This window comes from Stomoxys calcitrans, chromosome 2 (assembly GCF_963082655.1).
Source record: "Stomoxys calcitrans chromosome 2, idStoCalc2.1, whole genome shotgun sequence".
In the NCBI taxonomy this organism is placed as follows: domain Eukaryota; kingdom Metazoa; phylum Arthropoda; class Insecta; order Diptera; family Muscidae; genus Stomoxys; species Stomoxys calcitrans.
This window is the reverse complement of record NC_081553.1, coordinates 127,951,986-128,022,089: the sequence shown is the minus strand read 5'-3', so window position 1 is coordinate 128,022,089 and position 70,104 is coordinate 127,951,986. Positions and strand designations below refer to the sequence as shown.

At 37.8% G+C, this 70,104-nt stretch overlaps 8 protein-coding genes and 1 non-coding gene across 11 annotated transcripts; 5 read left to right on the top strand and 4 right to left on the bottom strand.

The window, feature by feature from the left end:
• The first annotated feature begins 841 nt into the window (after positions 1-841).
• Positions 842-2,675, top strand: LOC106083942 (uncharacterized). The gene is made up of 2 exons (XM_013247270.2): positions 842-2,545; positions 2,611-2,675. Exons 1-2 carry the CDS (start codon positions 911-913, stop codon positions 2,623-2,625), a joined length of 1,650 nt encoding a protein of 549 aa, XP_013102724.2. The 5' UTR covers positions 842-910; the 3' UTR covers positions 2,626-2,675.
• Positions 2,676-10,248: 7,573 nt separating this feature from the next.
• Positions 10,249-18,244, bottom strand: LOC106083956 (uncharacterized). Its single transcript, XM_013247288.2, has 5 exons — positions 17,838-18,244; positions 17,636-17,770; positions 14,278-14,377; positions 10,665-10,890; positions 10,249-10,600 (listed from the first exon to the last, which is right to left on the bottom strand). Exons 1-5 carry the CDS (start codon positions 18,128-18,130, stop codon positions 10,353-10,355), a joined length of 1,002 nt encoding a protein of 333 aa, XP_013102742.2. The 5' UTR covers positions 18,131-18,244; the 3' UTR covers positions 10,249-10,352.
• A 3,760-nt stretch (positions 18,245-22,004) lies between these two features.
• On the top strand, positions 22,005-24,967 carry LOC106083954 (uncharacterized). The gene is made up of 4 exons (XM_013247287.2): positions 22,005-22,427; positions 22,849-22,986; positions 23,043-23,380; positions 24,519-24,967. Exons 1-4 carry the CDS (start codon positions 22,141-22,143, stop codon positions 24,779-24,781), a joined length of 1,026 nt encoding a protein of 341 aa, XP_013102741.2. The 5' UTR covers positions 22,005-22,140; the 3' UTR covers positions 24,782-24,967.
• Positions 24,968-25,617: 650 nt separating this feature from the next.
• Positions 25,618-32,566, bottom strand: LOC106083953 (isocitrate dehydrogenase [NAD] subunit beta, mitochondrial). The gene is made up of 8 exons (XM_013247286.2): positions 32,533-32,566; positions 32,379-32,460; positions 32,107-32,160; positions 31,945-32,043; positions 31,771-31,887; positions 26,129-26,584; positions 25,935-26,060; positions 25,618-25,863 (listed from the first exon to the last, which is right to left on the bottom strand). The coding sequence occupies exons 2-8, from the start codon at positions 32,418-32,420 to the stop codon at positions 25,633-25,635; spliced, it is 1,125 nt and encodes a 374-aa protein (XP_013102740.1). The 5' UTR covers positions 32,421-32,460; positions 32,533-32,566; the 3' UTR covers positions 25,618-25,632.
• Positions 32,567-34,725: 2,159 nt separating this feature from the next.
• On the top strand, positions 34,726-38,896 carry LOC106083939 (fumarylacetoacetate hydrolase domain-containing protein 2). Its single transcript, XM_013247266.2, has 4 exons — positions 34,726-35,062; positions 35,125-35,518; positions 38,202-38,533; positions 38,593-38,896. Exons 1-4 carry the CDS (start codon positions 34,968-34,970, stop codon positions 38,747-38,749), a joined length of 978 nt encoding a protein of 325 aa, XP_013102720.1. The 5' UTR covers positions 34,726-34,967; the 3' UTR covers positions 38,750-38,896.
• A 1,535-nt stretch (positions 38,897-40,431) lies between these two features.
• Trnal-uaa (transfer RNA leucine (anticodon UAA)) lies at positions 40,432-40,515 on the bottom strand. Its single transcript has one exon. It is a non-coding gene; the product is annotated as a tRNA-Leu (tRNA).
• Positions 40,516-42,523: 2,008 nt separating this feature from the next.
• LOC106083943 (large ribosomal subunit protein bL35m) lies at positions 42,524-43,228 on the bottom strand. The gene is made up of 2 exons (XM_013247271.2): positions 43,121-43,228; positions 42,524-43,062 (listed from the first exon to the last, which is right to left on the bottom strand). Exons 1-2 carry the CDS (start codon positions 43,143-43,145, stop codon positions 42,566-42,568), a joined length of 522 nt encoding a protein of 173 aa, XP_013102725.2. The 5' UTR covers positions 43,146-43,228; the 3' UTR covers positions 42,524-42,565.
• Positions 43,229-44,659: 1,431 nt separating this feature from the next.
• LOC106083958 (MICOS complex subunit Mic60) lies at positions 44,660-50,557 on the top strand. 2 transcript variants are annotated; one of them, XM_059361831.1, is made up of 12 exons: positions 44,660-44,841; positions 47,376-47,515; positions 47,576-47,796; positions 47,871-47,911; positions 47,979-48,172; positions 48,240-48,388; positions 48,463-48,629; positions 48,733-49,261; positions 49,335-49,355; positions 49,461-49,619; positions 49,693-49,981; positions 50,051-50,557. In XM_059361831.1, the coding sequence occupies exons 1-12, from the start codon at positions 44,797-44,799 to the stop codon at positions 50,226-50,228; spliced, it is 2,133 nt and encodes a 710-aa protein (XP_059217814.1). In that variant the 5' UTR covers positions 44,660-44,796; the 3' UTR covers positions 50,229-50,557. The 2 variants fall into 2 exon arrangements, with proteins under 2 accessions (XP_059217814.1, XP_059217815.1); XM_059361832.1 differs by lacking the exon at positions 49,335-49,355.
• Positions 50,558-57,018: 6,461 nt separating this feature from the next.
• Positions 57,019-65,622, top strand: LOC106095284 (uncharacterized). 2 transcript variants are annotated; one of them, XM_059361830.1, is made up of 5 exons: positions 57,019-57,221; positions 57,291-57,431; positions 57,501-57,631; positions 57,711-57,903; positions 63,334-65,622. In XM_059361830.1, exons 1-5 carry the CDS (start codon positions 57,043-57,045, stop codon positions 65,588-65,590), a joined length of 2,901 nt encoding a protein of 966 aa, XP_059217813.1. In that variant the 5' UTR covers positions 57,019-57,042; the 3' UTR covers positions 65,591-65,622. The 2 variants fall into 2 exon arrangements, with proteins under 2 accessions (XP_059217813.1, XP_059217812.1); XM_059361829.1 differs by having other exon boundaries at positions 57,501-57,640.
• The last annotated feature ends 4,482 nt before the right edge of the window (positions 65,623-70,104 follow it).

Below are 70,104 nucleotides of genomic sequence, written 5' to 3'. Positions count from 1 at the left end.
AACTATGCTAAGAATAGTTGAATCGATTCATAACCTGATATAGCTGCCATATAAATCGATCTGGGGTCTTGACTTCTTGATCCTCTACAGGGAGAAATTCATATCCGATTTGTCTGAAATTTTGCACGACGTATTTTGATACAACTTCCAACAACTGTATTAAGAATGGTTCAAATCGGTCCATAACCTGATATAGCTGCCATATAAACCGATCTGGGGTCTTGACTTCTTGAGTCACTAAAGAGCGCAATTATTATCCGATTTGGCTGAAATTCGGCTTCTCCCATGACCTATAACATACGTGTTGAATATGGCATGAATCGGTTTATAGCCTAATACAGCTCCCCTATAAACCGATCACCCTATTTTACTTCTTCAGCCCCTTAAGTGCGCAATTCTTACAAGATTTGGCTGAAATTTTACACAATGACTTCTACTATGGTCTCCAATATTCAATATTCTTTTATCCTTTGTTTGCCTAAAAAGAGCTCGACAAATGTGATCCATGGTGGAGGGTGTATAAGATTTGGCCCGGCCGAACTTAGCACGCTTTTACTTGTTTAATCTAACGTGTGTACCATGTGAAGCCGAAAATTACGACTTTTTGGAAACTTATGGCCACCTTGTTAAGAGGTTCGTCTTATCTGCTCGCTAGCACTCTCTCGGTTAACAAAGATTGTTTACTACTCGACCAGTCTGTCCATAGACGTTCACTCACTTTGTACGAGCAATGGCAGAATTCCGTAAAGATATCTCTCTCTGTTAAAAACTGACATCCAAACAGGCTTTTCCCTAAACAATAAAAATTGAGAAAATCAGTATTTGCTTGGACTTTGTGCACAACGCTTGAAAGATATGGTACGCGTATTGTTCACATATAATGTGATAATTAAAAAACTTCGTTTTCACAATGAGAAATAACAGTCTTAAGGAACTTTTGGATCAATTTGGCTTGCGCATCAAGGAGTACATAGTAAATTGTCCCAAGCATCCATTGGATGGGGATGAATATTCACCTTTGTTCAGACACGGTGATAACTATATAACAATTCTTTTTCTGAGCTACAGCTGTTTCGTTGGTTACCCCGACGAAATCCGCAAAGAGCTCAAGCAATCGAAATACATTGGCTATTCGTGTATAACCGTTCTACTAAATACCGACTGCGATTGTCGCAGCATTATGTTGCAGAATGTGCTTAGTGCCATGAAGTTGAATCCACATCTGCGACATAAATCCAAATTAGTATTGACCACTTATGTTGTGCAGGAGAAATACCGACGGATGAGTCATAGGCGACATGACATCTACACCTTTTTCAAAAAGTATTTTAAAAGATTGGATAAAAATGGGGTGAAGTGTTCGAGAAGCGGGCTGTTACACCCGAATTTAGAGAGTTTTGATGATGTGGAGCAGAAAGACAACAATGAATTGAACGGTGTTGATCTAACAAAATATCGGCCCAAGCCCAAGAGTGTGAAAATTAAAAACGCAACCAGCAATGATCGTCATATCTTGAGGGACCATGTTATCTTTCATCACCTCAATGTGGACAATGCGGTGTTAATGCAGTGCTTCATTAACGACCCCTTGGACAGAATGGCAGAAACAATGTTTCTAAAGACCCAGGTTCTTGACGATCCTATGCGTTCGATGCAGCAGGTATTGATGGAAAACGATCAAATTTTGGGCTATTTTCGCATAATACAGGCCTCTACAAACACCGATTTCTACTTCTGCAGCATCAACCCGGCCTTTGCAATAATATGCAACAACTACTACTTTACTAATCAACCTGAAAAGAAGTGGCGCAAGGGCAGCGAGCAGGATGTCAAGCGAATTATAAGGACTCTAAAGATTGAGGGAATTTCTCATATAATCATTCAGGACTGTCAACGCGACAAATTGCAACGAATCATTGAGTATTTCGAAAAGTTAGACTGCAGGATTTTGAAAAATTTTCTTTTCTTCTTGATGACACATGGACAAGCGAATAATGTCGTTGAAACACCAGACGATACACTGGATTTCCGAAAGGACATAGTAAATCGTATTGCCGCCAATCCATCGCTTAAAGATACAAACATCACTATGGTATTGAACGCCTGTCGCGGAGACATTGATCCCATATACGCCGATTATTTTGATATGGAAGAATTTAAATACTCCAGTGGTCAAGACAAGGATTTGCCTCCAAATGTGGCTGTTATGAATAGTGTCCCCGATGGTATGGCCAGTCTGAGGTGTGAGAGACATGGCAGCCCTTATATCATTAGCCTCTGCAAAAACATTCATAAGAATAGCGATTGCCGCAAGATTACCAAGCTAAACAATCAGGATCTTTTGAAAGACGAGATGCTAAGTGATTGGAAAGAAATTGCCGAAATTGTTTTATTTGATAAGCACAAAGAACACCGCATTGACAAGGAGCCGTTTAAGGCCCCACCCATACTAGATTTAATGTTGAAAATTGTACATGATTTAGAGGAGTTGGGCATATTCAATCGCAATGAGGAATCTGGTCGCCAGGCAAAGCCTTTATTCTATGTGAGTGGTGTTCTTGAATCGAATCCCGAGTCGGAAATATCATTTGTTGACCATTATTTGTCTAGCGAATTAGACGATGAGCAATGTCCTCTGGACAATGAAGAATGTCTCGATAAATGCAGAAAGATTTGCAGTCAAATTTGAATTTTTTTTTCAAAAAATAAACATTGTAAGCTTTTATAGCAATAAATTAGTTTAGTTTATAACACCATATCTCGCTAACTAAAATATTTTATACAAAAAAGAAACAATTTTCGAATACATACAGTGGTGGAAAAAATAATAGGGACAACAGTTCCTAAGAACAATATTGAACAAAAAGAGAAAGAAAACATGATTACTTCCATTCAAGGTTGAACCTGGTTATTCGTAGACCTGTAGAGTTTTTAACGGTGAACTCAAATTAGAAATAAAATCTCATTTAGTTCACGGATCCTCGTTATGATGATTTTTTCGGTAAACTAACTAAACTAAAAAACAAGTAAAAAGGCGTTAAGTTCGGCTGGGCCGAACTTTGGATACCCACCACCTCGGGTATATTTGTAAACCACCTTTCATCACAATCCGATGAAAATTGCATACTTTATGTTGCATAGCAGTTATATAGAAATATGTTCCGATTCGTACCAAATACTAATAAGTACAAGACATTGTTCCATTGTGTTTAACAAAATATTGGTCTCTTTATTAACTATATCTAAAAATAAACCGATCTGAACCATGTACTAAACGGATGTCGAAATGCTTACCATAGGTCACTGTGTAAAATTTAAGTGAAATCGGATTATAAATGCGACTTTATGGGACCAAGACTATAAATCGGGATATCGGTCTATATGGAAGATCTGGACGGATCTGGATCAAATTTAATAAGGATATCGAAGGGCCTAACACAACTCACCGTCCCAAATTTCGGCGTCATCGGACAATAAACGGACCTTTTATGACCCCAAAACCTTAGATCGAGAGATCGGGCTATATGGCAGCTATATCCAAATCTGAACCGATCTGTGCCATATTGCAGAAGTAGGTCGAGGGGCTTAATTTAACCCACTGTCCCCAATTTCGGCCACATCGGACAATAAATGCGCCTTTTATAGGCCCAAAACCTTTAATCGAGAGATCGGTCTTTATGACAGCTATATCCAAATCTGGACCGATCTGAGCCAAATTGACAAGGGATGTCTACTCACTGTCCCAAATTTCAACAAAATCAGGTAATAAATGTGGCTTTTATGGGCCTAGGACCCTAAATCGTAGGATCGGTCTATATGGCAGCTATATCCAAATCTGAACCGATCTGGGCCAAATTGACGAAGGATGTCGAAACGCGTAACACAACTCACTGTCCCAAATTTCAGCAAAATCGGATAATAAATGTGGATTTTATGAGCCTAAGACCCTAAATCGGACCGATCTGGGCCATATTGACTAAGAATGTCGAAGGGCCTAACATAACTCACTGTCTTAAATTTTAGAAAAATCGGACAGTAAATGTGGCTTTTATGGGCCTAAGACCCTAAATCGGCCGATCGGTCTATATGGGGGCTATATCAAGATATAGTCCGATATAGCCCATCTTCGAACTTAACCTGCTTATGAATAAAGAAAGACTCTGTGCATGTCTAGATCGTCTTATATTTTTACGCTGATCAAGAATACATATACTTTATAGGGTCGGAAATGGATATTTCGATGTGTTGCAAACGGAATGACAAAATGAATATACCCCCATCCTTCGGTGGTGGGTATAATAATAGGGACACTTATCAAAACGTGGAAGTTACTTATGAATTGTCTTTTTTTCGTTGCTCCAAATGTAAGAGGAGAGAAAAACAAGTGGTTACTACTCAATGACATGTTTTGTTGCAACATTTGTTTCGCTAATTAAAGTATTAGCACCTTAAAAATGGTTCGCGGAGTTTACACAAATGAAGAAAGGAATAAAGTGATAAAGTTTAAGTAAAAACCATAAGAGAGAGAGAGAGGTAGAGAAGGCTCTTGGAACAATAATTTCGTTAGTCTGAGAGTGTGGTTTGTTTTTCTTCGGCAAATGAAGGCATATGTAATTCCCCTTGACATCGTTGTAATCCACAACACACACTTTGTCCCTAATCCAGAAAATGGGACATGGACCGGATACAGAAAAACAGACACAAATCATCAATGAGACGCCACCATGTTTCACGGCCTTCTAGGGGTACTAATGATTATATTCTTTGGTCCGACTAAACTCTTTTTGAAACTGACGATACATCAAAAAAAAAGAATCGAGTTAAATCACAAATAACACTATGCAACAATTTTGGGGTCATGATATTGTGACTGGAAAATTCCAAATGGGAATTAAAGCACTAAGTCAGTAGAGCCAACCCCTAAAAGAATTTTGAGTTCTCATTGGCCCTGTGTGTCTGAGCGTCCGCCAGTTGTAATAACGCTACAGTCATTAAAAATTTAGATATTGAGTTGAAACTTGGCGCAAACGAGTATTTCTTCCATACGCTAATTACCAAAGGCTCTATTACACGGCATGTATTTTAGCTTGCTTTAGAAAAAAAGTGTAAAAAAAGTATATTTGATTAAAGTTCATTCTAAGTCTTATTAAAAATGCATTTACTTTCTTTTAAAAAATCCGCAATTACTTTTTGGGCAACCCAATAGTTGTCTTATGACATGTCAAATTTAGCACATGTTGAGTTGTACGTGTCATGTGATACTAACGAAACTAGCATATGAAAATCACTTTTCAAAATAGCACATGTAATGTTTTTCGGCCAGAGTGTGTGTGCTCTATTCCTTCTGACAAAAACATAAAGAATTTAGCTGTTTTTGTTGTCAGTCGAATGTTTGTTGTTGTTAAATTGTTTTCATAAATTTATGATTTAACCAGCTTTCTCACAACTTTAACAATTATTACGCATAAAAAAATTAGATTTGGCTTAAATTTTTAGGTTATGCCGATTGAAGATCTTTAGTGCACAAAGGACGAAGTTTTTATCCAAGGGGTTAATATATTTCCGTAGTTTTAATATATATATATATATATATATATACTAGCTGAACCGGGCCCACTCCCCTGAGCCTTCTTTTATTTGATATGGAACAAAACTATCTTTGCAAATTTAATTTCGACAATTAAAGAACTTTTAGTAATAAAAGCATAACGTTACAAATGCCTTTATCTGAATCCTATATTATCTTTATTGTACATATTGCCATGATCAGTAAATATGTATGTCCGATTTAGAGGTTTTTTTCGGGTGTGAGGTGGTCCCCCAGACACTTAGCCTTGAAGAAAATATAAGTATTGTTCTCTTCTTTCAAATCCCATTTGTTTAAACCCAATATTGCCATTGGTTTTAGACAAGTTTATGGATGAAGCGTCCCCCAAACACTTGGCCCCGAAATTGGTTATCAAATTCGTTTTCTAATCTCAAATACTTTTCATTTGAGCCAAATATTGCCATGGTCGGTAAATTTGTACGCCAAATACATGGTTCTACATTCGTATTCTACTCCCTTTATTTGTGCCCCATATTTCGATGGTCAGTAAATAACTGCTGTTTGTGGGGTGTTTTGGGGAAGGGATAGACCCCTAGCAAATTGATCCCGAAAGTGGGTATCAATTTTGTGCTCTACTCCCCAAAACCTTTTATTTGACATGGTTATTTTATTTTTTTCCATAAAAGTAAAACTGTATAAGTTCGGCCACTACCATAAACATATATCTTCTTATATATATACTCAGAGAAATTTGTATGTAAAAACAGTAAATAAGTTGGCTGTAGCAACAGAAAGTCTGCTGAATAGGGTGCAGTAATTTTTTGCTAAAACAGCAAAATGGTTATTAATATATAAGAAATTATTTAAATGTCGTTACGTTAGGTTTAATTGGCAGTCTGCCATCAGACAGGAACAGGAGTGGGAAGATGCCTTCTAGTCCCTACAGCTGAACCATAGAAATCGCTTTAAAAAGCCCAACAAATTGCGAATGTTCACTCCCGCTAATTCAGATAAGTTCTCAAAAAAATTAGATCCTAATGTGGAACTTCTCCTGCCAGCCAGTACGTGACACACACACAGCAGATGTCAAATAGTAACATCTTTCTCGACATCCTCAAAGCTTCTCAGCATGTTTTCCGATCAGACCGAGAGCTGTCATAACGGACACACTGACTGAGACGTCTGTTCTAAGCAGCGACAGCAAAGCGGTAAACCTTTTCAGGGCTAGATTAGGCCACAATATTTTGGAATGCTCACAACCCCTCTTTTGTGACCATCTATCATTCGTTGACCTTCTGGTTCATACTGAAAACTTAGCTTACATGTCACTAGAGGCATATCCACAAATCCCAGTTTCATGGAATGTGTAAGGTAGCTCCTAGTCTCGTCTGCTCTACAATTCCCTGGGATATCTCTTAGGCCCAGCACCCAGAGTAAGAGAATTTTGAACTGTTCTTATATCTCGTTAAGAGATCAGCGACAGTCGAGGGAGGTTTTTGAGTTCAGAAATACGTTCTCCAGGGATTTAATGACTGCCTGAGAAGATATTTATGTCAATCATCGTTATGACATAATATCTTATCCATTCCACCACTTCGGCTCAGGTAACCTTGCCGATATGACCTGTCAAAGTTCTTCAGAGTACACACCAAAGCCCAGCTGGTCGTCTAGTTTTAAACCATCCGTATAGAAGTCTATGTAACTTCTATTACCAGTGATATCGTAGTTCCAATCGGCTCTATCAGGAATAGTGGTACAGTACTTTTCATTAAAAAGCTGCTCAGGCAATGTGTAATCCCCACTGCCTGGAACATCGGGTATTGTATCAAAGATAACACAGTGTCCGTAGGCGCTACATGACCAAAGGGAAAACTCTCTTAGCCCCACAGCAGTGGTTTCGGAAATTTATCTAGGCACAAAGTCCAGAGGCAATAGTTGTAGCATTAAAGTCGGTGCATCAGATGGTGGCATCATTAGTGCGACTGAGTATTGAACACAAGGTGAACTTTAGAAGCGACCTCCACCAGACTACAAGACCATATATTGTAGTATTAAAGGTCTGACAACTGCAGTATATACCCAGTTCATGACACGTGGGTTTAAATCCCCTTTCTCCCAAAACATGAATATGGTCTCAGTGGCCTACTTTACGACAATCCAAATTTCATTGCGATACCTCTTTCCTAACTCGAGCTTCAAATTTTCTTAGGCAGCTCTATTCTTGGATTTTTCGTCGTTAATGGCACACGGAGAAGCAGCAAGAGCCGTTGCCGTTGTCTAGCGTTCGAAGCCATTAATTTTAATGTGTTTGCAATCAGTGCAAAATTCAGCTCTGACTTTATGACCAAATGTCACCGCCGATGGGTGAGTTCCTGCAACCAATAGCGACTACAATTTTCCAAAAAAAATTGAGTTATTTTTACCAATTTCACAGTAACAGAAGAATTTTGGCAATTTTCGATTTTGAAAAAAAAATGTGAGAATTTTTTTTTTAATTTTTTGACTGTTAGGGCGAGATTATTAAATTTTAGAATTTTTATTTGTTTCTCATTCGAGGCGAGCTGGATGATCGGAGATGCAAATGGAAAAGGAAAGCCAACGATAGCAACACACACCCACCACTATGGGACGCATTTCATCTTTGGTTAGAAGACTTTTCAAACATATTAGGTGTGATGGCTTCAAGGGCCGTGCGTTGATATATTGTATTTAAATCGTATTAATAGCAAAAACGCATCCATGATACAATTACCACATTAACCAAGCTCGACAACCCTGCGTATTAGCTGTACTTCTTCCAATGCATGTATTTTTGTGTAATGACGGACATTCTATCTGTGTCAAATTACAGTTCTTCCGTACTACACATGATTTTGTTCATCTGTTGAAAGTTGTAATAATGGCTTAGAACGCTTAGACAAAGGCAATGACTCTCCGTGTTGCTCCGTGTGCCCAGGTTCGAATCCTGGACGGGCTCTGCCGAATTTTTAATTTTTCAAGTTTTTTGCCTGTTGAGAAAATCTGATTTTTATGCGTAAAAATTGTTAACGTTTTCAATATTGGTGGAAAAATCATAAATTTGTGAAAACATTTTACTTTGATTGACAACAAAAACAGCTGATTTCTTTATATCAGAAGGAATGGAGCGCCCTCCAAACCAAAAAATTACATGTGCTATTTTGAAAAGTGATTTTCTTGTGTTAGCCAAGACAACAGCATACAAGATCACATTTACACCTGCTTCTTCATAACATACTTTGCATATTTATTGCAAGACAAAACAAAAGACTACGCAAAATGTCAGCCACATCGGATAACAAATTTGCCATCTAGAGGCCCAAGAAGCCAAGATACCAGATCGGTTTATTTGGCACCTATATCAGATTATGGTGCACAGTAGGATAAGAATACGATAAGAATTGAGCTGATAGATGCTCAAGAAGTCAAGATTCAAAACGGTTTATATGGCAGCTATATCAAAACTTGGACCGATACGGCCCATTTACAATTCTAACCGACCAACACCAATAAAAAGTATTTGAGCAAAATTTAAAGCGCCTAACTTTACTCGTTCGTAGGGACGGACGAATAGACATGGCTAGTTTGACTTAAATTTTCATGACGATCGGTTCACTGTTGTCTTGTCCCAAGGTCAATTTTTTAACTTTCAACGATATTTTGACATTCATGTTAGATGTTTGTGTTTAACAATACCCAAAGGATTTATTAACCTACCATTTAAAATAAAAAATCCTTAATAGGAAGAAAAATATTTCTCACCAAAGGAAAAGTTTCCTTAAAAATTTGGAAAATTGTTCATCTTTAAATTAAGCTAAGCTAATCTTTGGCTCGAATCATTAGAATTGGGACAACAATTTTTCAGTGTAAAGATATCTATTAGATTTTGCACCGATACTTCTTATTGATGTGGGACGTGTGGGATTGCAAATGGTCATATCGGTCAGATTTGTATATAGCTTCCATGAGCCCTTGGAAATCCTCAATTTTTACGCTGTTTGGCGGAAATTTTGTATGTAAATTAATCTTGGCCATACAAGTTCATAAGGAGTTATAACTCTCATTTAATTGATCTCCTGATTTGATTTCTTGTGTCCCTAGAAAATTAAGTTTGGTATGTAAAGTACGTTTATACCCTCCAACACCCACACCAAATCCCGCCCGGATAGATTCATACATATAAACCAATGTGAATTCTTGAGCCCCGGAAACCGTTCCTCGGTATTGAGGTATTCAACACTTAGAACCCAATATTTGTAAACGATTGGGCTAACATTTAGAATGGGAACTAAGTTTAGACATTCTTATCCCAACATAAAATCCATAAATAAATACGGCCCCCATATAAAACGATCCTGGGATTAAGTTCTTGAGTCTCTTTGTATACACTTAAAAAACACCTTCCGCAATCCGAACTAATTGTCAAATTGTTGTTAGTCCGAAGTAGCAAACACTGCCAATAATCTAATTGTCATCCCTTCAAAAATAGCAAACTTTTTTACACTTCAATCGTTCTATATACCACGAGACAAGACTTTCAATCATTGGTTTCTTTAGGTATTTCGTTGGAATCAATTGACAAGAATCCGTAGTTTAGGTTAGGTTAGGTTGAAAAGAGGGTGCAGATATTAATCCTCCCCACGCCACTATGGACATACACCTAAGCCAGTAATCCGTAACTATTATAATTTTTGCACATTAAATATACTATTAATATTAAGATAAATAATCACAACTTTTAGTTACAACAAATTTTTAAAGTCTTGAGAATACACTCAACGCCAAATTATTTCTTTGGTTTGGCTAATTCTAGGGTACGTGGTTTCGCCTTTGCCTTGAGAGCTGCCGGTGAAATTGCAAAGGGATCTTCACGAATATGTGTATTTTCACATTCTTTGGGCTCAGCCAAATCCTTTGTCCGTTTGGAAGCCTTTGCCTTAAGGGCATTAGGAGAAATAGCGAATGGATTTTCAGATATCTCTGGTGACGTTTTTCGGGCCTTAGGTTGCGATAAATCAAGTGTACGCTTGGTTGCTGGGGAAATGTTATAATTAAAAAAAATAAAAGAAACCCACAAAGATACTATAAAAACACATACCTTTGTGTTTTAGAACTGTTTGAGGAATTTTTATGGGTAATTCCTGATATAACATAGACGTATCACGTATCAAAGGTTTAGCCAAGTTCATGAGACGTTCCGTAGCTTTATATCTTTTCAGTTCATGTGTCAATGTCCAATCTGGTTTCTCCAGTACATCTCGTTTAACTGGCCTGGATAAGTTTTTGTAGCGTTTCATACTCTGAAGAGGCATTCGTTTGTTTGGCTAATATATTAAAAGAAAGGTAATAATTAGTCAAATCTAGATAAAATCCACTTCTTTTGTAAAAAAAAAAAAAAACATCTTCTTTACATATGTAAACAATGAAAGTTAAGGTGAATTTCGCGCGATGTGAAGAAAAGTTCGGTGTGAAAATACGATCCTTTAATATTTCATCTTTAAGTTGGCTGGATTGATTAAGGCAAATGTCTGCACGCTTTTAATAGCTTCAAAATACTAAGGACTGAGAAAGATCCGAAATGCCTTGTGAAACCAGACAAACAGAGAAAGTTGGGAACCAAAACTTTGAGAAAGCCTGCAATTTTAACACATCTTTCTTGACACCGCCATAAACTAAACGAACGAGCCAAGTTTTGAAATAAAACGGAGATTATTACTGGCTAATAGATACTACTTAGGATTAAGTATATCTATAACTAGACTAGACACTGATACTACCCGTGTTGTTATATGACTCCCAAGCATGGTGAGGTTATGTTGAAATGAGGGCGCGGAGGGTACACCTATTCTGCATAAGTGCGCCGTAGTCCTATGTGACCTGTAATGATGCCGAAAGCCATGCTTATCTCTTTCCTGCTTAACAGACTTGTCTTCTCACGATCCGGATCCCTTATAAGGATTTCGTCGTCCTACCGGCCGTTTCGCTGTTCGTCAGTGCTACATTGCTCACGCCCTTAACTCGGACTGTGTCACCCCGAAAGGTTTCGCGTTCACCAAGATTAGTCCCCCTTTCGTTCCTCCTTATTCCCCTAAAGCGCGGCTCACTCCACACACGCTCACGAGAAAAAATGTTACTCACGCACTCGACTCACGTTCACCACATCCACGAGACGAAAATTACACTCACGCATGACTCTCGAAGAAATCACGACTTATGAGAAAATTTTTTTTAACTTTAGTGGGGATTTTTTCGTGAGTTGTGACTGTCTCGTGAGTCGTAATTAGTGTCGTAAGCATGATTTCACTCACTCACGCTCACGCTCTAAGAATTTTTACTCAATCACGGTCACGCACGATCAAGTGATTGGATATGGATCTCACTCACGAATCACGTGACTCACGCGTGACACGACAACTCACATGCACACCTCTAGTGCACAAAACTAAAATTTTCTTTAATTTAAAATTTGGGCCCATAATAGGCGCATTTATTCTCCGATTTCGCTGAAATTAGGACAGCTACATCCAAATCAAGAACGATCTTGACTATATGGCAGTTATATCCAAATAAAGACCAATCTTGACCATACTCGGTACGACACACACACAATCTCATTTTTATTTTGTGCACCTCTGTTGTAAACCTTTTAACAATTTCGCCGCGGTAAAAGGAACTTTCTTATATAGGCAAACCAAAAACTCTTTGATGGCAAAAGTGTTTTGATAGCCGCAAAAATTTTATTCGTTTACCGGGTCAATAATTATTCTATCCTACTAGTGAAAAAGGCTGAGGTTTTGATCTATAGATCAGTGAAAAGGTTTAAACCCTCTTTCTAAAAAGGGACTGAAAACATTTATTTTTCAAACTAATTCAAAATATAAAAAATGTAATAAATTGGAGCAGCTAAAGAACACTGAAAAAGAATTAGGGTGGCCCAAGTCGGACTTTTTTGGATCCATTCCGGAAAAAAATTAATTATATTGGGTTGCCCAAAAAGTAATTGCGGATTGACAAATTTTTTCACAGCTTGTGGCTCTGTAATTGCATTCTTTCTTCTGTCAGTTATCAGCTGTTACTTTTAGCTTGCTTTAGAAAAAAAGTGTAAAAAAAGTATATTTGATTAAAGTTCATTCTAAGTTTCATTAAAAATGCATTTACTTTCTTTTAAAAAATCCGCAATTACTTTTTGGGCAACCCAATAAAAGTTATTAGATTTGAGATTGTCTGTAGGACGATTTGCAAACAAAAGTTTAGAAATGGTTGTGAGATTTCCTTATTATTTTTTTACTATGTTTACGACGTTTTCGACGCATGTATTATGCATCGGAAATGTATGTCATAAATGTCAGAGTTTTGTACAGCCCATCTCTGACTTTAGATTGATCTTTAAGATCTAAATCTATTTTTATGAATTAATCAACCAAAATTAAAATTTTTTTTCAAAAACTTAAATATTTGGGAAGAAATATGTCGCACTTTTTTGTTATAAAACCTTGGTATAAAAATACTTATTATTTGAAGGGGAACTTCACATTTACATTTATTATTATTCTTATTTGTAGTGTTCTTTAAACGATTAGTAAATAATTTCATTATAGATTTTATATCAGATTTTTGCTTTTAGTCCATCGGAGCAACACTGTGCGACGTCGTCTTCCCGTTACCACCATACCACCTCACGAATTCCGTGATCACCCGAATCTCCGCCTGCAGGACGGTATTATGGTCAGGCATTCATAAACAAATATCAGTCTCTGGGTCCTCAATCTGGACCCCCAGGCCCAGTCTGTCCTTAGTTTGGTCCATCCAAGACAGTGCCTGTCAGCTTGTTGCTTTGCACTTGACTTCAAGTGTCGTCTCAGATATTCCGTACGAAACCTCTTTCAATCCATGCAGGTTTCCAATCGTCGCCTCGCTTATAACACGATGGCTCTCTCTCCTATCCTCTTTCCATTATCCAATCACCCAACATAACCGCAGTTGCTGCTTCATACTCTATCTCTATGTGTATGGGCCGGACAAATTCTCTGAACCTGTTGTAAAATCCTTATATTGCACTTTTTCTCCACCGCCTCAGTAGTACCCATACCGAGGCAGTACTTGGCGTGTTTAAAAGAAAGATTCTTCGTAATGTTTGTAGGTAAATCTGCGTTGTTGAAGAATATTGACATCGTATGAACCACGAGTTGAATCGATTATGTTGTGTCATATTATCAGAATGAAGAAGCGCCAAGGAAAAAGAGGTTTGTTTATGAATCTAATGGTTAAGTAGTTTAATTTTTTTTTTTTTTTTTTTTTTTATTTATTTTCATTACAACTGAGTTACACTCATCTAGTAATTTTAAGATAGCGTATAGATAAATAATACAAACTAGAGAATTTAGCCTAGTTCGAATTCGAAAGTAGTTTAATTGACTTTTAAACTATTGAACCTTTTGAAATTAAGAAATTATATTATAACATAGGCCATAGTTTACATACTAATAAACATTGAAATTTGATTAAATAATGTTTAACCTCGAAAAGCATAACTCATAAAACCCTATGTTCCAGAATTTCGCGGAACTAAAATTATTATCTTCCCTATACTTTCTAAGCGTTATATTTACGTTTGGAATTTTGAAATCATCATATCATAGATTTCTTCATTTAAGTGAATTCTTAAACCGGAACATGGGGAAATTAGTAATTGAATAGAAATTGGAACTTACTATCTTTGGTTGCGGCTTAGCAACTTTGGGCTTGGCCAATTTTCTTAATTTTTTCAAATGTTTGGTCCACTCTGCTCGATCCCACTTTTTGATAGGTTGCCTATTGAAAAAGAAAATACCCCATTAATTCGATGATCTTAGTAAACGTGTGGCAAGGTATAGAATATATATCCTTCCCTTGTGTGTATAAAAAAATATCTTAATTAACACTAAAACTTCTGACCCTCGATTCCCTTGCCAAATCTTGATAAAATTTCATATGTTCATTATTTATAGTATTTATTAACAAAAAAATGGATTTTAGTGACTTTGACATATAATCTCGCCTGTTATCAAATGTTGAAGGCTTATCCCCATAATTTTTTATAAAGAAAACATCAAATGCGACATGTCATTAAAATAGTTTCAAGACATCACACTCCTAAGAATTTTTGGACTTTTTTTGTTTGCCGAATTTTGACAAGCCAATTTTCCTCCAAAAAGTGACCTTACACAAGGGGTATTTTTTATTCCCTCCACCATAGGATGGGGGCATACTGATTTCGTCATTCTGGTTGTAACCCCTCCAAATATGCGTCTGAGACCCCATGAAGTATATATATTCATGATCGTTATTTTAAGTCGATCTAGCCATGTCCGTCCGTCCGCCCGTCTGTCTGTTGAAAGCACGCTTACTTTCGAAGGAGTAAAGCTAGCCGCTTGAAATTTTCCACAAATAATTTTTATTAGTGTAGGTCGGTTGGGATTGTAAATGAGCCAAATTGGTCCATGTTTTGATATAGCTGCCATATAAACCGATCTTGGGTCTTGACTTCTTGAACCTCTAAAGGGCGCAATTCCCTTTCGATTTGTCTGAAATTATGCAAGTGGTATTTTGGTATCACTTCTAACAACTGTGCTAAGTATGATTCAAATCGGTTTATAATCTGGTATAGCTGCCATTATAAACCGATATTGGATCTTGACTTCTTGAGCCGCTGGAGGGCGCAATTCTCATCCGATTTGGTAGAAATTTTGTACAACGGCTTCTCTCATGACCTTCAACATACGTGTCTAATATGGTATGAATCGATCAATAGCTTGATGCAGCTCCCATATAAACATATCTCTCGATTTTGCTTCTTCTACAATTTTCAGCATTCATTTATGGTCCGAATCGGACTATAACTTGATATAGCTCCAATAGCATAACAGTTCTTGTTCAATGTTCTTTGTTTGCCTAAAAAGAGAGACCGCGCATAGAACTCGACAAATGCGATCCATGCAGGAGGGTATATAAGATTTGGCCCGGCCGAACTTAGCACGCTCTTACTTGTTTAAAGTTCAAGACACAATTCATATCTTATTAATGATCAAAAATGCATGTTAATGGCATAACAGTTTCTTTAGCATCGATCTAATTATAACAACTTCCCCAATGCATTTAGTCCATAAAGTTTCTGCCTCGCTACTATTTCTTTAATAATTCGGAAAACAATGTTTTCCGTTTCATTTTTGGAAAAACCCCCTCCTTGTTCCAAAGGAGTGATTATGGACCCAAACATTAACTTCAAATTCGTGTTTCAGGAGTTTTACATATGTATGTGAACCATGTTGCATCGAAATCTAGGCTGAGCCATTTTGAATAGGCTGAGCAACTTTTATATTTGAATATTTTCAATTAAATTTTTAATTGATCCAATTAAAACTTTAATTGGAAATTTTGAAAATTTCAATCATTATTTTAATTGGATCAATTATCATTATATTATCATTTTTTAAATTGATCAATTAAAAATTAATTGGAAATTTCAAAAATTTTCATTCATTTTTTTAATTGAATATTTTATTGAATGAAAAATTATTCAATCAAAAAATTAATTAATTCAATTAAAATTCGTGATTGAAACAGATTTTTATTTTTTTTTTTTTCTGTGTAGGTTTATTTGACAGTTCTATAAAGAAAATTTGTCAAATAAGCCTACTTAAAGATAATTTAAGTTAACATAAGGCGAGTTCAGGAAGACCTTAAATGTTATGGTTAGAGAAGGACACTCCATTTTGGTCACAGTGTTCCAAACTCCACAAATGATGGCAGTTAAGTTAATGTTATATGTGTACGAATGTAGCAATAAAAAAAAGAAATCCCTATACTATTCAAAATATTCTGTCTAGGGCCGGTTGTGTACCACTTCAAAAGTTTGTACTTTCAAAAGCAAACAAAGAATTATTTGGAACTGGCCACACAGCACGTTGGTTTGTACTGCGTTTAGTAAAGGATCAAAATAGAACATTTTTAAGTGGGATTGTCAACTAAAAGATGGGAAAACTAATGAGGCATGAAAGAAAAAGATACTATTTCATAGTTAAACCATAATTTTTTTCATTGTTAAACCATTGGTATACTAGTTTTTATCGTCGAAAAAATGGATAAACATATTTATCTAACCATAATCTAACTTATTCAGTAATAATTTGGAACCAAGTGTGGAAAAAGTAGCATATTTTAAGCAAATTCTATTTTCAACAAACCGTTGATCTTAAAAATACGGCTTACTCAAAAATCATAATAAAGTGATTGCTAAGAGCTTTTTATATCCGTGAAAGCAAATGGCATGAATCCAATAGATAAAATCGGAGAATTACTCGAAAAATTTATCCAAAAACACAATATTTTATCTAAAGAAGTGAAGAGTAAAGCTATACAGGGGAAATCGACACCAAAATTCTGGTTCAAAACTCTAATCGACGATTGGGAACAATTGCCGTATCTAATAGAGGGTCCACAAAATACAAAAGTCTAACAAAACTTGTTTAGTTTTCAAAAAATAACTATGTTCCTCTTAACGTACGTAAACTTTTTTGGTATGAAATTCCTATAATTTTTAAGTTGTTCACTATATTTTTACCTTCTCATGAATTTAACGTCGTGGAATCTGGTTACTTATGTAATGGTCGATATTTAATTGAAGTCCAGTGCCAAAAATATTAAATATCTATGTATTATTGCTGGAAATACAGCCACTAAATTTGCAAGACACATGTGTGTATGAGAGCTATTTCTAAATCTAAACCAATTTCAATATACATCGTCTCTAGGCCAAAAGAAACTCCTATGCAAAGTTTAAAGGCGAATCAATAAAAATTGCGATATATCTTTGTACAAAAACTATTGTGTATAGATACATATACAGACATGGCCCTATCGATCTTAACAATGGGTCCTAATGAGCGTTACAACCAAATTCACTAAGTTATAATTATCTGTGCCACATGATTGGTGTAAGGTGAAAAATTGATTGTAAGGAGCTCAAATGTATTTGAAAGATTGAAAATTATTGTACCCTGCGTTGAACTAGTCAACTATATTATAACTTACATCTCTTCCGGCGGTTGTACATTGGCCAAGCGGCTATACAATGACAATAAACTTTTGCGTATTAAACGATTCAAATTTATAATTCGATTCGGTGGAAATAGCTTCTTGATCTCGTCTTTGAATACCAATAGTTTTCTATTAATAACCAAGAATTGATATTAAATTTAGGAGTGAACCTCTTGCAGACAGACGTCTTGCAAACCTTGCTTTAGGATATGCCAATTGTTCAGTTCTTGTATTTTCCTTTTGATCCAAATGTATAACCTCGATGGGCTTTTTGAATTTACACGGACAAATGGGCACAAAACGTGGTGTCTTCTTGATGTTTTTAGTTTTGGCCAAATTTAAGATGCGCTGGTTTTTTACAAAACTATGTCTATGCAAATTTTGTAAACGCTGCAAATCTGCATATAATTCAGGTAAGAAACATTGTAACTCTTCTGGTAATCGCTGGAAAATGTTACAGCAACCCGCACTGCTTTCTTTAAGCCACATATTTCTAAAATTTTTAACCAATAGTTTTTCGTAACGAAGATTTTTGTCGATTTCAAACAATTTATTTACTTAAAATTTAACAATCGTTCAGTTTCTTTGGAATTTTTTAAACAAATGAAAATGTCTGAATTTTGCGGACAAGGCAACTTCAATTTGGTAAAATAAACGCAGGTATACACTGCGAAAAATCACGGAAATAATATCAATTAAGCTTTTTAAAAAGGTGATTGAAAAATATTTTCAATAAAAAGTGCATATTCAATTAAAATATGATTGAAATTTTTTTTTAAATTTCCAACTAATTTTTTAATTGATCCAATTAAAAAATGATTGAAAATTTCTATAAAAATTTTACTTGACCCAATCAAATTTCCGAAATATCGACTTAATTTTTGGATTAGATCAATTAAAAATTTGATTGAGAATATTGAAAAAATACAAATGTTATATTAAAATTTTTGCGAAAAGCGCGGTATATACGGCTCACCCTCGATTCCGATTCCACATGGTTCACATATGTAAAACTCCTGGAATACGACTTATTCTTCTTATTAGACTTATGTTTGGGTCCGGAATCTTAATGATATTGATCAAAGGCTTATAATTACGGAATTTATGGTGAAGGAATCCTTGAGGAGCTTCAAACCATTTAAGTCACCCGGACCTGATGGAATATTTCTGACGTTACTAGAGAAAGAGACAAACTATCTGGCGCCCCACCTGCCTAGGACTTGCATATACTCCGAAAGCCTGGCAGGTGGCATTTATACCCAAGCCCAGCAAAGCAAGTTATGCGACACCAAAGGCCTACAGACCTATAAGCCTTACGTCCTTTCTACTCAAAACCATGGGACGTATTGTGGACACCATGATAAAGAGTAGGACATCCAGTGAACTTCTCAAATACAAACAGGATACCTATGTCAAGGGAAGGTCGGTGGAGACTGCCCTGCACGAGGTTGTGCATAAAATAGAAGAATCCTTCGATGCCAAAGCGTACACCCTGGCAGTATGCATTGACATCGAGGGGGCTTTTAACAATGTGCTGACCGACAAACTGATCCAATCCTTACACCAGTACCGGGTGGACCCGGTCCTTAGGGACTGAATAAACCATATGCTAAGGAACAGGTGGTTAAATTGCGGGTCCAATGACATAAATAAAAGGGAGAAAGTGACACAGGGCACGCCACAGGGGGGCATTTTATCGCCGACCCATTTTATCCACCCATTGAGACTTAAGGCTATGGAAGAATCGATTGAGGATGGGAGCTGCTCATAACATCGCGGTATAATAGAGGCGACGATAGGAAACCTGGAAAGAAGGGAAGAGGTTTCCGATCGGATATCTGAGATGAACCTTGACGTCGAGTGCGAGGCACTGTTGCCAATCTTGGATTGACGGAACCCTAGTATTGCCATCTGGAAGATCATGTTACACGGATGGATCAAAGCTAGGGGACAGAGTGGAACTGGGGGTCTAAATTTATAACCCAGGGACTGAGATCTTTTTTAGGCTGACTGAACATAATACGGTCCTGCAGGTGGAGATGAGTGAAGTGGTGTGGTGCTAACGCGAGGACGTCGAGTGTGAACATCCTTTCAGTAAAAGTGTCATAAGGACAATAACTACCAGGACGGTAAGGTCACGAATAGTCCTGCAATTTAAGAAGGAGATTAACGGCTTCTCTGAGGGTGGCAAAATCCGCATCGTTTGGGTGGCGGGCCATAGCGGAGTAGGGGGGAATGAAAGGGCGAATGATTTGGCGGAGAAGACCAGAGGACTGCCGTCAATAAACTTGGTTAACCCGAAGCCTTTCGGGTCGACGCAGTTGAAACCCCGAATAACATGTTCTATATATCATGAATAAGTTATTGTTAGGAAAATAAAGCTTTATATTTGTCACAAATTCCTGCAAGAATTTATCGCAAAAAACATGTATTTTTATCGCAAAAACATGCACTTTTATCGTAAACAAAGCCAAACGCTTTCAGAAAAGAAGTTTACTGAACCAAAATTTTCTTTATGACAAACCAAATTGTTGTTTTGCGTGTAGCGCAAAAAACTTTCACACATGCACAGCACAGATTTCCTGAGCTTGCAAGCTGAGCGCTCACACTCTATGCCAAATGGAAGAGACACAAGAGATAAATAAAGTAAAGTAAATCAGTTTTGGGCGTAAACAAAAAATTTTTGGCTTAAAAAAATTTTTATATATACGCGTAAGAGAGCCATCCTAAAGCCATCCCTTAAGGTTTTGCTATAAACGAAGTAAATTCATGACTAACGTCCAACCGTTTTGTTTGTAAGTTTTATTTTTCCGTGTAGAAGCCATGTAAAAACTTCTCCCCAAAGAGGTGTCGCCCAGCAGCACCCTGTTCGGACTCGGCTATAAAAAGTAGGTCCCTAATTATTGAGCTTAAAACTTGACATCGGACAACACTTATTGATATCTGAGAAGTTTACCCCCTGTTCATTAGTGGAATGTTCGTAGGCAATTTTGCAATTTAGCGGGTGATATATGGGCAGATCCCAGAAACGGTTTATCGACCACCAAATTGTCAAATAAATCCAAATGAATTTTTTGGTTGGAGTAAATATTGAACTTTGTAAATCTATTAAAAATTGGTCTTTGATGATATTTAATATAGAAACCATATCCAATATCCAATCCAACGCTGGACTTAGGTTAGGTTAGGTTGAAAAAAGGGTGCAGATATTAATCCGTCCCATGCCACTGCGGACATACACCTAACCCAGTAATCGACTTGTAGTGCGCTCTAAAAACTATAAAGTAAACTGTAAAAAGAAATTTTTAATTTAGGAATTCCGTGCTATTTACAAAATCCTAAATTGTTTTCAATGCCACTCCCCTGAGTTGGTTCATGTCTGGTATTGTGTCCGGGCAATGACAAAAGAAATGCTCCAACGTCTCATCATGTCCCGGCACCCAAACGGTGCGGATTTTCCCATCCTCAGAGTAGGCGTTAATCTCCTTCTTACAATGCAAGACTGTTCGTGACCTCACCGTTTTGGTTGTTATTGCCCTTATGGCAATTTTACTGTCCGTAAAGATGTTCACACTCGACGTCGTCGCGTTAGCACCACACCAATTCACGCATTCCGTGATCGCCCGGATCTCCGCCTGCAGTCTAAAACATATCTCAGTCCCTGGATTCTCAATGTAGACCCCAGGCCAACTCTGTCCTCTAGCTTTGATCCATCCGTGTATTGATCTTCCAGATGGCAGTATTAGAGTTCCGTCTATCCAAGACTGTGCCGATAGCAGCAGTGCCTCGCACTCGACTTCAAGGTTCATCTCAGCTATACGATCGGAAACCTCTTCCCTGCCTTCCAGGTTTCCTATCGTCGCCTCAATTATATGGCGATAGTATGAGTTGCTCCCATCCTTAATGCATTCTTCCATCGCCTTAAGTCTCTTAGCCGCAGTGGCTACCTCACTATTAATCTGTATGTCAATGGGTCGTATATTTAGAATAGTGGGCGTGGTCCTCATTGCTCCTCCTGTGCCAAGACAATATGTTCTCTGAACCTGTGGTATGATCCTTATCTTTAACTTTTTCTCCATAGCAGTCCACCAAACTACTGAGGCGTATGTAAGTATTGGTCTAAACACTTATGTAGAGCCAGTGGACTATCCTCGGATTCAGGCCCCTTTCGAGCCCGTCTACATAGTGCCCAACATCTTTGAGCTTTCTCAGTACGCTCCTGGAAGTGACACTTCCGATTCAGTTTCCTGTCCAAGATCACACCTAAGTGTTTGACCTTGCCAGATATCGAAATCGTCTAACGGTGGACTTAGTACTAGGATTTATTTGAAATTTCTAAAAAGAAACAATGACATATTCGTATAAAAACATTTCAAAAAGTCTAGTTTTTAGCTTCCGGTTTAGTTTTTCTCAAATTTAAGCTTTGTTACAAATTTAAATAATTTAAACAAAATTTGATAACACCATAAACAGCGTTTCTTACCGTTCAAATTGCGAATATGAGGTATTTTAATCAAAGATGTTGCACTGAACCATTTTCTCTGCCATACACCAGCAGAATGTACAGCGACATCCTACAAAGCTACAATAAATTGTGGGAACGTTATGATAAATCGATTACGAAACGTGAAAAAATTTGGAAATTGGCTGTACCGAAACATATGAAATCAAAGTATCGAAGGAAAATCAAGTATGCTGAAAGGACCACTTGTCAAGTTGAAATTATCAACAAAACCGATAAAACAGAACATACCCGAACTGAACAATTGGCATTTCCAAAACTGAGGTACATGTCCGAGGAATTGAAACAAATTGATAAGTGATTTGGGTTATTAGAAAGTGTATTAGATAATATTTTCGAGTGCATCCGGTGGAGGAAGCATTTAGTACAGAATATAATGCTTGAAAAAATCCGTTGCATGTACATACGGGAGGAGAAAGCTTAACGGGTGACATATATCAATGATTGTGGTTCCCATCACCATAGAATGGGAACTTTGTGAATAGGATTAAACAGTTTCGTTGAGAATGGGATCCTAAACAACCTCCGAAACGTCCACTAAGTGTGTTTGATCTGTGTCTGATCTGCCTGTGTGTCTGGCAAATACTTTTCTCGAATCAATAAAAACCTTTCATTCCAATGATACTCATTCTCATGGTCAGCAAATATCACTTAATTGATTATTTGACCCCCACTTTCGTTTCAGACAACTTTACGACCTAAAGAAAAATCCCTCCTTCAAATCATTCGATAGCACCCGAAAGAGCGGCGTTAATCGATTAATTCGCAAGAACCTACTTTCTTTGTACAGCCGCTTACAAAATGTAACACCGGAGAAAAAAACGTAAGCTTTCTTTTAATATGCAGACAACGTCCTTATAAATCGCCACATCCTTTCAGACAAAAAACGATTACATGGGGCTCGCAAAAAAATGCAAACTTGCTGAAACGTTTAAAATCATTAGCCGAACCCAAAAAATTAGTTTCTCTTTGCGAAGAAGAATTTTCTTTTAAACCTCAAGGCAGGGAGGTGGGACCAAATTTGAGGCGTATTAGAAAATTAAGCAAACCTCGGATACGCAAGTCGAAAGAACCCCATGCATGGATATTGACAGCAGCTTTGAAATATTTTAAGCCCACCGAAAGGTTGCTTAAAATGGCCCAACCCAGAAAGTATGAAACATCATTTGAAGAAGCAAAACCCTTCCTTGTTCCACCGATTGCTTTGAGTTATAAAGGTTTGTGACAATAATAATAAATTTTCTCATGAAGAGTAAAGAATAGGGGAAACTGCCCCGTTGAATATTTCACAAATGTCGCCAGCAATACTGAGGTGCTGGTGGTACAGGGTATTATAGATTTGTGCATTTGTTTGCAACGCTAAATAGGAGAAGAGCTAGACCCATCGATAAGTATATAGGCTTAGAATGACTTCCTGATTCGATTTAGCTACGTCCGTCTGTCCATGTATTCTTGTAATCAAGGTACAGGTCGCATTTGTTGTCCGATTTACACAAAATTTTCCATGACTTTTTTGGTCCAAGGACTAACGCTATTGATTTTGAAAAAATGGGTCCAGATTTGGATATAGCTCCGATGTGCCCTTTCCATATATATCTTTCATCCGATATGCCCTTTTAAAGCTGTAGGAGCCGCAATTTTGGTGCGATCTCTACCAAATTTGGCATGAAATGTTTTGTGTGACGTCCCAATATGTGTGCATCAAATTTCATCATAATCGTATCAGTTTCATATATAGCTCCCATATATAACTTTCGTCCGATTTGAACTATTAAGTCTGTAGTAGCCACAATTTTGGTCCCATCCTTACAAAATTTGGCATGGAGCGTTTTATTCAACGTCCTCATTTGTGTGCAAAATTTCATAAAAATCGGTCCCGATTTAGATATAGCTCCCTTATATATTTTTCATCCGATATGGCCTTTTAAGGCTGTAGAAGCCACAATTTTGTTCCGATCTTTATCAAATTTGCCAAGGGCCGTTTTATTCAGCATCCTCATATGTGTGCAAAGTTTCATACAAATCGATCCCTTATATATTTATTATCCGATATGGCCTTTTAAGGCTGTAGAAGCCACAATTTTGGTCCAATCTCTACAAAATTTTTCATGAGATGGTTTAATTGACGTGTGCAAAATTTCATCAAAATCGATTTAGATAAAACTCCCATATATATCTTTTATGCGTTTCGACTTTTAAGGCTGTAGAAGCCACAATTTTCGTACCATCGTAAGAAAATCGTAGAAAGTTCTATTCGATATTTCAATAGATTTGCAAAATTAAAGTCTGACTAAATTTGGATATAAATGCTATCTAGTAAAAGTATTACGTATACTCGTTTTCTTTGGATTTCAGCGACTTCGCGCATAAAAACTTTGGCTGAACCGGCCAAGAGCAAAATGAACATTGAACAACGCAAAGAAAACCCGTTTCAGACTAGTGCATGCGCTTTGAAAGCTGTTGCCTCCAAACGTGTACAGGAGTTAGCAACACCTAAAGAATATTCTGATATGAGCAATCGTGGCGATCCTTATCGTGTATCGAGAAGGGCCTTGCAGGCAAAAGCAACACCCCGTCTAATCGAATTGGCGGAACCAAGAAGAAAAAAAGAAAAATAATTGTCAACACTGGAAGGAAGGTCATTACAGCATCCATGGTATCTATTATTTAAATTCATTTAAAAGGAAAACTATAATTGTATTTTCCTTTTGAGAGCATTTATATAATAACATCAATGGAGGCTTATTTTCAACAACCTAAAATCTGAACCCTTCAATAAAGACTTTTTTGTTTTTAAATTTCAATGGTATTATTGTATTTTTTTATAACATTGTTTCTTCTTTTAAACGGTTTATGCTTTTTTTTTGACTGAGTTCTTATATATATCGTAGTGTTTTCATACAATTTGAGACATTGTTTGATAACTTCTGTGGCATTGTGGTTAAAAAAAAAGAAGATTTAGAAATGGGAAACTTCTTTTGAATGCCTTCATTATTAAAACTATATGTTGTGTTTTTTCTCCAATGGGTAAAATCTTTGAAATCTACACAGTTTAACTTAAATGAAGTGTAACGGGAGTTGGGTTAATGGCAGGAAATATACACTACAACAGATTAAAATAAAAACAATACACTTGAATGGGTGAAGATAAATACACGTAATAAAATTGCATAATGGGGAGGGACAAGAACACAATTGACTAAAAAGATCCTAAAAGAGACTATCGAAAACTAGAATTTAAATAAAATAAAAATATTCGCCAGATTAATACTCAAAGGATTTTCGGATTAAATGTAGGTAAGCTTCGGTTTAAATAATTGAAAAACAATAAAAGGTGAGGGGTGGCGTGGCCAAAACGTGTTAAGTGGATGTAGACCACTCCAATGCGCCTATGCTTCCTGCACAACAGCTTTAAAGTAATATTTGGTTTACAAAGGAAAGCAAAATGGCCTCGTTTCTCTTGTGACTTTTAGTGAATGTTGGCAATGACGGCGCGTGTAAAGTCTTGAGTTGTAGATTGGCCACCCAAATCCTTGGTTCTGACTTTGCCATCCATAAGTACGCGGTGTAGAGCATTGTTGATTCTATCGCTGTAACTTGGTAAATTTATGTGACGCAACATTTTGGTGCCACACAAGAACATGGCGGTGGGATTGGCTACATTCTTGCCCACAGCTTCAGCGAAAGTGTGACGTGCACCCTGGAACATAAAAATCATTGTTTCATTAAAAAAAGAAAACACAGAAAATTGGGTATTTGAATTAGCCTTACAGGTTCAAAGACTACAGCTTCAGCAGAATATGAAGCACCAGCTACCACACCGGCACCACCCACCAAGCCTGAAGCCAAATTATCCACAATGTTACCATACAAATTGGGTGTAACCATAACATCAAACTGGATACAAGAATGCAAAAAATATTTATTTTTTTTTTTTGAAAACTGCAATGAAATGGAAATCTTACCTGATGGGGATGTGATACCATTTGCATAGTGGTATTGTCGACAATCATCTTTTCAAATTGTATACGTGGATATAGTTTGGCCATCTGTTCGCAGGACTTTAAGAACAAACCATCACCCAATTTCATAATATTGGCCTTGTGAACAGCAGTAACCTTCTTACGATTGTTCTTGGTAGCATAATCGAAGGCAAACTTGGCAATGCGCATTGATTTCTTGGCAGTGATAATCTTTAAGCATTCCACAATGCCGGGAACCGATTCGTGCTCCAAAGCAGAGTATTCACCTTCGGTCTGTTCACGAATAATAACAGTGTCAATGTTCTGGTGACGTGTTTTCACGCCAGGCAAACTGCGAACATGCACTACGTTAGCATACAAGTCCAGCTCATTACGCAGCTTCATGTTGAGAGTTTGGAGTTCACCACAAACGCTGTAGTCAGGTGTGGCTAAAATGCCCTGAAATATAAAAAAACAAATCAAAATCAAGATCAGCACAAAGAATGAGGATATGAATTTAACACTCAACACTTTTTTCTTATAAATGTTAACACGGTTAAGGCAGAATCTTTTATTCCCTTTCCCAATGGTCCAATGTTTTTTGACAATGGTTTTCCAACCAAAATGAAATGTTGGTATTAGAAACGCAAAATTTAGCGGTTTTATGGGCTGAACATTTAAACATAGAGCAAATTCAATCATATACTGGCATTGATATTAAAAGTCGAAACAAAATCTCATCTCAATCGCACAAATACAAATTGTTATCCAAAATTCGAATGGATCATATATAACTATTGAAAGTCGCAACTAAACTTCATCTACAAAATCCCCCGGCACGGTATAGCAGTGTGCACCACAAAATCTGGAACTCTAAAGTCCGATCTGTGTGGTGTTGTTTGCTGTCACGAGAAGTTTAGCTGCGAGCTACCGGGCGCGTCCACAGGTTGTGGATAGTGGAATGCTTCATATGGAGTAGCTGCAACGGCAGTCGTGGACAATCACCGATATCGAGCCGAGAGTCTCAGTGAGAGGTCAGATGGCACCGGCTCTTTGATAAATACTGAGTGCCTATTATGCGCAATATGACAACGCGAGTTAAGACGCCTTTAAATAACCAATGGCCACTCTGTTCCCGCGACGATCGTTCCTTTGGACCGGAATGAACTTTGTCACCTACAGGAGATTGACGAGGCAACATCTACAAAATTCCATCTAGAGGTATGCACGTGAGTTTTCGTGTCACGCGTGAATCATGAGTGAGATCCAAATCCAATCACGTGATTGTGCACGACCATGATTGAAATAAAATTCTTCGCACGTGAGCGTGAGTGAGTGGTCACGACTCACGAGAAAGTGATGACTCACAAGAAAATCATGACTCACAAGAAAATTACGGGTCTTCAGCCCATTAAAGCCGCATTTCTCATCCGAATTCATAGGAACAATGAGTTGCGGTACAACCCTCCACATACCGGCCAAATATTTTCGAAATCGGACCAATAAGATGTACTGGATCTTATTTGGATGTAGCTGCTTTAAAACCGATATCCCGATTAAAGGTCATGGGCTCAGAACAGCCTCGTTCATTACCCTATATAGCCATAATTTGGAACAGTGAGTAGTCTTGGTACCCTCGAATTCCTTACCGGAATCGGAGCAGGGGGAATGAAAAACAAGACGATTTAGCAGTGAAGGCCAGAGGACTGCCGTCAATAAACTTGGTTTAACCGAAGCTTTTCTGGTCGGCGCAGTCCCACTTAAAGGCGTGGTCGACGAACGCGCATTTAACAGGGTTGAACAGCAAAACGACGAAACCGGATCGGCAGAAGACGAGGCTATTGCTGAAAGGTAGTAATAAGGAGGTCAGTATAGCTTTCAATATCATACACACGTAGAACTACGAGCTCACTTATGCAAAATCGATGCGGCAAGTGATAGCATGTGGGGAAGATGATTCCGGCTCTCGCAGCTAACAGACATCGGTACTTAGGTGGGAACAAAATAACAGACATGAACCAACTTAGATGCATGGTATGGAAAACAATTAAGGATTTTGTAAGTAACACGCAATTTCTTACTTAGATTTCTTTTTTCGACGTTATATTTAGTATTAAGAATTCACAACAAGCCGTTTATTGACTTAGGTGTTTGTCCATAGTGGCGTGGGGCGAATTAATATCCAACCTAACTTAGACTAACCTCCCGAATCGGTCTAGATCAGACAATATTTGATTGCAGCTGTATGTAGACGAAAAAACTAGGGTTCCGAAATCTTGACGAAATTTGGATAAGGTGTATATCCCTAGCGGTGGGTATGCAAAGTTCGACACGGCCGATCAAAGTTAGTTTTTTTCTTGTTTTACTACTGTTATACCGTATAATTATATATATTATACTTCTGACCCCAATTTTATCACTAGAACAACAAAACCGTTCAAATTGATCCATTGACAAAATTTAAATACACTAACTTTTTATATTCTTTTGAACAAATTACACTGAACTACTCTTATGTTTGAAAAATAACATTTTTATACCCACCACCGTAGGAAGGGGTAGTCATTCCGTTTGTAACACCTTCTTGATCCTCTCGATGTTCTGAGTCGATCTAGCCATGACCGTCCTCCGCCTGTCGAAACCACGATAGCGGTCGAACGCGTAAAGCTAGCAGCTTGAAATTTTGCACAGATAATTAATATTGATGTAGGTCATTGAAGATTGCAAATGGGCCATACCGGTTCAGATTTAGATATATCTCCCATATAAACGATCTCCCGATTTGACTTCTTGAGCCTCTGGAAGCCGCAATTTTTATCCGATTTGGTAGAAATTTTGCATGTGGTGTTCAGTTATGACATCCAACAACTTTGTAAAGTACGTCTAAATCCGTCTATAACCTGATATTGCTGCCATATAAACCGATCTTACGATTTGACTTCTTGAGTCGTTACAAGCCGCAATTTTTGTCCGATTTAGCTGAAAATTTTCACGCGATGTTATGTTACAACTACCAACAACTGTGCAAAATACCCAAATTAATACATAACCTGATATAGCTCCCTTAAACCGGTCTCTTAATCATAATTGTTCGGTTCCTAGTAGCTTTAGTTTTTGCTGAATTTATTTTTTATAATTTTTTAACAGAATTTATGGTGGTGGGTTGCCAAGATTCGGCCCAGCCGAAATTAGCACGATTTCACTTGTTTTTTTTTTTTTAATTTAAGAATAAATTATAAGTCAAAATGAATAAACTTGGTTCTTTAAGAATTGCCGAGTGAATAATAGGAATGCCTTCTGTAAGAATAACCAACCGAATATTACATAAGATATAGAAAAAATACCAGTAAGATCGAACACAATCGCGCAATACATTCTCATCGCAATTATTATAATCATCATACTTGTACATAGCTTCACTTTGCTGGACAAAAAAATCGAAAGAGATATACAAAAACGCATGTTTCGAAATATTACCACATACAAACTGGCCAGAAATGTTCACACGTTCGGGCGAAGATAAAGGTAGATTTTTTAGCTATTATCTTTTTGGCAACACTGGTTCTAACAGCTCACGCGCGTTTAGTGTTTTGTCAAACATCTTCAGTTTGGTCTATAATTTAACCATGAATCGTCTAAAAGACTCTAATCGTCTAACGTGCTCTGTTAAGAATGTTGCTCGCGCGCTTACTCCATTGAGCGACGATTCTTATTTTTGGCTCAATGGGTGCGTAAAAAGCAGAATTGTCGATTTTGAAGTGAAAATCAGCCAGAAGCATTGCAAGAGCTACCAATGCATCCAGAAAAAGTCACAGTTTAATGCGGTTTATGGGCTGGTGGCATCATTGGACCGTACTTCAAAGATGATGCGAATCGTAACATAACTGTGAATAAAGGTGAGCGCTAACGTGAGATGATATCCAACTTTTTCTTGCACAAAGCCCAAACGGTTTCAACAAGACGGTGTCACATGCCACACAGCACGCGTAACAATGGACTTATTGAGAGGCGAGTTCGGTGTGCTTTTTATTTCACGTTCGGGACCGGTCAATTGGCCGCGATTTAACGTTTTTAGACATTTTTTTGTGGAGCTATGTTAAATCTCATGTCTATACAGATCGCTTCAATTGACGCTTTGGAAGACAACACTGAAGCATTTATTCGTGAGATACCAGTCGGTCAAAATTTGCATAAAATAATCATCAAATATTAAATTAAATGGACCGTACTATTGAGGCCACCGTAGCGCAGAGGTTAGCATGTCGCTGAACGCCTGGATTCGAATCCTGGCTAGAGCTTCAGAAAAAATTTTCAGTGGTGGTTTTCCCCTCCTAATGCTGGCAACATTTGTGAGGTACTATGCCATGTAAAACTTCTCTCCAAAGAGGTGTCGCATTGCGGCACGCTGTTCGGCTTAAACTTGAATCGGACTGCACTAATTGATATGTGAGAAATTTGCCCCTGTTACTAAGTGTAGTGTTCATGGGCAAAATTTGCATTACTATTGACTCAAATAAAGATTTCATTCATTTTACTAAATTTTATCTGCTTTTAAACTTTCCTATAACTCTTAAAAATCACCCCTTACTAATTAAATATTTATAATTTTATTGTTTGTTCAATTTTTTACGTGTTTTTGTTTCGTTGGACCCAAAGAAAGTCATCCAATTCAAATTTCTTAACAAATATACTCTTCTTTGTCGCATTTTTTTGTAGGTTTACTGAACAACACTTTTATTTCACAGCTTGAATGACATTGCACCTATATCTATTTGTCCCTCCTTAAAACTGTAAGCTATGCAAACCTCTTATCTCTCCCAATGAATTTGTAATAAATTTATATTAGTATTATAATTTATGATCTTAAAATGAACTAATATGAAATCTTATCAATAAACATATTTAAAGCAAACGTTATTTTCCAATGAAAGTGAAATCCCATACACTATCTAGAATTGGATTTGCAAAATATATTTTTAGTTTCGCACCCTACGGATATTATACAGAGGCAAATATTGAGCGAAATTTTGTAGAATAAATCTAGCTTCACTAGACTTTTCATAGTTGGACTAATCTTTATAATAAAAGCTATGTTTGCATTATAGACAATTTCAAAGTTTTATGATGTCCTTGTGAGGAATATATACACCTATATATTGAAAACCCTATTTGTCTCACATATTTTTATTCACAATATGCAAGAGCGAAATGGAACATTTTACCAGCCTTAGCAAGGAATTAGTTTTAGTAAATAGATTTTTAAGCATTGGTTGTATACTGTGAAGTGGGGAAATTACATATTTTGCGCCTTCACTTAAACGTTGACTAAATTTCCACAAAGATTAATTTTCTGTAAAAAGAAGTTTTAAAAACAGTTGTAAATAAAAAATTGCAGTTTTTCAACGCTTTACCAGCATTTATATTATTTAAATGGTGTCACTTTAGATTTAACCACATTGGCTATATTGTCTATATCACTTTAGAACGCAGTGGAAACCAATGCTCATCATATTTATTCTAAAGAAGCAATTCAAACAAAAAACGATTGCGTTTGAAAATCACACTTGTGTATATACCTATGCAGTATATGCCATATATATGTACTATGTAGATATCATATCAGTCAGAGATAGATAATATCATACCTTTATGCAAACTTTATTCTTTTGAATAGAAGCCACAACATCTTCCAGTTTAGCACTTAATACTGGATTGACTTCGGAAAGGAAGTATGATTCAAAATCAACAGGAACGTTAGCACCCTAAAACAAATTTCTAAATAAATTATTGCTCATCTTGTAGACACTAGAGGGACTAACCTTAAAAACTTCTTGTAAAGCGTAGACCAATTCTGGACCAACGCCATCACCGGGAATTAATGTGCAGGTAGTACGATTGCCACCATGAGTGCCAGGATCCTACAAGTCATGCTATATTATTGAACAAATTTTGTTATAACCATTTTGAATTTAACTACTTACGCTGTTGACAGCAGCTGTTGTTTGAATGGAACGAGCGGTAGTGGTCTGAAGACCCTGGAAATGGATATGGAAAAGGATTAACTAACATTCGTACTCCAAAGGATAATGACGGTTTATTTTGGAGGATTATAACCTCAAAGTTGCATTCCATGCAAATTCTTCATCTCATTGAGAAGTCACTCAATTTTCTTTGACTTTGGGGGCATCAAGTGTTTATGTAAGCATTTTACTGGTTGAGCCGCATACAAAAATCTATATATTTTTTCACATACCTGCACAAGGGTACGTCCAAGAGTTCTAGCTAACATAGCCATGTCAATGATTATTTTCAAATATTACAAATGCAGCAAACAACTGGAATTTATCAACAATTTGTTTAATTTCTACTTTTTTAAATTAAAAAAAGTTTGCAAAATCTGTCTTTACCTTCCCTTTCCTTCAGCAGCTGTGAACTGACGTTTCGATGATGTTGAGTTCATGAATACTTGGTTATAATTATTGTGAATTAACAATAACATTAAGAAAACACAAGGGGTAATGTCATTTAAGGCTCTATCACACTACATGTTCTTGTCTTATGACATGTCACTTCTTATGTATCATTGATATTTCATTATTTGTGTCAAAATTGCGAATTAAAGCTGAGTATTCTGTTCAGCTTTTCAAGCAGAATGCTGTCAAACTCCTTATAAAAATGAGTCGGCAAAACGTTGGCTAAAAATAGGCGGAAAAGTAGTACTCTGTTTATAGTGAAGAAAGTGGCAAAAAAAACTCAAAGTGGCAACACTTAAACCATTGCCGGCATCATTTTTGCATGTTTTGGTGGTTTAAATGGTTCGTTTTTCCTTATTTATTTACGAAAAACTAAACTAAATGGAGAAAGCAATAAGCGCAGATAAAAAAAAGTGTTTTAGTATGGAAACAAAAACATTTAAATGCTGTCAAATTTCGCTTGCGGAACAATTAAAAATTTCAGCGACCGAAAACACCGAAAGCAGAATAGAATACCAACCCTCAAGCTGAGTATTCTGTTCAGTTTTTCGAGCGGAATGCCGTAAAACTCGATATAAAAAAACGTCAGCGAGACGTTATCTGAAAATCAGCGAAAAGTAGTACTCTGTTTATGGAGAGGAAAATGGCAAAAAAAACTATTATAGTGGCAACACTTGAAACTATTGCCGGCATCATTTTAGTTTGTCTCATTGGTTTCAATGGTTCGTATTACTTTATTTATTTGAGAAAAAATATATAACATAGAGAAAACAATAAGTGCAGATAAAGAAACGTGTTTTGTTATTGGGCAACTGCCACCACTTGTAAATTAATATATCTTGGATTGGATGCACATGGTTAGATGCCTAACCATTTACAATGGTAAATGCATCCTGATTGTTAGGTTAGGCGTTTCACTCGGAAACCTGAAGGTGGAGTTACATAATATGCGGATATAGCGAAACATTTAAAGGTGGTCTGTGTCTTAATACCGTCAAACCTAGCCCGTTGTAAACAGCTGTTCGCGTAAGACCACCTTTAAATTCACCTTGGTCTCATTTGTACAACAACCACAAATCATATCGTGCAATCCGCCATCTTGCCATCTAGCTGATCGACGTATTGCCGTACATGAGCTGAGAATATGCAAGAAAGAAAATGACAACAAAGAGAATGCAAAAAAAAATCGGACACTTTAATACTATGGTACAATCAGAATAAACCAATAAGGTAAGGTCTTGCGAACAGCTGAGTACAATTTTTTTATTTTTGTTTTGATTTTTCAGTAAATCTAAATGTCGAAGGCTTGATATCACAGCTGTGATATTTTTCCAACACCTTAAAAAGATGTTCTATTTGATCCGATATTCCACACATAAGCAACAAAACAATCTTAGAATGATGAAAATACAAATACAAACAAAGTTCGTTTCTAAACCCACTTTGACATTTCAATTTACGGTATTTGCCACTCAAGGTATTTTCGTTGGGGGTAGATTTTTGTTGTTGTGCTAATGACCCTGATCAAGCTGATCGACATTGCCAAAGCAAACAAAGAAATTTGTGTGCGTGTGTGTACGTTTGCAGAAAGTATGCCTACGTGAGCAGAGAATATGCGAGGAAGAAGATGATAACAAAGAGAATGCAAACAAAAATCGGACATCTTATTAACTTTAAATCTGGCCGGCTGTTAACAGCTATTCGCGTGAGACCATCTTTTTTAATCCGCCTTGTATTTTGCCATAGAAAAAAATTACGGACATTTATTAACATTCACAATAGGCTGATTTTGACAATTTTAATGATGTTCATGATGTTTATGTTTTTGCAAGTGACACACCTTATATTAGTGAATCCTGACTTAAAAGCTTGTATTGTTTTTTTGTGGAACATTTTTATGTGCTCACATCCTTTTTTGTTTTTGTTTTGTATCAGACCTTTTCGAATTCGCAAAACGCAAATTAATTTCCGTATATTTTCCAAACCTTAATATTTTAAGGTTTGAAATCACTTGTGGTTTATCTCACTGGATAGAAATTTAATTAAAGTACACATCCAAACTTTTGTGTGGCAAGGTTTGCAAGTATTAAAGCAAAGAAAATACATCTTTTGTGTTTGCTTTCTTTCATTTGTCGCGCCATATTGCTTCGTGTAAACCGTTTTTGACCTTCACGCAATAGGTTATTGTGATTATACAAATTTTCCGGCTTATTTATTTATTTTCAATAAAATTGGACAAAATTTAAGTATTTAAATTACCGGTTGGATTTTAAGCGAATTGCGCTATCAATCTGTATAATTCGACTATAAGAAATATATAATATATATACAAATTTATCATTGTGAAAATTGCGTAAACATATATACCAATGGCGGCGATACGAATATTTGGATTTTTAAGACATCACACACACCAATCCACCACGTCTGGACTGTATGGATGTATGCGTTCGTATAGTGAAACGTAAGTTAACAAAAGTCTGGAGTCACGATAATTGATAATTTTTCTCTTGTTGAATTCATAAGGAAGCAGTTGCCAAAAATGAGATTTGTGCAGTTCTTACGTAAAAATGACGATCGCAAACGTTTGGGCGTTGTTTCGGAAGATGGAACTTCCTTGGTGGAGTTATCATCGGGAGCATGTGTCTCAAATGATATGATTGCATTTATTAATCAAAACTACTCAATTTCGGAATTGGAAGAAAAATTGCAGAAGTGCAAAAGCGAAGAAATGAACGATTCAATTACTCTGCTTCCACCTGTAACCAATCCTGAAAAGATTATATGTATTGGCCTCAACTATCAAGATCATTGTGAGGAGCAAAATAAAGAGCCTCCCAAGCGACCAATGTTCTTTAGTAAATTCAACAACACCCTTGTGGGTCCAAGGGGCAATGTTATAGCTCATAAAATAACAAATGTGAGTAGCAACCAACAAAAATGTGTTCCGATATGTATAATTTAAATTGTCTCAAGTGATTAGTTAAGTATGAGCTAGACAATTAGTAGAACCATGATAAGACCTTTGTTGGGAAAATACAACGTTTTTGAACTCCCATACCCGGCTTTTTAGAGAAACTTTTAAACTTTTACTTATATTCGTATAATGCGTTTTAATATATTTCATATAATGCATTTTAATATAGAGATTTTAAATCCTTTCAAACAACAGAATGCAGCTGTGTACATATATTTTAAGAGTACAATAACATTTGTAAGTTTTTTTTTAACGAAGTTCCGGTTATTCGAAAGAGGAACGAAGATCTGTTCATTAGAAAAAGGAACAAAGTTCTGCCCACTCGGGAGAGAATCTAGAGCTTCCATATGTTGGTGTCAGAATTCGAGCAATTGTAGGCTTAAATATTCAAGTCCCAAGATGGGTTCATATGGTTGTTGAGTCATTGTGGACATTAACCGAAATATAGAATATTTGACCAATATCCTAACGCAACACCCACATAAACCATACAGTTTTTAGAGAAGAATAAATAAATAATAAATTCTTCGACGATCAAAAAAAGTATCAGTTTATTGGATCTAGAAAAAATCTTTGATGTGAGAGAAGTATTTAATGACTTGTGTAATGAGGACTTCGGGCCAATTTACGAGACTAACGACACCCATTTGCGATTGCAGCATATCAAAAACATTGTATACAGGTTGTTTCTTGAACGCGTTCCTGAAAGAACACATTTGATAAGATATGGCAGACCTACTTGGTATGATTGCAGGGAAAAAAAGCAGGCGATTACAAACCGGGATTAAGCTTACAAATATATAAGATGTATAATTCGACTGCTAAGAGAACGATAAGGCGAATTAAGCGGTCTTACGGTTCTCGTTTGTTTAATGGAGCTAATGGTTCTAGAGATTTATGGTCCAGAATTCGATCTACTGGATGTCTTGATAACAAAACCTGTGATAACAATTATTATACTTCGTGTTCGTCTAATTTGTAGCTATTCTTGGTGATGATGATACTGATAGTCGTGAAAATAGTCTTTACTTCCGTAGTATTGATCTCTTCGATCTAAATAGTGCAATTTATAAAATTAAGTCTAATGCCTTAGGTACAGATAATATTCCAATATTCCTGTCAACTCAAATTAAATATATGTGAGCACAATTCTTGCTCATGCCTCATATTTTGTATGCTGCCAAATCGTTCTAACATCACCAGATTGCAATCCTGTTTTCGCACCATTCTCCTGTTTGTTTATGGAAAAGGTTGTAGACGTGACTACCTTCATTTTACCAAGGAATTTCTCGGTTGTATCTTTGAACAGTTTTTGGACACTAGATGTCTCTGTTTCTTTTTTAACGTTATTAAACGCCGCCAGCCCTCATATCTTTTATCGCACTTCAATTTTTTAAATAAAGGGTGATTTTTTTGAGGTTACGATTTTCATGCATTAGTATTTGACAGATCACGTGGGATTTCAGACATGGTGTCAAAGAGAAAGATGCTCAGTATGCTTTGACATTTCATCATGAATAGACTTACTAACGAGCAACGCTTGCAAATCATTGAATTTTATTACCAAAATCAGTGTTCGGTTCGAAATGTGTTCATTCACCGTAACGTTGCGTCCAACAGCATCATTGAAAAAATACGGTCCAATGATTCCACCAGCGTACAAACCACACCAAACAGTGCATTTTTCGGGATGCATGGGCAGTTCTTGAACGGCTTCTGGTTGCTCTTCACTCCAAATGCCGCAATTTTGCTTATTTACGTAGCCATTCAACCAGAAATGAGCCTCATCGCTGAACAAAATTTGTCGATAAAAAAGCGGATTTTCTGCCAACTTTTCTAGGGCCCATTCACTGAAAATGATTTGCAAGCGTTGCTCGTTAGTAAGTCTATTCATGATGAAATGTCAAAGCATACTGAGCATCTTTCTCTTTGACACCATGTCTGAAATCCCACGTGATCTGTCAAATACTAATGCATGAAAATCCTAACCTCAAAAAAATCACCCTTTACTACTAGAAACTCTAAAATTCTTGTGCAGCATTTCACCTACAATATTTTCGAAAAAGCTTTCGTAATTCGCATTGCAATACCACATCACCTTTACGTTTCATACACATAGATTTTATTATTGCTAAAAGTAGTGCGCTAAGGTCTTAGGGTTTAAGGTTTAATTTAATATTGTTGTTTTTTTTTTTATTTCAATTGTTTAGGGTCTTAATTTTTCTTTTCTTTTGGTTTCATTAAAATTTTATACTAAAGATTAAAATTTTCTAATAATTATATATTCAAGTATTGTATCAAGATGTATTAATCCCTATTTTGTTTAAAATTCTATCAACATACAACCGGATTCGGATTGATTAAATAAATAAATAAGTATTTAATGCGCGACTTCTGTAATTCTTGTTGATACAGACTAATCAATGCTCTTAAAAAAACAATCAATTATATACAAGGAATGAGAAAATTAGTATCCTCTCATTCTACGATAGGAGAGGTAATAAAAACGTATTTCTGCTTATTGAGTAGCAATTAAAATATGTTTTTTGAAGCATTAATTAAATCATAGCATTCATAAAAGACAAATTATAAACATTGTATTTATAATTTTGTGTTTACATTTTAGAAAATGGACTGGGAAGTAGAACTGGCCGTTATCATAGGAAAGAAATGCAAAGATGTTAGCCGCGAACAGGCCTTGGATTACATCTTTGGATATAGTGTAGCCCAAGATATATCCGCACGTGATTGGCAAAAAGAACGAAATGGAGGACAATTTTTGATTGGCAAGTCTATGGATACATTTTTGCCACTTGGGCCCTCCATCGTGCATAGGAGTGTCATCAAGAATCCCCATGACTTGGAAATGGTTTGTAAAATAAATGGTGTAGAGAAACAGCGTAGTAACACTGATAATATGATATATAAAATCGACGATATGATTAGTCGTTTGTCCCAGTAAGTATTCGAGAATTTTAAAACTAAAGAAATAAAGTAAAATAGTTACTAAATTATAGATCGATGACATTGATTCCCGGAGATATACTCCTGACGGGCACTCCAAAAGGCGTTGGCATGTATCGCAATCCTCCCGAATATCTCAAAGCGGGAGATGTAATTGAAAGCGAAATTCAATGCATTGGTAAATTAGTGAATAATGTGGTGGCCCCTTAACTTGAAACAGTGCCATAATGTGTGTCATTCATTGCAATAGACTAGTTAAATTAAATAGATAATTTTGCAATTGTATAAGTGGCTTTTGTTTTAAAGTGTAACTATTTGCATTTAAAAAAAATATATCTTTGTTGTAAGTTTTTTGCACATACATGTTGTTACAATAAAATTACTGGTTAAACAGATTCAAGAAACTTGAAACAAAACCGTTTAATAACTATAATCATTACATGTAAGTTGTTGAACGACCAAATTGCTTCATTGTTGCGAAGGAGTTACATAACATTTTTCACAAGTTAATGGTGACAGTCAAAACCGGGTTTTTAAAAAAGAAATTCTATCGAAGATGTTTATTGTGAACAATAAATACATTAATTATTCCCAACAGTTTGTGGCTCATAATTATTGGATGATCGATTTAATCCGAAGCATGTATTGTATTTAATGTTTCTTTAGGACCTTCATAAATTAAACATTTTTGGTTAAGGTTAGGTCGAAAATATGGTGCGGATGTTAATTTGGCCCATGACACAATGGACATAAGTCAGTAACCGGATTGTTGTGCGCTCTAAATACTAAAATGTAACCTTGAAAAACTCTTAAGTCGGGAATTTCCTGCTTATACTAAAATCCCTAAATGTTCTCCACCTCACGTCCCTAAGATGGTTTAAGTTCGGTATTGTGACCCAAACTAAGTGCCGGTGTCTGTTAGACGCGAAAGCCGTGCAATCAGACACCGGAATTTTGTTTTAATGTCATGCCATCCATACCTTCCGATATGAACACGTAGGTTGTTGTTGTTACACTGTGTTGTACACTAAGACGGCAGCCATAGCCGAAGAAAGATTTCATCGGATCAACCGGCTGCCATGGGATTCAACACGTAGGTCAAATTGTAGACTGCAATCAGATTCACTTGGATATTATTCCAAATGTACGTAGGTTAAGTTAGATTGAAAAGAGGGTGCAGATATTAATCCGCCCCATGCCACTATGGACATACACCTAAGCCAGTAATCGGCTTGTTGTGCACTCTAAAAACTATAAAGCAACCTCCAAAAAGAAAATTTTAAGTTAGGAATTCCGTGCAACTTGCAAAAAAAATTGTTTTCAATACCACTCCCCTAAGTTGATTCATGTCTTGTATCGCGTCCCCACCTAAGTACCGGTGTCTGTTAGCCGCGAAAGCCGGGCAATGACACAGGAAATACTCCAAAGTCTCATCATCTTCCCTACATGCCATCACTTGCCGCACCGATTTTACTTATGTGAGCTCATACTCCTGTGTCCCGTTATGACACCAAAAGCTATACTGACCTCCTTCTAACACACGACCCATATCACGCCCTAGGATATTCGCCATCGACGTCAGTTCTCTGGCCTTCATTACCAAATCGTCCTTTCATTTCCCCTTACTCCTTTATGGCCCGGCACCGTACGATAATTATTTTCTATTTTAGTGTAGAGGAAGATTTCTTGTACTCTATTCAAATATTTTAATATGGTTCTCCGTTCACGTACTCTGTACTATTGAAGAAAGTCGTTTGTTAGATTTACTCTACAGTCTTGCTTTATTTCGCTTCGTTTGTACAAAAAAGATAAAATAAAGATTTATTCACTGAGCTGTTGGACTGATTTAATTAACCAATATTTAAATAAATTTCTTCAAACTTAAAAGAAATTGTCAGGTGTGGGGTTCGAACCCACGCTCCCTCTCGGGAACCAGAGCTTAAATCTGGCGCCTTAGACCGCTCGGCCAACCTGACTCGATACGTGCTGTTATCAAATTGTTGCTTTCAATTGGGGTGGCGTATAGAACAAGAAAGAACACCTCACTAACACCAAGATAATGAGTTTGTCAGCTGTTGGCATTTTAGAACTGTTTTTAGTACATGTTCTTTCGATTCATTGTACGATTTGTCGTGCAACATAAGAGCTGTTAATGTATTTTGATTTAAAAATTTTATTATTTCATGTGGAGAGGAATGCAAGTAAAAATTTAAGTATTTTATGTTTTATTTCAAAACGAAACTAATGTCTTTAAAATTAATTACTAACTAAATATATGTTCATTCTCTCTAATCTTTTATTATTTATATATTTTATTTATTATTTTCACCTATAACTAACTTCGTTTCGTTTTTATTATGCAGAGAGAGCAGTATTGCTGCACGAGACAAATAAAGGAGGGATAGAAATTTGAGTAGTATTCAATTCCTGATTTATTTTTAAGACAAATTTTAATCTTAACTTTTATTATATGTACTATAAATTATTGTTGGTTATATTAGTTAAATTTATGAGATTACCTATTTTTTTGAGTAGTTTAAATTTATTTTTAAGAAAACTTTTATTTTTGTAGTGTTTTAGTCATATTTGATCTAACGACTTGACTAATAAATGAACAAATAATAAAATTAAAGGTGTAGGTAACACCCCAAATTCTTAAACGAACATTGGGAGGAGTATTACCGCAAATGTTTTGGCTACTGATAAAAGAAGGAAAATCTGTCCGTTCAATTCTTCTTTGCTCGAGTCATTGCTAAGCATTTGTGCATAATATGCAGAAATCGGGGACTATAAGAGTGCTCGGAGACAGGTTAACGGCCTTGCTCAGGTACTAGACTCTTAGCATATCTAGATTTTAGAGACTCTATCGAGACAGCGACTTCGACTTCTTGACGTTGAGACGGAAATGGGTAACATCGTCCACGGTAAATTCTAATCGGTTGTTTATCGGTTTGGAGAAAACGAATAGCTCTTATTCTCGTCCTTTCACTCTCGGGATGGACAATAAATTGACGGTTGAACAACCTGACACATCCTTGAAGTCTTGTCATACCCTTTTACTGGGGGTCGACAGTGACTTAACAGCAAACCTTGTCTTTCCAAAGCGACGTTTCAGTGCTTTAGCCATATATATGTTCGTTGACTATCCTATTGATTGTCATACTCATTTCCCTGACATCTTCTTTAACGATCTCTAGTAATAAATTCTCAACAACATGCAAATTTTAGGGAGTAATTCTTCTGATTGATACACGTGCGGTTTCAAAGGTTATAAAGTCAGGTGGTCGGTCAATAGAGAGACTTATGGGTAGGTAGTCTCATCCCAATGAAATTACAGTTGCCCGAAAACTTCATTTAACAGACCATCTGAGACAAAGAAGACGTCTGGCGAACTTTTATAATTATTATTCCTCATACATCACGCAAAACGGGAAGCCATTGATTGACGATAAAAGCCACGTCCCTCAGGTCATTCCCTAGGAGAGAATACCATAATTCACTATGCGCATTAAAGTCTCTTAGTACCAAGCGGTTGCAGCCAGGCTTGGACTTACAACCTAACAGTATCCGATTACACTCCAAGTAGGGTTTACTAGCATCAATTGCAGCCGAGATACATTGATAATCTCTTTCGCGTTTGGATAATTTCTTTCGACAAAGAATGAGTAATTAAAAGATTTAGAAGGCATGTATATTAAAATCATGTGTCTTAAAATCAACAATATTTTGTAAGAATATACTCAGCATAACGCCCATTTAATAAGAGATCAAAATGTCACTTGATCAGGTATGCGGTAATTCGACCCCAGACCTTTTTAGTGGGGACTGTGATCACAACTTTTATTCGTATAACAAAGTTCAAGCAGTTGCAAAAATATGCGTTCCTCCACACTGGAGTAACAATATTTGATGTGAGGTGCTGTTTTTGCATATGTTGCCGCATACGTTGGCGCAACACCGTTTCAGCCAAAGAAAACGGAAAAATGATTGAAAACAATTTATTTATTTATCAATATACATTAAGCCCTATACTTTAAATGATTTACTTTTAGTAGCAAAGAATTCATCTCGCTTATGATACGGAGCATAAATATCATCGACCCAATTTTTAGGACGTCGCCAAAAACTTGTTACCATACTATCGAGTAGCCAACTTTGCGCTGAGTTGGTGAACACGTGCTGACGAAGGCGGCGTTTACAATTGGATGATTTTGAAAATAGTTTCTTCTGACGTCCAGTATAAGTGCGAATCCAGGCACCCCAATCAAGACGTCTAAATCGTTTCACAACAGCTCTAACAGACTTTCTTTTGCCCTTATTAAGAGAGAACTTTGTTACATTACGTGACTGTGGTGTTTGCAAGTCGAAAGATTGTTTCAGCAAATCTGATTTAGCTTCTATGGGTGTAATTTGTGGATAACACTTGCTGCCGTTGTAAACTTGCAACATGGAAAATGAACACTTTTGTACTGGTGCTGCAATCGGTATCCGCAATACAGAAGCATATGATACTCCTTTAATTGCTAAAAGATAAGAGCTAGCTAGAAAGATGAATAACCCAAGTAATGTATAAATATTTACCATTTCCAATTAAAGAACGAAGCATTTTATTCAGTAATTCAATTTAGACAAAATGCAACCGAATCACATAACCAAGAATAGTGTGTAAGCCAAAAATAAAAGAGGCAAATACAAGTGAGCAAAGCGAATTGTCAAAAACATATGTTAAATTGGGGGAATTTAACTAACAGGGTAACCTATAACTCAAGTTTAAAATCGAGAAATGGTGTCGCAGCAACACAAAGGTATGAGATGCAAGGAATAGTAAAAAATTTCACTTTTATTAATTCTGCGTGTAAATTAATATCTCACGAACTTAAGCGTAGACTGACATAATTCGCAGCGAAAATGCCTATTAAGTTGTTGCGAAATCCGACGAACTCTATTCTTTGCTAGAACACAAACAAAAGTCAACAATAACATTTGTACAACAACCACAAATCATATGGTGCAATCCGCCATCTTGCCATCAATCTGATCAACGTTTTGCCAACACACAAAGAAATTTGTGCATGTGTGTGTATACGTGTGCGTACATGAATAGAGAATATGCGAGAAGAAGATAACAACAAAGAGAATGCAAACAAAAATCTGACATTTTAATACCGTAATTAATTGCTCACGAAATGGTCACCAATTAATTCTGTTTCAATGATATTGTCCTTGCAAGGCGGAATTAAAAAGGTGGCCATACGCGAACAGCTGTTAACAGCCAGCTAAATTTGACGGTATTAAGATTTCAGGTTTTTGTTTGAATTCTCTTTGTTGTTTATTGAAATTCATGGCTGATTAAATTTAAAGGTTGCCTCATTTATACCACAACATAAATACCATATGGTGAAATTGCCATCTTACCATCAAACTGATCGACATTTTGCCAACACATACAAAGAAATTTTTGTGCGTGTGTGTGTGGACGTTTGGAAAAAGTGTGTGTACGTGGGCAGATAATATACGAGAAAGGAGATAACAACAAAGAGAACGAAAAAAAAAATTGATATCTTAATACCGCCGAGAGCTGTTCGCGTGAGACCACCTTTTTATACCCACCTTGCGAACTGCGTTTCAATTGGACGAAAAACGTCTACAGTTAAAGCCTAGTACTAACTTCCACTTTTCACACGAACAACTGCCAAAACGCACTATTAAAAAAATAGTGAGAAGATAATACAAATACATTCCGTACAAGTAGAACTTAGTGCGATGAGCGAAATAGTAGCGACATGTCGTTGCATCAGGAGAGATTTCGCACAATTTTAATTGCAAATGTAATTAAATGCTCACGAAATGGGCCGAATCAACTCTTCTTCCATTCCGTTATCATTGTTGTGTATAGTAGTTTGACTTTTGTTTGTGTTTTGACAAAGAAATGAGTCCGTTGGATTTCGCAATAATTTAATAGGTAGTATTAATCAAGGAGAAGTAGTTGAAATATGCGCCATTCTTATCGCTGCATATAAACCGAAACTGTGTTTCAATATAACATACATGAAACACCATGTATCTCTACACTTATTTTGACATTCGTAATTGACAACTAATTTCAATTTGACAGCTGTGTTCATTTTCTCTCTGTAGTTGTTCTGCTGCTCTCGGTCAAGTTGATTTCGGGAAAACCTCCTTGGAAGAAAAGGTTCAAAGCCGGTCCAAACAAAATTGACTAGCTTCAAAAATCCAGAATATTTGCTTAACCAATCATGTATCGTTTGGTCTTGAGGGAGCCTTGCAAAAGTGCTCTGCAGGTGAGTTAAGCAGCCGTAGCGATAATCTCTGCCACACTCATGACATGTGTGTGATATTGTTTGTGCGAAAACATAACCATTGCCCCTCACCTGTCTTGCCAATGTATGGTGGTATGGTAGCACTCAAAAAAGTCGAAAATTACTCGGACTGTTATGTCACCATTAACATTGGAATACTTTAATTGCAATATTTCCAAATTATGGAGTAAACATGGCAGTTTTCATTGTTATTCCTAAATCCCAGAGGATAGAATGGAAGTTCTTTTAAAAATAGTTTTCTCCAAGTGGACCTTTAAGTGTATGCAGTTTTGCTGTTCTTTTGGCTTAATGCTTTTTTCCTCTGCCTAGTCACCAGCTGATGCCATCATTTATTTTGATCAGTGGCATTGAATATGCCTCGGTCAAACATTTCTTAACAAGTCTTCTTATGACTTTCCGAATTATGCGTAACCTTTTGGTGTGGCAATTAATATATTTGAAGACCAGCTCATTTACCCATTCGTCCATTCGCTTGCTTGCTTGTGAAAACTACATTTCATTTATTTCAAACCATATAATATAACACCATCTTACCCATTTTCTAGTACAATATCTCCATTCCTTTCAAATGAATAAATAAAATATTGGTTAGCGATTTAGGCTAAGTGGCTAAAGATGGCATATTTCTGGAAATCGATAGCCAGCATTCTCGCCATTCTAAAAGATCCCAATGGAATGCAGACAATACTGCTTAGTTGTAGCCTTGGCAAGCTCCCTTTCATGGGAAACGATGGCTGTTTAGTCGCTTGTTCAGAGGCGGAGGTGCCTGGCACAGAATTTAGAATGTCCTGCTCTGACTAACGTGTAGGGTAAAATTCCGGTGAGAAGATATAATAAGATAAATTTTCAGTGGTGGTTATGCCCACGCTAGGTCAGGACACTATGGCCTACCCTCGACCGGATGAGGTCGAAGGAACCGCTGGCCCTTGATAAGCGGTTGTTGTTGTTGTAGCCACATTTTCATGTGAAGGTTAAGCTCCTGTAAGTGAGCAAACTCGTTCCGGTTCCATAAGACCGATTGCTGGAACAGGGTGGCCATTGCTTATTTAAGGCCGCCAATAACCCACCATGTCATAGGCACTCAGTATTTGTGCAAGAGGCGGTGCCGCCCGGCTACTCACTGAGACTCTCCGCTCCATACCGCTGATTGTCTGCGACTGCCGTTGCAGCTACTCCGTATGGAGCATTCCACTTTCCGCGACCTGTGGACGCAGCCTGTAGCTCGCAGCTAAGAGTCTCGTGACAGCAATGAACACCACACAGATAGGACCTCAATGTTCTAGCCTGTGGGGACTCGTAGCTATCCCGAGCCAGGATAAGCGTTCATAACCGGGGGTTATAGCCGGGCACTGTTCGCGCACATTGGAACCATGCATAATGATTACTGTGGTCGTAACGAGGATGAGACGATCGAACACTTGCTCTGCTCATTTCCAAGTCTACAGGGGTATAGGATTCCCATCTTAGGTTGGCGGCTTTTCTCCGATAACGGCGATCTTGCAGATGTGTGTCTGGGGAGTCTCCTCAGAAACATCGTCAAGACGGGATGGTTTCAAAGGTGACGCTATAGGATATGGATGAACAGGAGCATTATTTGGCACTCACCGAATAGACACTCGGGCGAGCGTGAACCGTTGCTCCGGCGATAATCATACGTGTGGACCTGCCTGAAAGGCGATTGCCCTCTACTCTCTTCTCATATTTCCTCATATGTTTCTATATTTCACATATTTTATTTAGGTTAGGTTAGGTTGTAAAGAGGGTGCAGATATTAATCCGCCCCGTTCCACTATGGACATACAACTAAGGGGCACGGGGCGTATTAATATTTTATGTTTTTGCTTCTTTTCTCTGGGCGTCACAATGGGACAAGTTTGTTTCCGATTAAACTCACATTTCATGGTGGAATAGTCATACATCCTTAACATAACCCCAAACTTATCCAGTCATGTAAAAACTCTTCTAAGAGTGGTGAAACTATGGGCCACGCCGTTCGGACTCGGCATAAAAAAAATATCCCTTGCCGTCGAACTAAAACTTGTATCGGAGTGCACTCTTTAATACGAAAGGACTATTCTGTGGTTTCGCAAGGTTTCGAATCTTGGCGTTCAGCCTCATAGGCGGAAATGCTAACCTCTGCGCTACGGTGGCCTCTTCGCGATAATAAGAACTAATTAAAACCAATCCGGTTCACTTTTTCAAGATTGTTCTTATTTGCAAAACGCTTTCCCCATAAGAATAATAGTTTCTTTTGTTAAATTTATTATATAATGGATTAAAAAAAAAAACAGGCATTAATTATAGAAAAAAATAATTGTGCGAAAAAATTGGTGAGTTTTTTATGACAAAAAAAGTTCTTCATATTCGAGTTCATGTTTTAGAGTAGTCAACGGAAGAAAAAAACGCTCATATTTTGGAGTGTTTATATATTAGGGTGCTCATATTTTCGCAAGTGCTCTGTATTGTAAAATATATAAATTATACTTTCTTTGCAGAAAACGCTGCAACAGCAGTCTCGCAGACAATATGGCAACAGTAATGGCTTACCACCAAATGTAAGGGAAGCCGGCTTTGGTAAAGTGATCGTACTTCTTACGCCATTCGCCATAGTAGGTGGTGCAATATCCTATGCGAAGTAAGTAAAATCCTTATCCAAAACAGCAGCTCTAATAAAAATCTTCACTAAAAATTTTAGATACGACAAAGATTTTCGAAAAACTCTCGAACAAAATGTGCCCGGTGCCGAATCGATTATTAAAATAGCTCTGCAAGAAGAGAGTCCATTCAAAGGTATTAACGAACAACTCGATAGTGTAAAGAAACAATTTGACAGTGTGTCGAAGACGATTGGAGGTGCTACATCAACAGTGACCGGACTATTTGGTGGTTCTGATAAAGAGAAAGATACCACGAAGAGTATGTATTCTTAAGATTTATTACCTTTACTAAAAGCTGCTGACCATATTCCATTTACTTATAATTTATTGCAGAAGCGGAAGAGGTCAAAGCAAAAGCTCCTGTCCAAAAAGCTGTAAGTGCTTCCTAAAAAGCAGCTCAAGAACATACAGCAATAAATTTAATGCTTAACAATTCTACAGGTGCCTTCTACTACTGCTACCAAAAGTTCAGAATCCAAACCAGCTGCAGCTAAAGCTACCGAACCTGCTCCTAAAGTAGCTCCCAAGCCCGTTGAGCCCTTACCCTCTGATGTGCAAGAATTGCAACATGCAGTGGAAGTTGCCGCAGCCCTAGCTGTTCAAGAATACAATAAAGCCATAGATGTTCTTAAAAGGTAATGAGTAAACATGAAAACTTCTAAGTTGAGAGAAAATGATTTAATGAGTTCCCATTACCCACAGCTTCAATAATGATGTACGCCGTATTGTTGATGTAGCTGTCGAGAATCTTGATGCCTCAACATGGAATACATTAAAGAATAAGACAAATGCTCGCGATTCTTCTGTGGCTACAGCAGAAAAACTAGCTCGCGAGGCACTTGAAAAAATTGGTAAATCGATTTGTTGCAACGAGGCACAACATAAGTAAAGAGAGACTAATTTAAATTGCATTTACCTTGTTTAGAAAGATGTGAAGTTGCATTGGCTAAGGCTGCAAAGCCTGAAAATCATGAGCAAATTCTGGCTGTTCGTAACAAAGTCAAAAAATTGGTCGATCACATCAATACCGTAAAAGATGAGCTTTATAAGAATAAAGATCTTGCTAGCATGTCTGAAAAGTATTGGAGGAATGTAAGTAGATTACTTGTTGGAGTTATCAACGTTTTTCACAGTTTTTTTTTTGTCCTAGACGTAAATAAGTTATTGTGTAAACTTCATTATTTTTTTCTTGTAGGTGGAGAAAGCTCGCAACTATTTCGTTGAAGAGATTGAGTCCATTTTCCCTGGCTTGAATTTGGCTGACAAAAAGTTATTAATGTCCTCAGAAGATCTTGATCTCTTCATCACCCATGCATATTCGCATGTTTTGGCCCTTCAAAAGGAATTGCAACGTTTACAAACCGATGGTGAATTGCGTCTAAAGCGTGCCATTGATGCTTTGCGTGGAGACAATGATTCCGAGGCTGTAAAAGCCCAACTGGAATATATGTTGGAAACCGAAAAGCGTAAATTGGCTATTGAGAATCAAAAGAAAATTGTGCAAATTCGTGCCGATGCCGAACGGCAGTTGCGTCAACATTTGAAGCAACAGGCTGAAGCTCATATGGATCATTTGAAAGATGCCATAAGTATGAGGGAAAGCGAATTGAAGCGTAACTATTCCAAGGAATTGGAGGACAAGTTAGCCACGGAAAAGGCAAACTATAAATTGCAATTGGCTGCCATGTTAGGCAAATTGCGCGGTATGGATGCTGCTCTACAAGGTAAGTTTTGCAATATTTTCTTGATATAACATGCACACTATAGAAAATAACACTTATTTAAATGCTGCATAAGATATTGATGCGGAATTGAAAGGTAGTACTGATTTTATTTCAAACAATTGTTGTCTGTAGATACTTTGATTTTTGGTAATCGTTGGTGTTATCTGATTTTTTTTAATATGCTTTCGTTATTTTTAAGCTCGGGCTGAATCCGAACGTTCGGCTCATCAGGCACAAGCTTTGTGGGCAGCCTGTCAAGCTTTGTGGTCCACAGTGAGGACTGGAGAACCTGGAGAAGATTGGAAGAACAAGTTGCGCCCATTGAAAAAGGAAATCAAGGCGATTACTAAAGTAGCAGGTAGAAATTTACTTAGATGTTTGATAAGCAGTTTTACGACATTAACTTTTTAATGCATTTTTCCCCATTTAAGAGGGCGACGAGTTGGTGGCTGTGGTAATTCAAAATCTACCTAAAGAAGCTCAGGAACGTGGCGTTTTCCCCGAAGATGCTTTGCGCGAACGCTTCTTGAATGTGGAACGTGTGGCACGTAAATTGGCATTGGTACCCGAAGAGGGTGCCAGCATACCCAAATACTTTTTGTCCTATTTACAATCCTTCTTTATCCTTACCCCTGATGATCCCATTTCACAAGATGAACTGCAAAATAAGAAATTTGACTTCAGCAAATTGGATACTTATGACATCTTAAACAGAGCTAGGTAAGGAAAGATTTTAGGGATAACTACAAACTTATTGGCCTAATTTTACTGTTTGCCGTCAAATTCTAGGTATTTTATTGATCGCGGTGATTTAATGACAGCGTTGAAATACATGAACCTTCTGCAAGGTGCTCCTCGGAAAATAGCTAGCGATTGGTTAAAGGAAACTCGTTTGCTGCTCGAAACACAACAAGCTGCCAATACTCTAATGGCTCATGCTGCTGCCAGTGGTTTGTTGTATTTGTAATTTTGTTAACTTAAATTGTACTACGATTATATTTTAATTTTAAAAAAAACCAACAATTAGAATCAAAGCAGATAATAATCACAAACCAAATCCAGAAAATCATTTAAATTTCTCAAATTTCATAGTTTTCGGCAAAAAAAAGATCATGCGGCCATTATGATTAATTTCGAAAATGTCAATAATAATTTGTTTTAAGTTATGCTTTACAGATTCCTTTTTAAGTACAAGACTTTTAATTTTGTTGTGTGCATATTAATATTTCTTGCAATGAGAACCAATTTAGTTTAATTTGAAATGGAAACAATAAAAACTAAAAACTTAATAGCCTATGCATTCTAGGAAGTCAGTTTGATTTTATCAGAGTTGCAATTTGAATTGCTCTCCGAAAAAATGTTCGCTAAAAGTGGTAACTCGTCATAGTTTGTTCTTCATTTTTGGGCCGAAAGGAACACCTGAAACTCCTCGCCTACGGAAGCTGTAGCTCAAAGCCGCCAGATTCTTTTTGACAGATTCTTTCTCGAGAAAAATTCACTTTAGAGGGCACACCCCCGATTTTTTTAATTTTTCACACCTCCCCTACTTTTGACTCCAGAAACATGAATCTGCAGTCCGTTTTCGGGACAAAGGCCCCTAGACCCACCTAGGGCCAAAACCCCCCAATAGGATTTTTGGCCCTGGTCGAGTTCCTGGGGTCAACCCACATCTACATACCATATTTTAGCGAAATCGGGGGTGTGCCCTGTAAAGTGCATTTTTGCCCTGCTGCATTATATTTAGTGGTTAAATGACAAAGTTTTTTTGGTCATGTTTGTACGCAAATTACATAATGTGCATTGCCAATTTTATCTTAATCACAAAGTTAATTTTTGTCCAAATCATAGACTTTGCTTTACAAAATAAATACTTCGATGTCCTTTTTTACCTTACACACTTTACTTTAATTGGCCATTACAGAAAATGTATTCCTCTAGGCGAACGTAGAATAGAAGCCCAAGCGCCTCGATCTTTTGCGCTTCTTCTCCAATTTCTGACACACAGTTTCGAGATGTCGCTCTCCATTTGGTCATTCCATTGAAGTTTTCGTTGTTGTTGTTGTAGCAGTGTATTATACACTGAGGCGGCAGCCCTTGCCGATGAAGAACTCCTTCGGGTCAATCCGGTACATATAACCGGCTGCCATTGGGATTGTTTACCGCCAAATCCACTTTCGTTGATTCTCTTTTGAGACTTTCAAAGGCTGCGATTGGTTCTTTCGGTGACCGATCTATAATATTGATGTCATCGGCATTGGCAAGTAGTATATATTCTCTTGTAAGTAGTGTGCCATGCCTACTCACACCTGCGTATCGTATAATCGTCTCCAGCTGGATATTAAAGAGATCATACCATAGGCTGCCTCCTTGTCGGAAACCTCGTTTGGTATTGAATGGGTCGGGTGGTTCTTTCCTATTTTAACTAAGGAGCGTGTATCAGCAAGCGTCATCTGTCAAAGTCGTATCAGTTTTGCAAGGATACCAAACTCAGACATGCCCTGAAATACCTTTGAACCTGTATAGCCGTATACGCTCGAAGGCTGCTTTAAAGTTAACGCAAAGTTGGCAGCTTTTGATTTGTCCTTCTCGAGTCTTTTACAGGATTTGGCGCTGTGTGAATATCTGGTCTATGGTGGATTTACCAGGTCTAAAGCCACACCGATAGGCCCAATTATCTCATTGACTTTAATCTTTAATTTTAATCTTTCACACAGCACGCTCGAGAGTATCTTGTATGAGATTGGGAGGAGACTTTTACTTCTGTGGTTGGCACATACCATCTTGTCACCTTTCTTATATACGGGACATGGTATGCTGAAATTCCAATCATCGGGTATGCGTTCTTCTAGCCAAATTGCGAAGACAAACTGATGCATACGCCTTAACAGCGTGTCGCCTCCAGTCTTAAACAGTTTAGTCGGTAACCCATCGGCTCCTGCTGCCTTAATGTTTTTCAGCCGGGTAACTGCTACGTTGACCCCGTTTTGACTAGGTGATACATATTCTATACCATCATCAGGGATTGGTTCTAAGGCCACCATCATCGGATACCAACAACTGGGAAAAGTGTTCTTTCCATATTCCCAGCACACTGCCGGTATCAGTTACTAGATATCCTTTTTTGTTTCTGCAGGATGATGTGCCTGTACAAAAGCCATCGGTTTGATGTTTAATTCTTTGGCAGCATTTTCGGACTTCATTCTCTCTCTGGAACATCTCGATTCACACACATTCACATCTTGCTATTTCCTTCTTCTTCTTCTTGCGGAGGAGACGTTTCTCCTCTCTACTTTTCCCCGATACCTCTCCTTTACCTGGCGCGTTTCTACTGACTGTAATGTCCTATATGCCGCATTCTTGGCTTTAGGTTAAGTTAGGTTGAAAAGAGGGTGCAGATATTAATCCGCCCCATGCCACTATGGACATACACCTAAGCCAGTAATCTGCTTGTTGTGAGCTCTAAAAACTATAAAGTAACCTCTAAAAAGAAAATTATGAATTCCGTGCTACTTACAAAATCCTTAATTGTTTTCAATACCACTCCCCAAAGTTGGTTCATGTCTGGTAATGTGTCTCCACCTAAGTGCCGGTATCTGTTAGACGCGAAAGCCGGGCATTGACAAAGGAAATGCTCCAACGTCTCATCATCTTCCCCGCATGCTCTACACATGCTATCACTTGCCGCACCGATTTTACATAGGTGAGCTCGTAGTCCTATGTGTCCCATTATGATACCAATAGCTTTACTGACTTTCTTCTTACTTCCTTTCAGTAATGGCCTCGTCTTCTAATGATCTGGATATCCTATAGGATTTTCGCCGTCCTACCGACCGTTTTGCTGTTCCACAATGTTGCATGCACATTAGTCGCCCACTCCTTCAACTCGGACTACGTCGACCCGAAAGGCTTCAGGTTAACCAAGTTTATTGACGGCAGTCCTCTGGCCTTCACCGCCAAATCGTCGCCATCCTCAGAGAAGGCGTTAATATCCTTCTTTCACTGCAAGACTGTTCGTGATCTTACCGTTCTGGTTGTTATTGTCCTTATGGCAATTTTACTGTCCGTAAAGATGTTCACACTCGACGTCCTCGCGTTAGCACCACACCACTTCACGCATTCCGTGATCGCCCGGATCTCCGCCTGCAGGACCGTATTATGGTCAGGCAGTCTGAAACAGATCTCAGTTCCTGGGTTGGTGGTAATACTAGGGTTCCGTCAATGTGGCGAAGGCAGCAGTGCCTCGCACTCGACTTAAGGTTCATCTCAGGTATCCGATCGGAAACCTCTCCCCTTCCTTCCAGGTTTCCTATCGTCGCCTCGATTATACTGCGATGGTATGAGCTACTCCCATCCCCAATCCATTTTTTATCGCCTTAAGTCTCATAGCCGCAGTGGCTGCCTCACACTTAATCTGTACATCAATGGGTCGGATATTTAGAATAGTCTACAGTGCCCTAGTGGGCGTGGTCCTCATCGCTCCGCCTATGCCAAGAAAACATGTTCTCTGAACCTGTTGTATGGTCGTTATGTTGCACTTTTCTGCATGGCAGTCCACCAAACTACTGAGGCGTAAGTAAGTATTGGTCTAATCGCGCTCCTGTAGAGCCAGTGGACAGGCCCCATTTCGAGCCTACGGCCCGTCTATATAGTGCCCAACATCTGTGAACCTTCTCAGTACGCTCCTGTCCAAGATCACACCTAAGTATTTGACCTTGTCAGATATCGAAATCGTCTTATTGAGGAAATGTGGTGCGTTAAATTGGCCCACCTTTGTCTTCCTCGTGAACAGGCATATTTCAGTCTTCTCTGGGTTAACATTGAGAACTCTGGGTTTAGCCCAGTCATATGCCATATGCAAGACCCTTTCGGCCCTTCCGCATAGCTCGTTCGGATCCTTACCCCTTAGAAGTATTATAACATCGCCTCAAACCCTCTTCAGTCAGCATCCGTAATAGATCATTTATGGTGGTCACTCATAGGAGTGACGATAAAATGCCCCCCTGTGGCGTGCCCTGGCCACTTTCACCCTTATATTTATGCCATGGGACACACAATTTATCCACCTGTTCCTTAGCATATGGGTTATCCAGTCTCTAAGGACCCGGTCCACCCGGTACGGGTCTCATCAATGTGTCGGTCCGCACATTGTTAAAAGCCCCTCGATGTCAATGCATACCGCCAGGGTGTACGTTAGGGCATCGAAGGATTCTTCTATTTTATGCACAACCTCGTGCAGGGCAGACTCCACCGACACTTGACAAAGGCATCCTGCCAGGCTTTCGGAGTATATGCAAGTCCTAGGCACACTGTGAAAATATTGGCCAGATAAGGCATCAGATAGTCTGCCTCTTTCTGTAGTAACGCCGGAAATATTCAATCAGGTCCGGGTCACTTAAATGGTTTGAAGCTCCTCAAGGATTCCTTCACCATATCCGGTGTCTCCGTGAGTCCCGTCGTATCTTGTGGAAAATGGGTTTTCATCAAAAGCCTCAACATGTCCTCCGTTGTCTCTGCTCTCACTCTCATGTCGTCTACTACCGTTTCAGTTTGGACATGGGTTTTTGAGAAAAACGTTTTTATCTCGGCGGCGTCATTAACGACCTCTTATTAGTGTAGGTCGGTTGGGATTGTAAATAGGCCATATATGTTCATGTTTTGATATATTGGGTTGCCCAAAAAGTAATTGAGGATTTTTCATATAGTTGACAAATTTTTTCACAGCTTGTGACTCTGTAATTGCATTCTTTCTTCTGTCAGTTATCAGCTGTTACTTTTAGCTTGCTTTAGAAAAAAAGTGTAAAAAAGTATATTTGATTGAAGTTCATTCTAAGTTTTATTAAAAATGCATTTATTTTCTTTTAAAAAATCCGCAATTACTTTTTGGGCAACCCAATAGCTGCCACATAAACCGGCCTTGAATCTTGACTTCTTGAGCCACTAGAGGGCGCAATTCCTACCCGCTTTGGCTGAAATTTTGTACAGCGGTTTCTCCCATGACCTTCAACATACATGTCGAATATGGTCTGAATCGGTCTATGGTGGAGGGTATATACGATTCGGCCCGGCCGAACTTAGCACGCTTTTACTTGTTACTGTTTAAGGGCTATAAAAACATGTTGATTTCACTATATATTGTAGCGTACTAACTTTATGGGATGTTAAAGGCAGCTATCCTAGGTGGAACTACGTGGAGCTCAGTGTCCACAATGAGCAAAAGGGACGTACCAAAACAGGACGAGACCTTGGCAAAATGTAGCCACTCAGAACTGTTACTTAGTATCCCTCAACCCCTACATCTCTACTCAGAGTGAAACAAACCATGCGAAATTTGAGCCATATAGGATTTAAACAATGTCTACCAAGGGCTCAAGAAGTACAATCTGATGTGAGAACTGTATCCAAAAATTGGAAAGATTCAGCACATATGCAATCCCAAAAAAAAAAAAACAATTAAAAAGGCGTTAAGTTCGGCCGGGCCGAACTTTGGATATCCACCACCTCGGGTATATATGTAAATCACCTTTCATCATGATTCGGTCAAAATTTCATACCTTATGCCCCATTTCAGTTATATCAAAATATGTTCCGATTTAGACCAAATACTAATAAGTACAGTAGCTATATCTTAAAATAAAATAAATTTCTGCGACATCGGACAATAAATGAGCATTTTATGAGCCAAAAACCTAAATCAAGAAATCGGTCTATATGGCAGCTATATCCAGATCTGAACCGATCTGGGCCATATTGAAGAAAGATGTCGAAGGGCCTAACACAACTCACTGTCCCAAATTTCAGCAAAATCGGATAATAAATGTGGCTTTTATGGGCCTAACACCATAAATCGGAGGATCGGTTTATATTGCAGCTATATCCAAATCTGAACCGATCTGGGCCAAATTAACGAAGGAAGTCGAAGGTCCTAACACAACTCACTGTCCCAAATTTCAGCGAAATCGGATAATAAATGTGGCTTTTATGGGCCTAAGACCCTAAATTGGAGGATCGGTCTATATGGCAGCTGTATCCAAATCTGGACCGATTTGAGCTAAATTGACAAAGAATGTGGCTTTTATGGGCCTAACACCTTAAATCGGCGGATCGGTCTATATGGGGGCTATATTAAGATATAGTCCGATATAGCCCATTTTCAAACTTAACCTGCTTATGGACAAAAAAAGAATCTGTGCAAAATTTCAGCTCAATATCTCTATTTTTAAAGACTGTAGCGTGATTTCAACAGACAGATGGACAGACGGACGGACATGTCTAGATCGTCTTAGATTTTTACGCTTTTCTTGTTTGAAAGTGAGATTGCCTTCGAAAGTCGGACGGAAATCGACGCAAAATTTTATTATTCTTAATTGTGAAAGTCTCGCATTTTTTAACGGATGAACTCACTGTAACAATTTTAACTTTTATTAGTAATGGCTGGCGAAAACGGGCATTTATTTTTTTTTTTGTAGCGTTTCATGTTTTCTTACAGACATGTTTGTAAAAAAATCCCAATAGTACGCAAAGATTTTGTTCTAAAGAAACATCATGAAGATGTACTTGCTTCACATGCACGTCGATTGCTTCAATGAACTCTAAGAAATGTGCTGACCATGCACTCAAGACCATTTGTGAAATTCCATAAAAATTGTATATAAACCAAATGCCATGAAGAGTGACAAAAGAAAATCTTAAAATATCACGCATATCTTGATCGAGTAGTGCAGTCAGCTAGAACACTTGAAGTAGAAAAGAACGCGTTGGGAAGACAACGTTAGCATCTAAAGATGATGTCCTGGAAATATTTAATAAGCGTTGCGCTTATAGCGATATGGATAAAATTATCCCTTGGCGATATTGTGGTACAGTTGAACATAAATCGACCAGTGAATGATGTGAGTGATAAATTCGTTAGTTTTACCATGAAACCCGAGGATTTGTATGAGGCTTTGGATGGCTCCCATAGGTAAGTGGTGCATAAATTGTACCAGGAGGGCATTGAAGGAAACTCATCATCTATTTTATGTACTTGCAGAAAGTCCATTACACGCATGGCTTCCATGCTCGATCATTCTCATATTAAATTTGTGGGTGATTATTACTTTGCCTCAGAGACAAATACGAAACTTCGCAATCCCACAAAGATTGTATGGAAGGGTTTCAACAAATGGACCAGGTAAGGAGTGTAACTTCAATAAGGAATTTGCATTTAAAAACATCTATTTTAATTAACATTGTTTCGCAGAGCCATGGATTGGTCCATGATTATACCAGTTCCCTATACACCAAATGACTGGGATCCCATGCATGCTTTCAAAATTTTGAACAATTCCCAAGCTGTGGGAATTACCGATTGCATCTGGCAATTGGGTACAGGTATGAATGGTATTGCAAGTTTCACGTTCAACTCTTTACCATGTTTGCTAATGTGCGTGTGTATTTTGTTAATTTTTAGACTTTGGTACTTCTGCTGCTTCCGATTATGTCAACGATATGAAAACTTTCAATTTAATGGTTGAATCTTTCCGAGAGACTGATACCAATTGGCAAATTATGGGTGCTGATATTTCCTCGGGCAGTAGTCCTGATGAAACTAAAGAATACGTGCAAATGTCAAAAGACTTGAATACTGCCTTCGGTTGGATAGGGTAAGTACGAGTGGTAGAGTATCATTAAAAAAGATTTTGGAGTAATGGAATGGAACCATACATACATTTATAAATATTTGAATATGAAATTTGGGTTGGCATTGGAGGATGTTGGTTCACTTGATAATTTAGACAATTGAAATCGGAGAAATCATTTTTCCCATATATTGACTAAATTAGCTCAAACCCTCATTGCCGAGCACCACAGCGGTTATCGGATTTCTAAGAATTTTTCGTCAAGGAAACCATGGATTTAAAATTAAAAACGAGTTTTTAACATCAAAGTTTTCCAATCGCCTTAAAACAATTCAGTTATGAATAACTATCTGTGAAAATCGTCCTTTTTGTGAACTAAATAGTGTAATAATTATTTGAATAATTCTAAATATTGAATGGTAAACAGGCTGAAGTATGAATGGTAAATCTAGCACCAGCATGTTGAGGAGATGAAAGGACCGAGTGTTCGGAAAGGTGTACTATAAGGGATAGGAACCATCTTTCGTATTTCAAAAGCCAGGGGTCGAATTACCAAATTCGTTATCCTGTGAACTTTCCTATCAAATGAAATTTTATCTCATATATAATGGGTGTTATATCACTTTTTATATTAATTATTAATTTTTATATTATTATTAATTTTGTCATTCCGTTTGGAACACATCGAAATATCCATTTCCAACCCTATAAAGCATATATATTCTTCATCAGCGTAAAAATCTAAGACGATCTAGCTAAGTCCGTCCGTCTGTCTGTTGAAATCACGCTACAGTCTTTAAAAATAAAGATATTGAGCTGATTGCTGATTGATAGTGTTGAGCCCCTCGATATTCTTCTTCAATTTGTTTCAGATCGGTCCAGATTTGGATATAGCTGCCATATAGACCGATCCCTCGATTAAAGGTTTTGGTCCCATAAAAGGCGCATTTATTGTCCGATATCGCCGAAATTTGGGACAGTGAGTTAGATTAAGCACTTCGACGTTTTTCTGAATCTTGGCCCAAATTGGTTCAGATTTTTATATAGCTGCCATATAGACCGATCCCTCGATTAAAGGTTTTGGTCCCATAAAAGGCGCATTTATTGTCCGATATCGCCGAAATTTGGGACAGTGAGTTAGATTAAGCACTTCGACGTTTTTCTGAATCTTGGCCCAAATCGGTCCAGATTTGGATATAGCTGCCATATAGACCGATCCCTCGATTAAAGGTTTTGGTCCCATAAAAGGCGCATTTATTGTCCGATATCGCCGAAATTTGGGACAGTGAGTTAGATTAAGCACTTCGACGTTTTTCTGAATCTTGGCCCAAATTGGTTCAGATTTTTATATAGCTGCCATATAGACCGATCCCTCGATTAAAGGTTTTGGTCCCATAAAAGGCGCATTTATTGTCCGATATCGCCGAAATTTGGGACAGTGAGTTAGATTAAGCACTTCGACGTTTTTCTGAATCTTGGCCCAAATTGGTCCAGATTTGGATATAGCTGCCATATGGACCGATCTCTCGATTTAAGGTTTTGAGCCCATAAAAGGCCCATTTATTGTCCGATGTCGCTGAAATTAAGGACAGTGAGTTGTGTTAGGCCCTTCGACATTCTTCTTCAATTTGGCTTAGATCGGTTCAAATTTGGATATAGCTGCCATATAGACCGATCTCTCGATTTAAGGGTTTGGGCCCATAAAAGCGCATTTATTGTCCGATGTCGCCTAAATTTGGGACAGTGAGTTAAGTTAAGCCCCTCGACATACTTCTGCAATTTGTTCCAGATCGGTTCAGATTTGGATATAAAGACCGATCCGCCGATTTAAGGTCTCAGGCCCATTAAAACCACATTTATTATCCGATATTGATGAAATTTATGGCAGTGAGTTGTGTTCGGTCCCTCGATATTCTTCTTCAATTTGTTACAGATCGGTCCAGATTTGGATATAGCTGCCATATAGACCCACCTCTCGATTTGGGTTTTGGATCCATAAAAGGCGTATTTATTGTTCGATGTCGCCGAAATTTGAAGCAGTGAGTTGTGTTGGGCCCTTTGATATTCTTCATCAATTTGGCCTAGATCGGTCCAGATTTGAATATAGCTGCCATACAGACCGATCTCTCGATTAAAGGTTTTGGGGCCATAAAAGGCGCATTTATTGTCCGATTTCGTCGAAATTTGGGATAGTGAAGTGGCAATCTGCCATCAGACTCACTTAGACATTTTCGTCCATTGTGATACCACAGGAACAGAAAAAGTTTCTGTTCCTACCGTTGAACGCCTGACTTCGAAGCCTGGGGAGAACATCAGAAAAAATTTCAGCTGTGGCTATCGTCTTCTTAGGTTACGTTAGGGTTAAGTGGCAGTCTGCCATCAGACTCACTTAGACGTTTTCGTCCATTGTGGTACCACAGGAACAGAAGTTCCTGTTCCTACCGTTGAACCATCAGGTTCTAAATCAGACAGGTTCTCAAAGAAATGAGAACCTAAAGTGGAACTCCTTCTAACTGCTAGTGCGGGACACACACAGAAAGTGTTCTATAGTCTCTTCTTCCTCGATGTCCCTACAGCTTTTGCAAAAGTCGTTTCTGGCAACCTTCAGTCTGTCAGCATATTTTCCGATTAGAGAGTGACCTGTCAATGACTGAGACGTCTGTTCTAGCCAATGACAGCAAAGCAGTAGACTTTCTCAGGTCTAGATGGGGCCACATAGTTTTGGAATGCCCACAGCCCCCCCTTTGTTACCATCTATTATTCGTTGCCCTTCGGGCCTGGTCCTGAACATTTAGCTTACATGTCGCTAGAGGCATACCCACATATTCCAGTGTCCCTGGAGTGTGTAAGCTCTCAAGCTCGTCTGCTTTAGAATTCCCTGGGATATCTCTATGGTCCGGCATCCAGAACAGGTGAATTTTGAACTGTTCAGCCATCTCGTTGAAAGATCTGCGACAGTCGAGGGCGGTTTTTGTGTTAAGAAACGTTCTCCAGGGATTTAATGGCTGCCTGGCTGTCTGAAAAGATATTTATGCCAATCGTCGTAATGACATTATATCTTAGCCATTACACCACTTCCTTAATTGCAAGGATCTCTGCTTGATACACACTGCAGTGGTCGGGTAACCTCTATATAATATGACCAGGTCTAGATCTTTAGAGTACACCTCAAAGCCCACCTGGTCGATTAGTTTGGAACCATTCTTATAGAAGTCTATGTGACTTCTGTTACCAGGGATATCGTAGTTCCAATCGGTTCTATCAGGAATAGTGGTACAGTAATTTTTATCAAAAAGCGGCTTAGGTAGGGTGTAATCCACGATGCCTGGAACATCATCAAGTATAACATAGTGTCCATAGCCGCCACATGACCAATGAGACAACTCTCTTAACCTCACGGCAATGGTTGCTACAATTTGGTGTCGTCCTCGGTGTGGCTGTGATGCACAAACAAGCCATCCTTTGGATCCGGTTAAGTATTGACCAGTAGGTGGATTTTTGAAACGTCGTCCACCAGACCACAACACCATATATATTATAGGTCTGACAACTGAAGTATATACCCAATGCATGACACGCGGTCTAAATCCCTAACTTTTGCCAATCGCTCTCTTGTAGGTGTATAGGGCAAGAGTGTCCTTTCTTACCCTTTCCAAAATGATGGATTTGTAGTTCAATTTCCTGTCCAGCAAAACACCCAGATATTTTGGGCTTTCTGTAAATGGAACATTCCCTCCACCCAAGGAGACAGGTTTCACTGTAGGCAACTTGTATCTCCTGCTGAAAGGAACTACTTTTGTCTTGCACGGATTTATACCCAGACCACTTTCGGTAGCCCAATTTGCTGTTGCACGTAGAGCTTCCTGAAGTATATCCCTTAGAGTGCCGGGAAACTTTCCCCTAACCGCAATTGCCACCCTTTTTGGGAATAGGGTAAAAAACTTCTTTAAATTGGACTTCTAGCATTTTAAAATATTCTACAAAAATGTTCGCAGGAAAATTCTACTATAGTCCCCTGAATACACCAAAATCCAAACCATAAAATATACACCGGAAATCAGTAAAAAGGAAAACACAATTCAGGGATAAAGTAACCCCAATTAAGAGATTGGTTTAAATGGGAGCTATATCAGGTTATATACCGATTGGGACCATACTTGGTGGAGAGTCATAGCAAAAAGCATTGTGCAATATTTCAGCCAAATCAGATAATAATTGCACCCTCTGGAGGATCAAGATGGCCTTAAGAGGTCTGTTATTTGGTGTGGGCTCTGAAGGACATAAGTGTATAGAAAAATGCAAAATAGGAAAACATTTAAGGACATATTTAAATATGGATCAAATGTAATCCCCAAAGAACTACATCGACAGGAAGTTTGAAGCCGAAAGTTGCAATCGTTCGAGCGCTTCGATTGCTAGATAGCCATAGAATGACAGGACGTTTAGGAACATATATATTTAATTGGGTTGTAGATCGATATTTTGAGTTGGTACGAACAGTATTGCCGCTTATTTTTCCGCTTGATACTAGTACAGTGATCAGGTTAGTTTCTCAATATAAATCCTGTTTTTTTGTTATAGCACTGTGTTGTGTTCAATCTTTCGCCTGCTTGGTTTTGTTGAACTTTGCGAATAAGGTGGGCTGAGTTGAATGGGTCTAGCTGGGCATTCTGGTAGATCTGAATATTATTCCACTGCGTGTCACATAGCTTACGAGACCATTTTGGAGCTGCATAACTTACCACTGACCGGCCTGGCCCTGCCTTTTTACCTGGTCACCAAGGTTTCTTTGTTGACAACTCAAGTGCTGCCGGCTAGTGACTTGAGGACCTTGTATCTATGTCTGACCTAATCGCAAATTCATGTGTAAGAGCTGTCAAATGTGACACCAAGTATTTTGGGACACTTGATGGTCGAAATCGTTACTCCATCTACTAGCACATTTACCTCCTTACCCACCTCATGGATGTACGTCGTGAACAAAGTGGATGATCTTTAAAGTATAGAGAAGGAATACTGCAAGTCCAATCTGCACAATCAGTGTCAATGCTTGACCTAGCTTAACCAAGAGAAACGCTTCTTTAATCTCACAGCAGTGCTTGTAGGTGTCCAGTGTCATTTGCTGGGGGCTCACATTCAGTGCATGAGATGATGTCGTTCAACAGTCAATGGATAAGTCGAGGTTTTAATCTCCAACGATTTTCAATACCCCTCTGGCATATTTATAGGGCAAGATATCTTTTCTTTGTCCTGTCCATTGTTTGGATTTCTTTACATTTAATTTGCCTTGAAATGATCAGTGTAGGTCTGGATTTTATTACTCTTATATTGTGAATATTGAACATTTTCTTGTCATTTGTTAAAATGTTTTGCTTTTTTTAAGAATTTGAAGAAACTCCTAATTTTTTTAACATAATTAAAAATAAATTCCTTTAAATATTTCTTCCTTTACAGATCATCCGATTCATTTTTGGGCAATAGTTTAACAAGCGCATTCAACGAACATGACCCCGCTTTGAAAGTTTTATTCAAAGAAAAGGTCCCCGTTTGGTTGACACTACTGAAGACCTTTAATCCAAGCCTCTCCTTTATGGATGACGAAGAAGTTCAAGAGGGTCTCAATTGGGCTCAGACAATGGGAGATGCCGCCCACAATGGATTTGATGTTATATTCAAGCCAGTCTCTCTCTCCGATTGGGAATCTCCCAAGTATAGTTTCTATGTAACTGCTGTGTACAAGAAAGTCATGGGTTCCAGAGTATTTGCCGCTAAACCTCTGTCTGGCTTCTTTGGTCGTAGCAATAAATTGTATACCCACTGTGCGAATAGTGAGTCTGGAGGTCTGGCATTTATGGTGATCAATAAGCAGACTACACCTTTGCAGATAACTGTTAGATCTATGAGCAAACTTAAGGACAATGAAGTGTGGCAGTATGCCTTAACCATGTCCGATGGCCAAGTGATGTTGAATAACAAACAAGTTAGCATTAACTCCACATTGGAGCCAGAAATCAAGAGAAAACAATCCAACTCGTTTGTGCAATTGAAAACACCTGCATCCTCGGTTAGCTTTTGGGTGCTACCCAATGCCAATGTAGAACATTGTCAATATACCGAAGTGGACTCATCAATGTCTACTTCGACGGAAGACGAGAGTCAAGAATCCACGGAAAAGATCAAAAGATACACATCCTCAGATCGTTTGCTTAAAGAACTCATCAAAGAAGCTGCAGCAAAGACGGCCGCTCCCGCTGGGCGTAAGAAATACCGCCACAGACGTTCGGTGGACTCCAAGAATGAGCAAAACAAAAAATTTTTTCTAGGGAATGGAGCACTTGATAGTACTGGTGTTTTCAAAACTTTAACTGAGGCCATAAACACGCCCTTTAAACGTGAGGCGTTTTCCCCTGAAAGAAGGCAGGCAGCAATGAAATGGTTGGGTAAACTTTTTCGGGAACCTTTAAACGCCAATCTACCTTTATTACGTAGAAGCGCTCGAAACTCTGACACCTACAACGGCCCTTTTTTCATGACCAGGGATGGCAAGAAGACTGCCTTCACCAAGAAAGTAACAGATATTAAGAAACCGGAGAAAAAGACAAACAAACGTACATTTGAAGATTTGGAATTTGACGAGGAGAAGTTTTTCAAAAACGTGGGTGTGCAAACTGAACCGGATTATGTAAAATTTCCCGAAGGTGATGTATTCCTGCAGAATATAGACTCAGTAAATGGAGAGGACGTGGCAGATGAAGAACTGAAGATACAGCATGTCAAGAAGGTGTCTTCTAAAAAGGAACCAAGGCCAAAGCTATCCAAAGATATAGTCAATGAAATGAAACCACTCCGTCTATTACCCACAGAGTTCTACGAATCTTTGCCTGTAAATCCCTCGAAATCATCTGTGGACAATAAACCGTCTACTGGCTCGCCTTTCAACTCCTTGGGAGCTGATGAACCTCTCAACAAAGTTTATAGCAAAGGCAAATCGAATTTATTCAGCAGTTATTTCGATAAGCACGACGAAGGAATTGCATCGAACATCGATGAGCAGGATAATAGCGAACCAGCTGAGTCTAATGCAGATTCTGCAAACGATAGTGCGGATGAATTTGCCCAAGCTCAAATGAAAATGAGCGAAAAAAACTTTAAAAATTCTGCCGTCGAAGACGACAAAGAGGTAGAGACATCCAAAGACGTCGATGACATCCTAGTCGATAGCGAATCAATGTCATCGACCACTAGAAAATCACGTTTTTCGAACTTCATGAAAGACAGCTTCCTTGGAACTTCCGACGGTGATGAAGACGAGACGGACAGCACTGCACATGAATCGGAGCCGCCAACCACAAAGGCCAAGTTCGATGAATTGCCTTGGTGGGATTTGACATCTTCACGTTCGAAGCGTTCTTTAGATACAGCTGAATCTTGGCATGACAATATGGTTAGCAAAGACGAAGATCCGATTGTTGCAGCCAATGAAATATCGCCAAGTCGATTGCGGGCCTTTGAGTACAAGGTTGATGAGGCAGTTCGTAGTACGGGGAAGTCAGAAAATGATATTGATACCATTAGCAAGAAGTTTGTAAAAACCTTCAAGAGTCAGGTTACGAAAATCGTGGACATTGTCTCACAGCATGTCAACGAATGGTATAATTCTATGTCCAAACAGTTGGAAAATACGGATGGGGATGATACAAATGATATCTAAGATAAAGTAAAGTAGTCAACTGAACTATGAAATGAAATTAGTGTAAGTTTATAGTATATGTTTAGTACAATATATATTTATTTAATTAATTTATTTTTGCCATAAAAATAAAGCAGTTTTGAGACAATCGCATAATTTACTTATGGTCTGCTGATTAAAAATTTAAATTCTTTATTCATTATAGGAAACTGTTTTAAATTTTTAAAGAAATTCTTTAATTTTTGACTACAGTCACATTTTTACTATTTTAGAACAGCAGACTATGTTTGCTGTTTTAGCACAAAAATGCTGCAAACTAGCAAACTTTCAGTTGTTGCAGCAAGCATGTTGTTTGTTTCTACTGACAAATTTCTCAATTTTGAATTATTTTCCAGTTGATAAGTTTGGACTTATGTTTTTACTTTTTGAGCATCCAGTTGAAACAATGTGTATATGATTTCAATTAATTATTAAATTACTTCCTTATATCTTATATCTTATATATAACAAGTAAAAGTGTGCTAAGTTCGGCAGGGCCAAATCTTTTATATCCTCCACCTTGGATCGCATTTGTCGAGTTTTTTTCCCGGCATCTCTTCTTAGGCAAAAAAGGACATAAGAAAAAATTTGCTCTGCTATTAGAGCGATATCAAGATATGGTCCGGTTCGGACCACAATTATATTATATGTTGGATACCTGTGTAAAATATCAGCCAATTCGAATAAGAATTGCGCCCTTTGGGGGCTCAAGAAGTAAAATAGAGAGATCGATTTATATGGGAGCTGTATCGGGCTATTGACCGATTTATACCATAATAAACACGTATGTTGATGGTCATGAGAGGATCCGTCGTACAAAATTTCAGGCAAATCGACCTCTAGAGGCTCAAGAAGTCAAGATCCCAGATCGGTTTATATGGCAGCTATATCAGGTTATGAATCGATTTGAACCTTATTTGACACGTCTTGCAAAATTTCAGTCAAATGGGATAAGAATTGCGCCCTCTAAAGGCTCAAAAAGTCAAGTCCCCAGATCTGTTCATATGACAGCTATATAAGGTTATGAACCGATTTGAACCATACTTGGCACAGTTGTTGGATATCATAACAAAATACTTCGTGCAAAATTCATTCAAATCGGATGAGAATTGCGCACTCTAGAGGCTCAAGAAGTCAAGACCCAAGATCGGTTTATATGGCAGCTATATCAAGACATAGACCGATATGGCCCATTTACAATACCAACCCACCTAAACTAATAAGAAGTATTTGTGCAAAATTTCCAGCGGCTAGCTTTATTCCTTCGGAAGTTAGCGTGCTTTCGACAGACAGACGGACGGACAGGCGGACGGACAGGCGGACGGACAGGCGGACGGACAGGCGGACGGACATGGCTATATCGGTGTAAAATGTCGCGACGATCAAGAATATAAATACTTTATGGGGTCTCAGATGAATATTTCGAGTAGGTATAAACAGAATGACGAAATTAGTATACCCCCCATCCTATGGTGGAGGGTATAAAAATCAACTTGCGTTTGTTTGTTTGTTTGTTTCTCTGTTCCTTATAGACTCAAAAAGGGCTGAACCCATTTTCTTGAAATATTCACAGATAGTGCATATTGAATTGATCCCGTGGTGAAAATGGGGTACTACATGTCTGAAGGTGGGCGGACCCTCCCCTCTTAAACTAATTTTCAAAAACGCCAGATCTTGGAGATGGGTTGTGCGATTAAGCGAAATTTTGTGTGGCAGAAAACGTATCTGATATCCAAGTGTCGGACGAAATGTTTGGAGGACCACCCCAACCCCCAAAACACCCCTAAATCGGACATATTGATCGACCATGGATATACTGAACTCAACTGAATGGTGTTGGAGTGTAGAATATGAATCTGATATCAAAATGTGGGACAAAAACACCCCCAAAAGGGTTCACATTTACGACCATAGTAATGTGAGGCTCAAATGAAAGGTTTTTGGGAGTAAAGCATGAATCTGATATCAATATTCAGGAAAGAGTTTCTATGGGGTCACCTCACACCCATAACACCACCCAAATATGACGTATTTGCTGACCATTGTAATATGGGTCTCAAATGAGAGGTATTTTAAAGTAGAACATGAACCTGATGTATATTTTGAGGGCCATATCATATATATATGATATCAACATTCGGGACCAACTGTCTGGGGGACGTCAAACCCCCATATAGGACGTATTTGCTCACCATGACAGATTGGGTCTTAAATAGAGTGGAGCTCGATATTGATGTTTTTAAGGCCCATACCCCAAACCGGACACATCTGCTGACTTTTCCAATAAGGGGTTTAAATGAAAGGTATTTCAGATTAGAAAACGAATTTGATTTTAGTAGTTATTTAGTCTTCAGTTATTTAAAATCGTATAAAATATTAAAATTGGAATCAACTGCACGCTATACTACCTAGAAGAAAAAGATAAGATGAAACATTTAGGAAAGAAAAAAATTAATTTAGAACAAATAAAAAGCTTTTTGTTTGATCTAACGGTTAAAGCTATTTGATTGATTGTATTTGAGCAAACAAAATGTTTTAATTGAATGTTTCTAATGTGAATATAAAAGCAAGAATATACGAATTAGACATGTTTTGGGCAAAAATGATAATACAAGGGTCAAATATTTGGTTAATCTGAACGTACCTTTACATCAATGCTAAGTGTTTGTGCAACATTTGTTGCTGCTACATTTATTCGCTCTGACGTTAATGTGGTTTCAACTGACGGACGGGCATGACTAGATCGACTCATAATGTAAAGACGATATAAATTTTATGCCAGGGACCTAGCCGAGGGTGGGGGAGGGAGCTATGGAGCCCGAGCCTTCCCCAAAATTCCTATTTTCGAATGTTAGCGAGTATTATTATTGTTTAGTAGTACTCATATGAGACATATCTTAATTTGAACGGATTTTTATCAAAGTTGATAGCGTTCGTCTTTGAGCTGAAATGATATGTGAAAAATTTGGTGATATTTTGTAACCATATATGGAGTCCATGTTGATAAAAAAACAAACGACAGACGGATCAGAACAGAAAACATACGCGGACAGATGGACATGATTAAACTGAAACAACAAACACCCACGACTGTGGGTGTAGTTTATGCAGTAACCATAAAACCCATTGCTTGTTTACGAATTTCATTCTGGGTCCTAAAATTCGATCGCCATAATATTTCGTATTTTGTTTATTGGGATCAAACGGGTATTCGTTCGAATTATATGAATGAAGCTATACGCGCCGTATATGGTGTAGGTATTTATAGCCACAAGTGTACAGCACATATGCAAGATCTGCCAAATCAAATCAAAATAATTAGGCTTCTAGACGCTAAAGAAACCCAAATGGTGTATGTGGGAACTACATCAAAATGGGGACCAATTGCAATCCCCAATATCGCAATATCGCGCCTTAATAAAACCAAGTATCTGAACCAAATTTCAAGACCATCGGGAATATGTAGGTCAACCAACCAACCCACTATCCGTATCTGCGCGGGGGGTCGAGATTTTGTAGCTGGAGTTAGTATCCGTTTGGTCGTTCAGATTACCAGTGAGGTCATGGGTTCGATTCCCACCAGACACCTGGTCTGTCGCTACAGTGCTACAATGGACTAAATAAGTCTAAATGAGTCTGTTAATAAAATTGACTGTCCTTCTAACCGAACCGAACTTACACCCAGAGAAATAAGTCTGCTGATATCAACAAACACTGTCTGCTGCTATTAAATTAAAAATTGTGTACTTTTGAATGAGTTCAAACAACATTTTTGAACTTCTAAACAAAGAATTGAGGCAATTGATATATATTGAAAAAAATTGTCAATTTTAGGAGTTGATTTATTGTTTTATATCATAAATATAATATCATGTAGTAATTATTTTATCTGCTGCTATTCAAATTTGTTCAAAAATTAGAAAATTGAAGAAAATTGGAAGAATTGTATTGTACATTACATGCTTTTAAAATTGAAAAATAAAGAATATAGACATTTTTGAAATTTATGACATATTTGAGCTTTTTTTTTTTATGGTCCAGAAAGAATGAAAACTCGCTCAATTGAACCAATTTTGCATATAAGCACATTTTTTTCCAGCGAACCCAAAGAGAGTTTTGATTAAAAAATGTAATTTACAAAATGGTGATAAATATTTTGAAACAAATTCGTACTTGAGCTTGTTTTGCGAATTTTGTTATGCATACATTATTCTAAATATAAAAGTGTAAAACCAATATTAATTTTAATATAAATAAGCTCTTTTGAGCCCCCTTAATTTAACTATAATTTAAAATATCTTTGAAACACCCATAAAGTACTTTAGTCTTTGGCATAGATAGATACATCTATCTATTCGCTGAGAAGAAGAGGTATTAATGTGATCTGAGTGTCAGTGTTGCCACTTTTGAGCAAATTTTCGACCAAAATTTTTAAATTCCCTACTTAATCCGCATCTAACCGACCAACAGTTTAAATAAATGCAATTTTCAAATAC

Coding starts and splice junctions, on each gene's coding strand:
- LOC106083953 (XM_013247286.2), bottom strand. CDS start 32,420: ATGGCTATGTTAGCTAGAACTCTTGGACGTACCCTTGTGCAG. Junction 32,044..32,106: donor CAACAGCTGCTGTCAACAGC/GTAAGTAGTTAA, acceptor CATGACTTGTAG/GATCCTGGCACTCATGGTGG. Junction 26,061..26,128: donor TGGTATCACATCCCCATCAG/GTAAGATTTCCA, acceptor TCTTGTATCCAG/TTTGATGTTATGGTTACACC.
- LOC106083954 (XM_013247287.2), top strand. CDS start 22,141: ATGAGGTATTTTAATCAAAGATGTTGCACTGAACCATTTTCTCTGCCA. Junction 22,428..22,848: donor TTGGCATTTCCAAAACTGAG/GTACATGTCCGA, acceptor CTTTCGTTTCAG/ACAACTTTACGACCTAAAGA. Junction 22,987..23,042: donor GTAACACCGGAGAAAAAAAC/GTAAGCTTTCTT, acceptor ACATCCTTTCAG/ACAAAAAACGATTACATGGG.
- LOC106083958 (XM_059361831.1), top strand. CDS start 44,797: ATGTATCGTTTGGTCTTGAGGGAGCCTTGCAAAAGTGCTCTGCAG. Junction 47,516..47,575: donor GGTGCAATATCCTATGCGAA/GTAAGTAAAATC, acceptor TAAAAATTTTAG/ATACGACAAAGATTTTCGAA. Junction 48,389..48,462: donor CGAGGCACTTGAAAAAATTG/GTAAATCGATTT, acceptor TACCTTGTTTAG/AAAGATGTGAAGTTGCATTG.
- LOC106083942 (XM_013247270.2), top strand. CDS start 911: ATGAGAAATAACAGTCTTAAGGAACTTTTGGATCAATTTGGCTTGCGC.
- LOC106095284 (XM_059361829.1), top strand. CDS start 57,043: ATGATGTCCTGGAAATATTTAATAAGCGTTGCGCTTATAGCGATATGG. Junction 57,432..57,500: donor GGTTTCAACAAATGGACCAG/GTAAGGAGTGTA, acceptor ATTGTTTCGCAG/AGCCATGGATTGGTCCATGA. Junction 57,641..57,710: donor ATTGGGTACAGGTATGAATG/GTATTGCAAGTT, acceptor GTTAATTTTTAG/ACTTTGGTACTTCTGCTGCT.
- LOC106083943 (XM_013247271.2), bottom strand. CDS start 43,145: ATGCTTCGTTCTTTAATTGGAAATG. Junction 43,063..43,120: donor TCGTTCTTTAATTGGAAATG/GTAAATATTTAT, acceptor CTTATCTTTTAG/CAATTAAAGGAGTATCATAT.
- LOC106083939 (XM_013247266.2), top strand. CDS start 34,968: ATGGCGGCGATACGAATATTTGGATTTTTAAGACATCACACACACCAA. Junction 35,519..38,201: donor TAGCTCATAAAATAACAAAT/GTGAGTAGCAAC, acceptor TTTACATTTTAG/AAAATGGACTGGGAAGTAGA. Junction 38,534..38,592: donor ATGATTAGTCGTTTGTCCCA/GTAAGTATTCGA, acceptor ACTAAATTATAG/ATCGATGACATTGATTCCCG.
- LOC106083956 (XM_013247288.2), bottom strand. CDS start 18,130: ATGTGGCTTAAAGAAAGCAGTGCGGGTTGCTGTAACATTTTCCAGCGA. Junction 14,378..17,635: donor GTACAACCGCCGGAAGAGAT/GTAAGTTATAAT, acceptor CTTTTTCAATAG/GCAACCTATCAAAAAGTGGG. Junction 10,601..10,664: donor AACAGTTCTAAAACACAAAG/GTATGTGTTTTT, acceptor ACATTTCCCCAG/CAACCAAGCGTACACTTGAT.